We start from the raw sequence: 72,089 nt of genomic DNA, 5'->3' as shown, positions 1-72,089 counted from the left end.
AATCCCATGGTACAATGAGCGCACTCCTCTTAGCTCCTACCTATCCTTTAATAAATTTATTGCTGCTGTTGTTGTTGTTGTTTGCTTAGACTAGCTACAGTGTGTCTTGTTTCTTTAATCTAGAGATTCAACAACAGACTTGCTTAGGTTCCACTAATACTCAGTGAACTTTCTGTTGAAATTCCTTCTAGGCTCTTCAAAGATATCACAGCCATGTTCCTGTGGACACTAACCCATGGAATCCAAGCACGGATGTGTCCCTTTTACAAGTTGTAAATAATTCTCTCTGATATATCCCTTTCTGGGCTTGAAGGGATTAATGTGACAGAGGAAGACAAAAAGAAGTCCAAGTTTTGAATCCTCAGCTAGATTGTCTGACCTAAATCCCTAGCTGGGCTCCTGTAAGTCTTCTGCAAGTTTAAGAGGGAGGGGGGGTCTGCTGACAATAGGGTATGGTAGAGCAGAACAGCCGGTGCCTCCAACAGTTCCGTTAAAGCAGTGGTTATCAACCTTGGCTGCCCATTATCACCTGGGAATGTAGAAAACACTACCACCAATGCCTGGCCCCCCACCCTTAGGGACTCTGTTTCAGTGGTCTGAAGTAGGTCCTGGGCATTCTTATTTTTTAAAGCTCCCCAGGCTAATTCTAAGACCATGGCTGAGAATCACTGCATTAGTGCAGACCAAGGTCATACACACCAGCTGAAATTCTTGTGGTGATGTTGCTATGACTATTGGCTGTGTCTTAGAATAGGTACATCTAAACTGATATATGAGGATATACATCAAATAATCTGTTAGCTTCCCCTTGAAGTTTTAAAACCAATAATAATAACCCATTCAGGTACCATCCACCTTAGTCCAGTGGGCACCACTTCCTTGATCTGGCCCAGAGGGCTCACCTGGAGAGTGACTCCCTATCTTAGTTGGACATGCCTGGATTAGATAGTTCTCCCTTTAGCATGGTACTTTATAAAATATACAAAAAGATTCAAGAGGTAGCCCTACCATGTGGGATGAAATTTATACTTTTTAGTAAACAGTTAATGTAGAAACAAATGATGAAACAGAAAAAATTTAAGTTAGCTTCCAGGGTCTCGTTCTGTATGAATAAGCAATAAAGAGTTGTGAGGAAAAGAGACCTTGGGTTGACCTGGAGGCTCCCCAGGAGACCCACAGGAAATAAGACAGAGGCATGTCTGAGGAATAGGTGGTCACCAGGGCAGTAGGAGCATCACCCAGAATGGGAAAACCACACAACAAAATGACCCAAGGCAGATCATTCTGATAGCACAGCAAGGGAAGTTAAGAGACTAGAATCGGGTATTAAAAGCACATTATGACAGTTCAAATAAACACAGACATCAAACTGAAGGCAAGAATGAGAAGCAGGGAACTAAAACGAGGCAAGCTGAATTGAATCAACTCAGGTACAAGGCAAGATTTGAGGTCAGTTAGCCAGAATGGTGGGAGTGGAGACCGGGAAGGAGGATGGCAGGAGGAAAATGTACAAGGACCGATTTTGTGTAATCAAAACTCAAAGCTTGTGCAACCTGCCAGGAGGTGCTGCACGACCGGCTGTTCCCGTAGTCCTCGTCCTCAGGAGTCAGCAGCAGCTTCTGACACCTCTTCATGAGAATGCTGATGAAACACTTCTCCAAGAGTGGCTCAGGACCTGTCTTGCTCCTGGGCTGGGTTCAGGTCCTCTTAAAAATTGTCGCTCTTTCCAGCATCCATGTGGAATCTGAGCCTCCTCTTGACATAGAGGTGCAATGGACACAACCAATCCAATGTCCACATAGAAAAGGTGGCATTGGATTGAGAAAAGTGGACATGATGGCTGATGGGTATGGAGAAAGGCAGGAAGAGATGAGAGGTGGAGGCATCTTTGGGACATGGAGCTGCCCTGGATGGTGCTTCAGGGGCAATCACTGGACATTATAAATCCTCACAGGGCCCACTGGATGGAATGGGGGAGAGTATGGGCCATGATGTGGACCATTGACCATGAGGTGCAGAGGTGCCCAAAGATGTACTTGCCAAATGCAATGGATGTGTCATGATGATGGGAAGGAGTGTTGCTGGGGGGGAAGAGGTGGGGTGGGGGTGGTGGGGTTCAATGGGACCTCATATATATAAATTTTTAATGTAATATTATTACAAAGTCAATAAAAAAAAATTAAAAAAATATTGTGGCTCTTTTTCGGCCTCATCCTGGCCTTGTCCACTCTGGATTGATTTTTGGTACCCACTGATTAGTCACTTTCAGGACCCAGTACTCGCCAGCTGCAACTACTTAAAATTCACTCTCTTATGCTTTCACTACACAGGCTTCAGCTCCTTGTGTTCCTGTTTCCTATTTTAGAAATCAGTGAAATGCAGTTTATGTAAAATACATTATGAAAACAGTGCAAGTCATATAAAGAAAACTGTAAATTTTTATTGAAGGAGCTAAAGGAAAACTTGAATAGAGATTTTCCTAGTGAGGAAGATAATAATATTCTGAAGATATATTTGCAGAGAAGTAGACAAAATGATTAATATAATAGAAGTGAGAAGCCAGGAACAGACCCTTGTATATATGGAAATTTAATATATGATAAATATGGCATTTCAAGTCAGTGCTAAGAGATAGATTATTCAAAGTGATAGGACAATTGGTTATCCAGTGGCAAAAAAAGTAGTTAGATCCTACCTTAAGCTCAGAACAGCCACTGAGGTCAAGTCAAGAGAGGGCTGTCCTGAAATACCTACAATCAGGATCACTGGGGAGTGGTACCTGTCTGCCTTGTGCAAATGCCTGATGTTGGAACGAGAGGAGAAAATGGTAAGATTGATCCAGGACTGGGGCTTCTGCTGCTTGGAGTATCAAAGCCTGGGATCGTTGAGGAAGGCCTCAGAGACCTTGGACTAGTGCTCAGAGAAAACACTTATATGACCAAGGAAAACGGTCACATTTCTCATTAGAAGTACCTCTATGATATCTAGAAATGTTAGTTCAGTTTAAGATCTCCTTAATAATTCCTTAAAAAATGATAGAGATCAGAGGGTCGGCTAACTACCACTGCCCATCAGCCAAATGGCACACCGCCTGTTTTGTAAATAAAGTTTCATTGGAATGCAGCCAGGCTCATTCATTTATGCATTGCCCATGGCTGCCTTTGCACTAATAACAGGGTTGAGTAGTTGCAAGAAAGGCCTTATGGCCCACAAAGCTGAAAATATTCTCTCTGTCTCAGAAAAAAATTTCCATTCCTGATAGAAATCAAATCTTTCAAACACTAGGAACAAGAAGAAAAGCAGAGTAGCCTAGGATTCTAGGTAGCCACTGGGTAGCCTAGTGGAAAGCTCTGGGCTAGGGAAAGAGAAGTGGTGATCTGATCTTTAGAATCAGAACTCCAACGGTTAACTAAACCATAGCTAAAGGCAAGTAATCTCCATAGGCCTCGGTTTCTTTATTTTTAATAGCGTTAGAATAAACCATGTTTATTAAAGACCAAAAGACTATCATTCCAGGAAGGCCTGAATGAGTTAAAAAGTGGAAACCTATGTGAAATTCATTTCATGCTATTACATTTCCTTTTAAAGGATCTATCTTTTTATTTTCAAAGAACTGTTTTGTAAAACATTGTGAAGGAAGTGAAGGTAAGAATTTGGGAGACAGAATTCCTAAAATCTTAAAATTGATGGGAAATAAAATTGCACATTTTGGGGGGCTTTTACTTTAACTCTTCCCACACATCAGTAATTTGACTCTTTGCCATGGAGAGACAATTGCATATATTTGCATTTTTTCTGTGTGTGAGAATTTAATTTTTTACAACCCGCTGTGTTTTTCAGGCCCTTTAACTAATAGGCTTTTATCACCTCATGATTGCCTAATTTTCTCTTAATTGCTTTATGACAATACAATTTATTTTGATCACTCCCACCCTGTGGTTTTACTTTCTAATGAAGGATTTTGTGAATTTTTGTGTACTACTATGCACTGGCTTAATTTTTCAATGCCTCTTCTTCTCCATAAATGGAAGAGTAAAATTGTAGTAAGGCAAGAGGCATCGGGTGCCCTTCGTGCATCCCTGCATGGGGAGATGTCTGCAGAGAGAACTTCTATTCTCCTAATAAGCCTCAGCCTTTGTCCACCCCTGGCTTGGAAGCCTCTTTGGTAACCTCCACACAGCTCTTGGTGGCTTTCACTTACACCTACACGTTATGTGTGCAGAGGGTGGCCTGGCCCAAGGCCACTTAGAGGTGCAAAGGCCCCCAGTCTGTGATTTGGACCTTCTTTCCCCACACACGGTGTTTATTAGATTTGTAATAAACTGAGTGGAAGAGTGCATTTTTAAAAAGAAAGAAAAAAACACCTGAATAAGTTCAGCACTGATTTTCCAAACAGCCATTGTTTTTCCCTCATAAATCCAACAGGACTTTTAACAAACCATTTTATAAACTTGCTTTGGGTTTACTCAGTTGAGTTCAGCATGAATGCTGTGAACCTAGAGCAGGGGTTCTTAGCAAGGGGTCCTTGAGCTTGAATTGAAATTCAAAAAAGCATTATTCTTCTGGGGACGTGTTGGTGCAAGTGTGATATATTTATTAAATAATACACAGTATAATGTGGACTTAGTAAGGGATCCATGGTTTTCACCTGCCTGGCAAAGGGGACCATGGAACAAAAAAGGTTAAGAACCTCTGATCTATAAGATTGATAATGATTCTGTTCTTGGCATTGAAAAGAGACAAAAATCTCAGAGACTGAAGCCCAGTAAGATGGGGTCTGCAGTGGAGAAGATGGCGTGTCCATCTCTATACTACAAAGTAGATAACGATATAATGTTTTTGTAACCTATCTCAATGATTTAGTAATAGCTACCATTTTTTAAAAGTACACATTGTGTCAAGTCCTTTATCTACCATTTCATTACATCTTTAGGCAGATTTAATATTATGAAGATAAGTTTTCTCTCCACTTACGAACTCTATTAATCAATGTAGTTAGATGGTCAATGATATGTACAGCCAGGATAAGATTTCACCCCTGTATGTTTGACCCCAAAACCAGTATGTTTTGACACCAAAGCCCTGCTCTGACAAGTGTCTACTTGGTCTTTCTTCAAAGCACTTTCTCCTTTACCAGCTCGTTTGATCCTATAGCAGCCCTATGAGACACCAAGCACCCCTTTTATATATGAAGGCTGAAGAATAAGGCTTGTTTCAGTTCCCAGTCCTGCCAGCCATGGAGTCAGGCAAATCATTCTCTTATTCCTGGTCCAGTGCTCTTTTGATAAATATGGGTAGGTTTCTTTAAAAAATCAGAATCTGTAATTAAACTGGAAAGTTCAATAAAAAGCATATGTAAGGAGAAGACTGAGTTCATAAATCTTAGCTCAGCAACCAACAGCTGATAGGAGGTCTCCTTTTGGCTCCATAATTAGGAAATAGCCATTTGTCATCCTCACCTGTGAGATGAAGGAGTTATATTAGATGATTCCTGAGGTCCCTTCCAGATCTGGGGGTCTGTGAATCTATGACCTATCACCTGTGTCTAATATCCCCCAAAGTGGCATGGTCAACAGTGTCAAAAACTTTTCGCTTAGATCATACTCCCATGTAGAGAAAATAGATGGAATAGTTCCATTTAAATTTATAGTTGAAATGGTTCTTAGAACTACTGAGTCTACACCTTCAATTATCTAGTGAATTAGGACCATGTAGACAAATAGTTCGGATAATTCAGGGAAACTTAAGAAGTTAAATGTGAGGATCAAATGAGATAGCAGATGTCTTTCAGATAGTGAATCATGCTGCTAAGAGGTAAGGCATTATTGTAGCCCATCCATGTTTTTTTACCCCTATTTAAAAGTTGAGGGACTATATTTAGTTTTGATTCAAATGAGCAGAATAGTTACTTCAACTTCTTGTTTGTAATGACACCCCACAACAATGAAAACTTCTGTTGTCTTCAGTTCCTTTCTCATGACTATGTTAGAGTTTCTTACAATTAACTCACACCACTATGACAACAGAGAGTACTAGAATTACATAGATGCAAATTATGGATTACTTTCTCAGTATATCCACCCTTACAACTGCTAACTTTTATTGAGCATTTATTAGATGCCAGTTCTATTTGATTCATGTCATCAAATTGCCACAACAATTCTAAGACATTGGCACTATTGTCAACTCTTTTGAATTGATGAGGTGACTAAAGCTTTAAATAAAAACTTCAGGGAAGCGCACTTGGTCCAAGGGATAGGGCGTCCGCCTACCACATGGGAAGTCCACAGTTCAAACCCTGAGCCTCCTTGACCCATGTGGAGCTGGCCCATGCTCAGTGCTGATATGTGCAAGGAGTGCCGTGCCACACAGGGGTGTCCCCAATGTAGGGGAGCCCCATGCACAAGGGGTGCTCCTTGTAAGGAGAGCCACCCACTGCGAGAGAAAGTGCAGCCTGCCCAAGAATGGTGCCACACACACGGAGAGCTGACACAACAAGATGATGCAACAAAAAGAAACACAGATTCCCGTGCCACTGATAAGGATAGAAGTGGTCACAGAAGAACACACAGCAAATGGACACAGAGAGCAGACAACTAGGGGGGGGAGAAGGGGAGAGAAATAAATAAAAAAATAAATCTTTCTAAAAATAAATAAATAAGAGCTGTAGTAAGTTTCTTATGATTACACAAGCCAGCAAACTGTAAACCCAGAATCTGAACCCAGAAAGTTGGCCTCTGGAAGGAAGGCAGAAAATAGAGATAACTATAAGAGGAACAGGAAAAACCTCAGGGTTGGCACAACAAAATGGTGGAGGATGGAATGTCCCAAGGCTATATATAGCACTGCCACCTTGAGTAGCTTCCTAGAGGGTGGGGTTAAATGGCCTAGGGATCTGTATTAGTCAGCCAAAGGGATGCTGATGCAAAGTACCAAAAATCTGTTGGATTTTATAAAGGGTATTTATTTGGGGTAAAAGCTTACAGTTACAAGGCCCTAAAGTGTCCAACTCAAGGTACCATAAGAGGCACCTCCTCATCCAAAGTCTGTTGCTGTGTGTTGAAGCAAGATGGCGGGTGATGTCTATGAAGGTTCAGACTTCCTCTTTCTCTTAAGACTCCATGGGCCCAGCTTCTTCTGATCTCAGCTGTAGGCTGGAAGTCTCATTTCTTTCCAGGTTCAGTTGCTCTGTTCTCTTCACAAGGTCAACTGTAAACTATCAAATGAATGGCTCTTCTCTCTCCGGTCCCCAGGATCAAATTCTTTCCTCTGCTGTGTCTATGGAGCTCTCTTTATTTCCATGTGTCTGCTTCCATGTATCTACCTCTGTGTTCTTGACCGAACACCAGTTTATATAGTCCACCAAGGGGGTGAGGACTCAACTCTGAGTCGCCCTAATGATGTGGTCAAATCAAAGCCCTAATCCTAAAATAATTTAATCAAAGACATCTCAGTTGAATCTAATACAATCAAAGGATATCACACCCAGAGGAAGAGACCAATTTACAAACATAATCAATATCTCTTTTTGGAATTCATAAATAATATCAAACTGCCACAGGGCCTGTGAGAACACCACTGTGCAGTCACTGGAATCCCTAATGGTGATTCGGCTGCTGCACAGGAAAAGACTGATAGGAAATGAACGAAGTGAAAGAAGTGCAGCACCTACCACATTGCAGGAAAAGAATGGCAATTGGCATTTATTGAGCCAACACCAAGTGCCAGTCACTGTTCTAAGCACTAGTTGTATGTTAACAACCCTGTGTCCTGAGTACTGCTATTACCCTCAAGTGATGTGTGAGAAACTGAAGATCAGAGAGGTGACTTGACCAAGCATCCTCACTGGTAAGTGACAGAGCTGGGATTTGAACCCAGGCAGTCTGGCCCCACAGCCTGTCCCTTTACCAATTTCTGTGAAGTTTTTCATTCAGACTAAACTTTCTGGACAACCAAGTCATTCTTTTCATTAATACTTTGACTCTATGATTTTAAAAACTCTTTTCCAAAACTGCTTGGCCACAAAACTGATGTAATTGCCTCTGACTTCAAACATATGCAGGTTCCCAGACACTGATAAGTCACCTCAGCTTTCACCACTTTAGTTTAGCCAAATTCAATGGAAACAATCACATAGTAATATTTGGACTATGCCATTATTGAAGCAATCTTGCTAAAAAGATATGAAATTTCTATATCGTGTGAAATACATATCCCTTCATATTGTCTTAGTTTATGAATCGGTGGTTGTAAAACATAGAAACACCAACAATGATACAAACAAAACCTTGTAATGACCAGTGTTTGGTTCCTCGAAGAAAGTGGCACAAATGATAAATAAAGCCTTGGGTTTCCAGCCTTCCAGTCACAGGGTTGGGTCAGAAGCAGTAAAGTGGGTCTCACTGGGTCGCCCTAGCACAACCAGGGAGATAATGAGCCTGGCACACGGCCACAGCTGTGGGTTACCCCAGTCCCCAAACCCACAAGAAGTCACTACCGCAGCTTCTCTCCCTGCCTCTAGGCAACCTTCAATTTCAGAAGGGCACAGAATCAAAGAGAAAGCAATTAGTGTGGCAGAAACTTGAAAGGAAACCAATAGCCAGCATCTAGAGTTTTTTATTTTTTGCAGAAAGCCAGGATTTCCTTATTTGCAGAGATCAACAACAAGAACAATTAAAAGTTTCAGATCATTGTACAATTACTTTCAAGTTGGGTTTGGTGAAACATAAATAAATTTCCTATCAGAGCTTTAGCCCAAGTCCGGTGCTATTTGTTTGTTTTAGGGAACACTGCTTTCATCTTTGTGGAGGATGTCATAAAAGCACATTTCAAAAAATTACCATTGGCACCCAGTTTCCTATTTGATTACATTTTGGCATACAGCCCTGCCAGTAATATAGAGCCCCTATCTCCATCCCACCAATTGGAAGAAAATCACATGTACTACCCACCTTTCACCATTCCCACCCCCTATGTTGGAACAATCTGAAATCATGGAAGTCACAAGAAATGACTCAAATTAATTAAGAAAGTTGGTATTTTCCATAGCTTACTTCAGGCAAATCCATCAGGCCCCTTACAACAGTGACACTAAGGGTTCTCTACAAGGAAGAAGTATCAGACACCAATTACAAGCTGAGAACTAAATGCTATAATTAATGAGACCCTTTAATCTAAAACAAATCAAAATGTTGCTGGATAAAGAAAAAAGTAAAGTAAAACTCCAGAGTTACAATAAATTGGTGTATAGTGGATAGGTTTCTTCACCTATCAAACAACAAAGAGAGTTGTATCTTTGGGACACTGTAGTTAAGTGTTTTACAATTAACATTTAATTCTCTGAATAAAGATCAATCTTTAACAAATATATGTCAATTTTACACTTGAGCCCCATAGATTCATACACATCAGAGGAACCCACCCTATGCCATTTTCAAGCATAGTCTTAAAAACAAGATTATGTACCTTTTTTAATAATTACCATTCTGATAAAATGTATTCATGCACATTTTTCTCACATATAGCTTCCTCGTTTCTTTTGTTCCATAGAGATGAGTTGATGATTAAATGCATCTGCTGTTTTTCCTACATGCTCTTTTGTGCTTTCCCTGGAAATCTGCTCATGTCGATGAATTTCTTTTTGGAAATCAATACTGTATACACTGACCCTTCATTGAGGAGAATGCTTATGTCTTCTTCGGTAGCATTCTAGAAGATATGTAAAAAAAAGATATTGTCACACTCATATCCTGAGGATTTGTTGTTTTGTCTTTACGAAGATTTGTGGGTATATTTGGGGGAAGACAAGAAAGGGAGAGAAAGAAGGTAGGAGGGAGGGAGAGAAAGAGAAAGAGAGAACAATTCTCTGGTAAATTTAAAAGCTCCTGCCAGGACAGGGCAATATGAAAAGAGGGAAATAGACTGACTGATAGGCAAAGGCTTTGTGATCATAAAATGAATGTGTCAAGGTTAAAGTATTCCTCTAATCCCCGGCTGCAGGAGAAAAGCTACTGCTAATAAAGTCCTTCCGAGCAGTTTTATTCACTAGCTTGCTCTTGACAAATGGAAACAGGAGTGCAGTCTGGAGACCAATTACAAATCACTCTTCTGATTCCTTTAATCCCTTTGTTTCCATTTCTGATCAAAATAAAGATTTTTTTTAAAAAAACAGTATAAGGAAAGAACTTATAAATAGTCTAAACCTTCAGCTTAAAAGAAAGGCCTTGGCTACAGTTGTTTCTTCCCCTCAACCACTTAAGCTACTTACTGGCCCCTTCGCATCTGTTTCATGATGCTGGAAGCATTTGCTACCAAGTAAAGGGCGGTTGATGTGAACACGGTGATGTTTGCATTTTCCATGTGACTAATGAGACAACGACATGACCCAAAATCTAAAGCAAGATCTTGCTCAAATACTTGCTCACTCAAGAATGAAATCGGAGGAAATCATCCATTACTTTTTCCATCTCCAGTGATGATGATGATGACAATAACTAACACCTCACTATTTCCTATGGTGCTGTGCTGTGATTTACACATACTCTCACAGCGGGCTCATGATGTAGGTACTACATGGTATATATCAAAAGACAACAAGCTTGGAGATAACTTATTCAAGGTTGCAGGGCCAAAACATGGTGGAGCAGAGACTTTGGTCAAGCGACTCTGATCCCTGGGTCTTAACCACCATGTATTAATTTCCCAGGACTGCTGTGACAAATTACCACCAACTGGGTGGCTTTAAAAAAATGCAGAAATGTATCCTTTCACAGCTCTGGAGACCAGAAGTTCAAAGCCACGGGTGGCACATGCTGCACCTGAAGGCTCTGAAGCTTGCCAGCAATACGTCACACTTCTTGGCTCATAGCTGCGTCGCTCTATTCTCTTCTTCACATGGCATTCTTCCCTCTTGTCTCCTCTGTGTCTCTGAGTATAAATCTTCCTATCCTTTCTCCTATAGGAACACCAGTCATTGGACTTAGGATCTGCTCGAATCCAGTGCAGCCTTTATCTTGATTACATCTGCAAAGGCCTTGTTTCTAAATAAGGTCCCATTCCCATGTACCAGGTGTTAGGACATGAACATATCTTTTGGGGGGACATACTTCAACCCATTACACACTGCATGTACTTTCTCTTTGAAGTTTGCCAGAAAAGTGAGTTGACAGGGAGACTCACTGGCAGCAAGTGTGGCCTTTCTTTTCTCCAGTGTGCTCTCCGCCTCACTCGCATCCTGGGGCTGGGTGGTGCTGCCTGGTGAACGGCTAGGTGCCTAAGAGGCAAAGCAGCCCTCACAACAGCCTTTGGGTGGCTGTTGAGTGCTATTAAAACAGCAGCCAAAGGCTCTGAATCAGCAGCATCATGAGGCCAGATGTTGTTTTCAAATAAGCTCAGTCCTTTCTCTGGGTAGATCTACAGCCAAGCCGGGTGATCCTCAGCTAGTAACACCCTCCCTTTCTCTTATCTGGAGAAAGAAGCCACAGGGAGATAGCGGAATGATTCTTCCAGATGGGTCTTGAGATTTCATGTGTGTGGGTGACGTGGGGACTTAGGCAGCAAAGTTGGGTTCCAGATGTGCCCTAGACTGTGTAACTGAGCAAGATCAAAAACTTGGAAAGTCACACCGTGAGAAGAGCAAGATCTAGGCTCAAGTGTCAGCTTGAGCATTTACTAGCCAAGTGATTTTGATAGTTACTTAACTTTCTGAGCCTCTCACCGAGGCCTGCCCTGGCCTGTCCCAGCAATGACATGTGTCTCACAGCATTGGTAAGGTTGATGAGGTCCCTTCCAAGGCTACTGTCAAGACAGTAAAGACTAAGTAGGATAAAGGATGTCAAGTACCTTGTGCAAAGAGAAGACACAGTAAGAGGAGAAACCAGGCAATGCCCTCTCCCTTCTTCTCGGGACCATTCTAGGCTCCACCTGAGGCAGTGTCCCTGGGGGAGAGGACCCTAGACAGTAAATTCATGTTAACATATCAGAGTGGTCAAGTCACAGAGGTCAAAAGACTCAAAGCCTGCAGAGGCAAATCCTTTCCCTGTCACAGGAGAGTTTCGGCCAATGTCTGAGTCATAATACCTCTTCTAAATGAGACTTTTAGGGCTAAAGGAGTTTTTTTCTTTAGTGTTGTGTTAATTTTTATTTTTTATTTTTTGGTCATTGTAATTTTATTACTGGTGCTCAGAGGGTTCTATTTGCAGTTGTTAGTTTGGGAAAGGGGTCATTTGCTTTCTGTCGGGTGCTGTCTTTGGGTCAAAAGGCAGCCTGACTTTTTTTGATTTTTAAATATTTCATGTTTCTGATCCTGCCTCAGCTTCTTCCCTTCAATGAAGTTTTGGTTTCCATAGGAAAAAATCCCCCCACCCATCCCCATTCCCTATCTGCGGCATCTTCAACCTGCCGTATTTAACCCTGAACTGACAATAAGTTTGTTTAATCTCTCTTTTTGCCCAGATTTTTTATAAAGATTGGAATTTCTTTGGAAATGTTCTCTTGATAGTTTTAGGGATGTTCTCAGTGTTTGGAGACCATCCAAAATTTCATGGGAGGAGCAGGGATTAGTAGTATTTTTTTCCCCTGCTACTTTGGAATAATGTAGGTAATATAGATGACATGACTTATCTCAGCATGCTTTGAGAAGCCATGCCTACCCCAGATAATGCGGGATCAGGCCATCTCCTCAGAACAAGATGAGCCTCAAAAAGAAGGACATAGTGAGATGCTCAGTTGTGAGACAACCCCCAACAGAAAGCATCTCATCCTGAATTCCCTCCATTATTTCTCTAAATATTTCTTTTGCTATCATCTGGGGGGTTATGAACTGCTTCCTTTAAACAGGATGCTCCCTGGATTTCTGGCCTTTCCCCCATTCTCCTCCCCAGTCATGTTCTTTCCACACTGTGGTTGCTGAACTAGAACACACAATCAGTTCAGGGGCACAAACTGTTTATATGACAATGTGAAGGAATCTCAAAGTACAAGGGACGTTGAGATTAAGCAAGTTATAAGCACAAAGCCTCTCATTACTCAGTTAGCTTGGCACAGGTTTAAAGCATTTAGTTCTACTCAACAAACATTAAACAGCCCCTTCCCTGCCCTCCCAGCTTCCCTCTCTCAGTTGCTGTGCCACACTCTCCACCCTCATCTCTCTGCTGTGTCTTTTTTCTTGCTAAGGTATTCAACCTTTCATCCAAGGCTATCTCTGTTCCTGAAACAGCAAGGGTATATTCTATCTATTTGACACTTGGGTGCACTTACCTTCAGAGCAACCCCGTCTTCTGGCAGACCTCAGGACTCGCTGACTCTGCCTTCTGAAATCTGCCCACAGGGCTCGCATTTGTTAAGGTTCAGGATGACCTACTTATCTCCGCTGAAGTCTATCTTGGGCACCCTGGGTCTTGGTCACCCGGGGGCTTCCTAGCTTGCTCTGCTTGCTCTTTTTCTCATCTCTGGGCCTCTGAAAAGCCCCCAGTTTGCATTACCAGGTGGCCCTCTATCTCCAGGTATACACGTTCCTAACCTTTCTTCACTGGCCCCATCCTGCCCTGGCCTGTCCCAGCAATGATCTGTGTCTCACGGCATTTACAGCCTTGGACTCCACACGTCACAGCCTCCCACCCATCTGGGTCCCCTGAGGACTTCTGAGGAATACTAGCTAAAAGAGTTTTATTACAGAGTTCAAAGGAGAGGGCATGAAAATTTCTAATTCCAATACATAAAATCTAGAGAGAATAGGAAAATATTGACATATGTTATCATTGCAGCCGGGTCATGGAATTATGTATATGATTTTTTGTTGTTGCCCTTTTCCTTCTTTTTTTTCCCTAAGGGTCACATGCATTACTTTGTAATTAAGGGGGGTAAAAGCATTGTTTACAAATAAGATTTGTCAACCCCAGATCAACCACTATTGTCAATGAGTGGAGGCTGGTTTTTTGGGGGTGCTATTCCTATCTTGCTCTATTATTTCTTCATATTGCTCAATCTTCTCTTTTATTAATTTTTCCTTCACTCACCATATTTCCGTCATTTCCTTTAACATCTGTGGTTGACCCAGTTAATTAATATTCACTGAATATTCATGTGCTCCTTTCCACTTTCCAACCCCTCTCGTAGTTAGATTGAGCAATATGTCTGTGAAAAGAAATAACATACGTAGCATCCAGGCTGAGCCACTTAAGAGCCAGACTTCCTTCTCCATCTCTCTTTTTCCCAGCAACTTTGGAAGCTACTGCTAGTGACAGCAGAATCAGGAGGTGGCAAGAGCCTGGATTCCCGAGTCTCTGGAAGGAGGTGAGTCCTGCCAGCTGCCACTGGACATGGTGTCGGTGAGAAACTTTTATTGTGTTGAGCCACTGAGCTGCAGTGTTTAATTTGTTTACCATAGCAAAGCCTAACCTAACCTGACTAACTCAACTTGGCCCTGTGTCTATCTTCCTGGGTCATTGCCTTCAGAATAGATAGTATTTTTTGATTAAAAATGTTTATAAGGCTAGTATCTGGATACGATAAAAAATTCTTCTTCCACTCTTTTCTTCTTACTACATTTTTCTCACTCCTGCTCTATTTCAATTAGTTTGGGGGTTGGTTGTCCCCACTCAGTCAGTCAGCCAAGATCCAGAGGTTAATACACTCGTGCAAATGTGTGGCAGCTTACCTCTATTAACCACACCCAGGAACACTGGCTCCAGGTGAAAATATCACCAGGTCCTGAGGTCAGTTTTGTCAGCCCACAGGAACTCAGGGTCCTTCTATACTGTGGAGTAGAGGAGCACCTTTCTCTCAGCCCCACTCAGCTGAGAAGTCTCCTGTCTGAAGACTGTGGAACATAGACTCAGCCCCAGTATGCAGTACTGCAAGAAACAGTGTCCATGTGTGTCAGGCAGATGTGGAGGTAGTAAGTGACAGTGATTTTGTGCTGCCGGCTCCTGCCCCATCCCTCCACTCTTGCTAAATTGTTTCTTGCAATGTTAAGGGATTAATGTGCCATAGCCAAAAAATACCTATGAACTTACAACATAACATCAGTACTTACCCTCTGACTTTATTTTAAATAAATGCCTTACTTGTCTTTAAGCAACAATGATAAGTCATATTAAATAATTAAATGCTTATCACTTTTCAATTAAGGAACCATCTTTTGTTTCTCCTGATGCAGCCCAGTTTCTAGCATGTTCTGAGTCTTAAAGCGCAAGGAAGAAGTAATTTATAACTATAAATGTGTAAGAGGTAACTCTCTGGGACAAACCATTCATGAGCTATGACTTCAAGATAATTTTCACCAATCAAAAGGTACTTGAATTAAATGAAAACTCTTTGACAAACTCTCCCCTCACATATTTGACTTCTGTCACAAGATTTTCTCATTTTGTTCTCTTTGAGCCATCAAGTTTTCTTCTACTTTTCCCTTTAAAGTATACTAGTTTCTATAGAAACAATAATGTTACTAATTTAGGAAAAGCTTAGAAATGTCTAGACAAAATACACTATAAAGTGAATTCCTGTGATGCTTTGAAATGTATCTTATAGTTTGAGAAATCAAAGAATTTCTGGGATGGTCATTGTGACTCTACCTTGATACAAATTTCTTTGACAGATTATATACTCCTATTAGGATCTATCCCTATACTATTTTACATGATCCTGATAAAATATTTCCTAAGGTCTAAAATCTTTACTTAAATTTTGCTACATAGTTTGATAGTTTTGAAAAATGTCAGCTGAATTTAAAAAATAGTTTACTCCTGGAGCAAAATGCAACTGCTGGTACTCCAACCTCACTTGTTTGGTAGTCAACACATTTTTTTTTTTTTTTAAGATTTATTGAGATTGGCTCTAAGAACCTCAGAACAGGGCCTGTAAGAGATGAGAGTGACAAGAATATGGATGAGGGTTCACAGTTATTTTGACCACTGTACTTTGTGTGTTTTAACAAAATGAAGTTGGTGCCTCCCATCTCATCTTTAGTGGGATGGGAGTTACCCAAAGTTCAAATCTAGGAATGTGTTCTGGTCCCCAGCAAACCCCTTTAGCTAACCTTAAGGAAATGACCCTGTATTATTTTAAATAATTATTTATGAAAGGTTATAGTTTATTCATTCATCTGTCAAATATTACCAAGTTCTTACTTCATGTCAGGCTGTGTTCTAGGTGTTGGGGATACACAGCAGTGAATCGTCAACCTCATGGAGATTACACCAGTGGTATATACATGAGTAAAATATATAATTTATTAGATGGGGATAATTGCAATTGATGAAAATAAAGTAGGGAAAGTTTTAGGGAGTGTTGCAGGAGGATGGTCAGTGTGGTTATCTCCCTTATGTAACCTCCTTTGGAATTAAAAGACCTCCAGGGTTTGTGTCCAGAAGAACCTCTAAGATGTATTCAATCAAGTTCCCTCAAATACCACCAAAATACTTCCTACATATAAATTTTTTACGTTGTCTAGTCTTTATGGTTTTAGCTGAAGAATAAATAAATGAAGACATTTTCAATCTTCATTAAAATTTCAATGTGACGTAGCTGTCCATTCATTCACTCGTACAAACGTATTGACTACCTTCTATGTGGCAGTCACCATTACAACATATTGGTTAGGAAGCTTTTCATTGCATATCAAAGAAAACATGATTCAAAACCGCTTAAAAATAAATGTATTGGTTCATGTAAATGAAAAGTGCGGAGATGGTGATAGCTTCAAGTGAGGCTTGATCTAGTGATTCAACAATGTCACCAAGGCACCTAACTTTTCTGCCATCTAGTTCTCTGCTCTGCTTTCTATGGTTTTGGCATCATCCCCTACTGCTCCCGAAATGGTCCCAGAGAGAGCTTCTTTGCCCCTTAAATCCCTGCAAAATTCTGAGATTCATTATGATTGGACCAGCTTGGTCACATACCCACTTAGAGGTCGAAACAGTGACCAGAAGAAAGAATATAATGATAGGCTTAGCTCAGGTCATGTGCATCACCCTTGGAACCAGAGATGCAGTTGGCTTCTCTGGAACCACGCGATCTGCAAATAGAAACTAACATTGAGAAGGAAATGTTAGGGGTTGGATACCAGGGATACAGTGTCCACTACATCTGGATTCAGGATTTAGAGATGAATCAGATTTGTATGATCCTTGCCTTCAAATAATTTTTTCTTGTTCTTAAATTTTCCCAAACCATTTATCAGTGTTGATCTTTTGGTTCTTGTCACTCAGTTTTTGAACTCCATAGAAATGTAATTTGGGGTGGGGAATATAAATGTTTAATAAATATATAAATAAAATATAAACATGGGTGTACCTTTCTGTCCAGAATTTAGGATCTGTGTGCAATGGGTTCCAAGTGACCTGGTTGTCAGAAGCCTTTGCTATATAGATGTAAGAAAGCCACAGACATTTAAGTGTACCTCTTCCCACCTTGGACTAAAGGAGGAAGACTGTCTTTAGTTAAGAACTATGGGAATTAACTCTGGAAACTACATAGCAGATTCTACTGGAGTCTTCCTCTTTTTTTTTTAAGATTTTATTTTTATTTATTTCTCTCCTCTTCCCACCCCCCGCCCCAGTTGTCTGCCCTCTGTGTCCATTTGCTGTATGTTCTTCTATGTCCGCTTCTATTCTTGTCAGCGGCACAGGAATCTGTGTCTCTTTTTATTGCATCATCTTGCTGCATCAGCTCTCCATGTGTGCGGCACCACTCCTGGGCAGGTTGAACTTTCTTTTGTGCTGGGCGGCTCACCTTACAGGGCACACTTCTTGCACGTGGGGCTCCCCTACATGGGGGACACCCCTGCGTGGCACGGCACACCATGCACGCATCAGCACTGCACGTGAGTCAGCTCCACACAGGTCAAGGAGGTCCTGGGTTTGAACGTAGGACCTCCCATGTGGTAGATGGACGCTCTATCCATTGAGCCAAGTCCGCTTCCCTGGAGTCTCATTACCACTTTTTTATAAAGACAGGAATTGAGGCTGGTCCAGGTGCTACATCAATCCAGTAACAACTGAGACTTCCTTTGTACAGCCTTAAGTAGGCAGTATTGGCCCTGCAGAAACAAACTTGATTCCCAGGGGCTATAGCCAAAAGGGAACTAGAAAAACTCAGAAGAATGATGAAAGTGGGGAGGAGCAGCAGATCAGAAACAAGCTAACAACCAAGTGTAATCACTTGTGGCAGAAGAGAAACTGCAGAAAATGGTTGCAAACAAATAGTAAAATTGGGGACATTGGAAGGAATTCTACAGAGAGTTCTAGGATAGCATGGAGAGCTATGTGTGATGTACCTTCAATGCCAAGTGTGGTGACATTGTCCTCAGTGGCTATGCAGCAATTTGTTGCTCAGCCAATGACAACCTAAAAAAAAAATTACCCTCTGCTTCTCCATAAATAATCACCAACCATGTAACAGTGAACAGAAAATGAAAAAGCTTGGCTAATCCTTGGAGAGACGCCATGCATGTGCGTTGTCAGAGTGCCACCACATGGATTATTGACTCGTGGCCAGGTGCCCTGTTTGGTTACCAGGCCCTCAGGGACAGAAAATAAGGTGCAATACCTGACTGGGATCTGACTTCTAGCACTTAATAAGCTGAATGGAATCCATGTGGGAGGTAAACTATTGTCTCTGAGCTGTATCTGGTGTCTACTTTAGTTTGGGATCATGTTTTGAAACTGAACATTGTTTTAGTCTGGGTTTTATGGGAATCTCTTCCCACTAAATCATGGGCCAATTTTCCCCCCTACAGATAAATTCTTTGACTTTAATATATCAGTGGGTATATTTTTCTTATGTGAAACATTATTTGGATTTGATGAATTCTTCTTCCTTCCTAGTTCTCCTTCAAATAATAACAGTGGCTAACAGGTATTTGTTGTTATTTCTGTCCTAGGTTGCATCCTCAGCTCTTTGCAAGAATTATCTCCTTTTATTCTTACCATAGCAGCTCTAAGAACCAAGTACTGTGATCCTTCTTTTTCAAATGAAGAAACTAAGTTTGAGAATTTAAATGGCTGCCATGTGTCATGCCACTAAGAAATATTTACCCTTGAGGTCTTTATAAAATTTACAAAATTGGGAGCATGGAATGCTTCTTTAAAAAGTGGCCTGCATAGAATCACCATTTCTTTATTCTAGTCTCAGCACCAGGAGTTAAGTTTTCACCCTGAGATGAATGGGAACTGTGTTGACCAACCCCCACCTATCATTCCACCTCTTGATGGAGTCATCAGAACCCCAGAGGGTCCCATCTGATCTCTGGGCCCAGATATCTAATGCCTAGGAAGTCAGTCTCACCTGGGAAAGTAAACTGGCCAGACTGTTTGCTAGATGGAATCTTGATTGCTACTCTGTTTGAGATCAGTCAGGATACTTGACTGATGAGTTTGACCTAGAACTTCGAGTGCCTTTGCTAATTCACCTCTTGGCGGAATATTCTAACTGCCCACTCTTGGCATTTGTGGCTCCTAGAAATAATTTCTGATGTCTAGAAAGTATAAGCACCACAATGGATAATGCTGTGTGTTGTACTAAACACCCCCATCCATGGAACTTTGCTCAAGCTCTCTTTCATGCTTCACATATTCAGGGGTATTAGCCATTCCCTTGAGGCCAGGCCACCAATTTTTTTTTACTGTCCAAGTAAGTTTAATGTATAATAATAAATGATCATCAATAAATCTGCACATTTTCATGAAATTGTATGCAGCCAGTCAAAAACAGTGAGGTAAATTGTTGTGAGAGTCATGAAAATATAATCACAAAATGCTATTAAGTGAAAATAAAGTAATATAGAACAGCAAGTAAACCAAGTTCCCATTTTTAAAAATGTGCTTATATACATATATGGATAAGAAAAAAAAAACAGCCGGAAAAATTGGAATTCTGATTTTTATGTGCTGCTCTTCACAGTTTTTCTAAAATAATGTGATTTTAAAAGAAATAAATTTCTTTTAAAAATTTAAAAATTGAACAAAAACAGGCCTCTGATTACTCGCTATCCTGTCTCTGGACATTATAAAATTTTCTACGGTTTGTTAAAATTGGGTTCTATTGTTTTATTCTTTGGCATCATCAATGTTTTCAGCCTTTTATAATTCTCTTTTTATAAGAAATATTCTTAATCCCAAAGAGGAAAAATTCCCGAAAGAATAATCCAAAACGTCTTTCAGCATTCTGAAACCATTCTTGAAAGAGATGGATGCTCAAGAATGTGATCGAGGGGTTTGGCTTCTGGCCCTCAGGCTGGTTAGAGACGGTGCCCTCCTGCCCTCCTGCTACAGACCACTCAGGCCCAGAATTATGACTGGACCTAGAGTGACCAGGAGCTGTGGAGGAGAGCTGGTGGGGGTACGGGAAGAAAGTCCAGGGGGACTGGGAACAGGGATGGAACGAGGCTACTATCTTGAACATTAAAGTGTATGCAGGGGGTAGCAGATGTGACTCAAGAGGTTGAGCACCTGCTTTCCACATGGGAGGTCCTGGGTTTGGTTTCCTGTGTCTCCTAAAAAACGAAAAAAGAAACAACAAGCAAATAAACAACAAAGCCAACTCAAGGGGTAGCAGATGTTGCTCAGTGATTGAGCATCAGCTTCCCACATACGAAGTCCTGGGTTCAATCTCTGGCCTCAGTATCTCAAAACAAAACAAAAACAAAAAACAATGTCTGTAGTTTACAGTAGGCAGATCATGTACATAGAAGAAAAAGAGATTTAGATTTCTTCAGATTAAATACTTGGATCCCTGTGGCAGTTTGAGATTATTTTTGTGTGCCCCCCCCCCGCCCGCAAAAAAAGAGAAAGATTATGTTTGTAAATGACTCTGTTCCTCTGGGTATGATACGCTTTGAAAGCATTAGATTCAGCTGACATGTCTTGATTAAATCACCTGCTAAGATTAGGGCTTTGATTCGACCATGACAATAGGGTGTGACTCAGGTTTGAGTACCTGCCTCCTTGGTGGGCTGATATAAACAGACATTTATTCAGGAAGACACACAGAAGAGGAGAGAACTTTGTGAGTTTTGATCCTGGAGCCCTGGGGAGAGATGAGCCATTCACCTGATAGTTTGCAGCTGAAAAGAACAGAGCAGCTGAGCAGCTGAGATGGCCCAGAAAGAAATGAGCCCTATGCCAGAGACTGATGGAGGAAGCCCTGAGAGACCAGGCAGAGATCACCTGCCATCTTGCTTCAACACATGGCAACTGACTTTGATGAGAAAGCAGCCTTGAACTGAACTCTTTATGGCCCTGTAACTAAAAGCTTTTATCCCAAATAAATACCCTTTATAAAAGCCAACAGATTGCATCAGCATGCCTTTGGCCGACTAATACAACCCCGAAATATGAAAGACCCAAAAATGTTCCTTGAGAAGAGTTTCAGCATAGTCTATAACAGCTCAGTCCTTTTTGGAAAAACCTGGAAAATCATGGGGACTCTTCTGTAAATCTGCTATATATGAGAAGAATATATATATTATAATTTACATGTAATTTTATATCAGCATTTTATTCCTCTATTCAACAAATATTTCTTGAGTATGGACATGTGCCAGATGCTGTGAAAAGCATTGAGAATATAGCAGTGAACAAAATAGGTAAGTTCCTGTCCTTATGGAAGTTGTAATCTAGGCCTATGCTCATCAGGATAGTAGCTGCTAGACACAGGTGACTACTGAGTACTTGAAATGTGGTTAGACCAAAGGGGAGTATGCTGTCAGTGTAAAATACATACTGATTTCAAACACTTAGTATGAAAAAAGTTAAATAACTCAATAATTTTTACATCGATTATACATTAAAATGAATATTTTGGATATATTGGGTGAAATAACATTGATTATTAAATTAATTTCACACATTTCTCTTTAGGTATTTTTTGTTTTTTTAAAGGAACTACTGGAGATTGAACCCAGGACCTCATACATGGGAAGCAGGTGCTCAACCACGTTGGCTATATCCACTCCCATGAATTACTTTCTTGACCAAATTATAAACTCTTCTGGGCCAGGACTGTGAGATAAATTTCCTCGATTCTCCATGGTTAAGTACCTGCTTCCTATATCTGAAGCCCTGGGTTCAATCCCTGGTAACACCTTAAAAAGAAAGAAAGAAAGAAATGCCAGCACTAGAGCCCCATTCTTGACTAACAGAATAAGAATCTCTATATTTTTAAGCTTCCCATATGATTCCAAGCTCAGAGAGGTTTGATGACTCCTCATCTAGACCAGTATTGTCCAATGGAAACATAAGCCATATATATAATGCTAAATTTCTAGTACCCACATTAAAAAACTAAAGAGGGAATGGATGCAGTTCAAGTGGCTGAGCAAACTCATCAGGCATGTGAGTGAACTACCTTGGATGAGGATCATCCAACACCAATCAGACCTTCGAAAGACTGCAATTCTAGCCAACATCTTGAATGCAACCTCATAAGAAATACTGAGCTAGAGCCATCCTTAGAAACTAGGTGAGATCATAAATATTTCTTGTTTTAAGTTGTTAAATTGTAGGGCAATTCTTTATGCACTAAAATACCTAATACATTGTGGCACTGGGCTTCCCTGCCCCTCACCATTGCCTCATCAAGGCTACTCAGCAGTGGAGAACTAACTGCCCCAGGAGCATGGAGCCTTTGGGACAGTGCTGTCCCACTCTGCCTTTCAAGATGAAATCCCATGACCACAGCCAACCATGCTGTCATAATGATCCTTCCAATAGGTGGGCACCCAGAGAGAAGCTCCTTGGTGGTGGCAGTCAGGGATCAGTAAACCAGTCCCCAGGAGCTGCACACTGGCTGCAGCAGCCCCGCTGCTCATTGTTTGCAGTCACTGTCTGCTCTCTGTGTCCTCTTGCTATGTCCTCTCTGTGTCTGCTCGTCTTCTCCCTAGGAGGCACTAGGAACTGAACCAGGGACCTCCCATGTGGAAGAGAAGTGCTCGATCACCTGAACCACTTCAGCTCCCTGGCTTGTTATGTCTCTCTTTGTCTTTCCTCCTGTGTCTCTTCTTGCATCGTCTTGTTACACCTGCCCACCTCGGCAGCTCACCTTCTCCAGGAAGCACCAGGAACGAACCCAGGACCTCCCACGTGGGAGGCAGAAGCCCAATTGCTTGAGCCACATCCGCTTCCCTGGGCTGCAGCTTCGATGCCTGGCTGGTGCCCGCACAGCAGAGCAACTTGGTGAAAATGCGCCAGAACAATCTTCCGTGTCCTCTGACCTTTGCTATGGACATGAAGGTTGGCAGGTCCTTGGGCTCCTCCTCAAACTGTTGTCACATGCCTCAGCCTCCATCCTAAAACACAATTTTTGGAATATGCCTCCTTAGAAATTTGTACACATCCATGCCCATCTCTCCTGCTCCTGGCCATAGCCTCCCTCTCCCCCAGACATTTCTTGATTCCCACATACATCAGCAGACCTATGGCTATTCTTGTCCATGATGGTGATTTCACTCTTTGTCATGGTTTATCAGAGCTGCTGTCACAAATACTGCACCATAGCTTGGCTTAAACAAGGGGAATTTATTGGCTCGCGGTTTCAGAAGCTAGAAGTCCAAAATCAAGGTATCAGCAAGGCTTGCTTTCTTCCTGAAGGCCGCAGTGTTCGGGTGCTTGTGCTTGCATCTTTGGAGGTTCCTTGCCTTGCACCACTGCCTCTGGTCGCATGGTGATGGCTTTTTTTTTTTTTTTTTTTTTTTTTTAAGTTTCTGTATTTCCAGGTCCTCTTTATAAAACCTCCAGTAATTTGGATTAAGACCCCTGCTGGTGCAGTTGGCCACATTTTAATTAAAAATAACGTCTTCAGGGAAGCCAAGAATGGCATCTTTGTTGTCACCTAAAAACAAAATAAATAAGTGGCATCCCGTCTATTTCTTAAAATCTTCAAAAGATTTTATTGGGATCTATAAGTCAGCCTACCACACCCCTGCTTCTGGTATTATACACATCCCAACCCCCGTTTGCCTCCCAATCACAATCCCACCATCCTGTTCTCTGACATTCCCTGGTACATAGACAGTCCTTGGAAGGACTAGTACAATGCACACATGGGCTTTTGTCCCTGGAGAAAGCAATAAGGACGGCTTTGTGTGTCCGTCTTGGTCTATTATAGGAAGAACTATTCTAAATTTGTGGCCTTGGTCAAGAAATTCTGCTTTAGTTGGTTTGGTAATTATAATAGCAGTAGAGTAATAATGCTTTAATTTTTTAAAATCTCACACCATTATGTTAAGTTAAATTCCTTTGACTCGAAGCTCTTTAAAGATTTATAAGGTTGTGGAGTTCATTTCAACTCACTGGATCACCCAAGTTGCTTAAAATGAACACCTAAGTATCGACATTAATCAATTGCTCATGCTTTTTTTTCCAGTGAAAAAGTGAAAACAAAGATGACTTTATACCTAGGGTTCCCCCTCCCACCCAATTTCATGTTTTTGCTTGGCCTGAATTCAGAAAGTGTTCTAAAAATGAACGATTAAGTGCAGACTTCTGTTTTAGCAGGATGCGTTTGGGACAGCCAGGAATATTCTCCCTGTGTTAAGCCAAAAGGTCTTAAACACAAAGAAAAGTGATTTCTTGTCTAGACATACATTTACTTATTGTTACAAGGAGCTATTTGCATAGGTGGGTATTGCAGCTTTATTCAGATAACTTCTGTTTCTTTTGACTATAAACACAGGTTCAAACACAAGGGTCTCTAACTCTAGGCTGCTTGTGTCTCGGACTTCTACTGTGCTGTCAAAGGGAAACGAACTTTTCACCCCGACGCACACCTTTTAAATGTTCTTCAATTCCACCCCTGCCCCTTATTTTCTACCATCCCAAACAGACAATCCACGCATTTCAAAAGGTGCTTTGTTATGGAGATATGACTTAAAGCCCACCAGCTTACATTTTGGGCTACTGGGTGCAGCACTCCTTTTAATAACAGAAGAAGAAGTCCGCTAAGGATGTTTACCCACCTCGTGCTTGTCCCACGTTTGAATGGGATTTGTTATCATTAAGCATTCCTGAACTATCACCCTCCGAACATCAGCACCGAGCACGTGGGTGGAGAGGTGAGGGTCCAGAGGGGGAGGGGAAGTGGAAAGGAAGGCCTCCTGGTCCCAGTTCTCCCCGCTTGCTCAGCACCATCTAGTGGGGCTTACCAACAGCGACTGCAGGAAAGAGAAAGCCTAGTGCGCTTCAAAACGTGAGGAAGAAAAGCGTCCAACCCTTCTCACAGTCACTTGCTAATCATCACCTGTGGGTTATACACATCCACAGTTTGAATCACCCACAGTAAATATTTAATCTCGCGTTGTCTCTAACCTTGAGGTGTTGGACCCCATAACTCTCTCGATTGATGTGTGGGTGGCAAATGCAAATGATATTAATATAATCAAAGCAAGTAGGTAAATGTGCCTGGGAAAAACTCACCGAGCGTTAGATACGATAGAATGGTATTCTCTTGCAGCTCTTTATTATAGTTTATTTTCTTTAAAGTCATGTTGTTACAGAATAAACTAATATGCATGAGTATGTTTTCTAGATAACTGAATTTTTATAAAGACCACAATGTTTAAAGTTATAATTTTTAGAGGAACACTGAAGAAAAATAAGCTTTTATTCATGACTCTGCTTATTATTTATTATGAAAATCACTTAAGGTACAGAGTTTTCAGGAACAATTGTGATTATGTGGAACTGTGCCTCCACACTAAATGGCCCCTATTTCTTGTTAAGTTCTCATCTTCTTTCCATGGCTTCTCTGTCTTCTTAATGCATGGTAATTCTACCTTCTTGTAGCACCCTCCCTCACCATACTTCTCCATTCTTTTTAACTTCTTTAAAACTTAACATAAAGTACTCACATAATTAAATTTAGTAGAAGAGCATCTAAATTAAGAGTGAGGCCCTCTGTGGTTCATCTGTAAGTAAAACGTACCTTTTTAATAAATGGAATTTAAGGCAAGTCTTTTGACTGTCATTTTCTGCATTTTCCTGAGCTCTCCAGTTTCTTCCAAGAAATTGAAGTTGTCTGAGAGTCCTCTAAGAAATAGAACACAAATTTACAGATGAAATTAGATAAGAATATGAATATTTAAGAATGACTTTTGACTGATAAATATCATATTTAGTATGGTGTGTGAATAAAACTGTTTTTTTAAAAAAATCCTGTTAGTGAAGATGAAGCCAAACTGAATCAGGGTGCACTTTATTCCAATATGACTGGAATCCTTATAGGAAGAGGAATTTTGGACCCAGTGGGAGACAGCTATGTGGGGGGCAGAAACTGAGTTATGGATGCCAACAAGCCACCACTAGAACACAGCAGACTTCAGGGAAAGAATGAGGCTGCTGGCACCTCAAAAACTGTGGAACAATAAATTCCTGTTGTTTAAGCCAACCAGTCTGTGGGACTCATTGCGGCAGCCCTGGCAAGATAAGACGGGGAGAAATGTAACTAATAGATGACTTGCATAGGTTTGGTGACATGGAAAGATATATTGGGAGCCCACTAAAGAGGAGGGGAAAACAAACAAGACAGACTAAGAGTTGAGACAGTGATTACCTCCAAGGACAATGAATGAGTTGGACAGGAAAGGAAATGTGTCAGTACTCTCTCACTTGGTACAGTAGGAAACAAGAGTTACATGTTTTATATCCCCAGCTCAGATCTCTTCCCTAACTCCCTGATACCTTTATCCCACTTTCTATTTAACATCTTCTCTTGGATCAAAAACAGACATCTCAAGCTTACATCTCCAAACCAGACCCCTAATCTCTCTCCCAAAACCCACTTCTCCCAGTTTTTCCCACATGCAGCCGAAGACCTGAATGTCACTCGAATCCGCTTTTTCTTCATGCCTCCATTCAATCCTTCAGCAAATACTGTCAGCTCTGCATTTAAAATAGGACATTTACAACTGCACTAATTTTAAAAGGACCACTGTTTATATCACCATTAATTATATTATCATCCTCTAATGATTATCAGTCTCAGGCATATTTCAGAGATGCTAGAATTTGGACCAAAAGTATGGAAATATTATGCACATTTTGGCAAATCCCTGACCCAATCATTTCTTACCAGTTTCACTGGTACCTCCCGGGTCCTGTCTCCCATCTCTCTTAGCTGGGTCACTGCAAAAGCCTCATAACTATTCTCCCTGCTCCTGTCCTCATTACCTGCAGTCTGCTCTTAAACAGCAACTACTAGGATCCTTTTAATCCTCTCTGTTCAAAATCCTCCAACAGCTTTTTCTTGTCCAAATAAAAGCCAAAGACCTGAGAGATTGCTAAAAGGCTTAAATAGCATGTGACTTTTTGTTTCTCTGATCCTGTGTCTTACTTCTTTCTTTCTCCCTCACTCTGCTTCACACACACTGGACTTCTTATTGATCCTTGAATCTGCCAGCCTCAGGACTTTTGCTCTTGTTGCTTCCTTGGCCTAGAACACTATTCCCAACATCCTTGTTTTCTTCAGGCTTTCTCTTAAATGCCTTTTTTTTCCCCAGTGAAGCCTCTCCAGGCCACCCTATTTACAAATGCAACTCCACCCCCAACCCACACATCTAATCTCCTTCTCTGCTTATTTTTTCTGTAGAATTTGATTTCATATTGTATATTTTACTTATCCAGTTGTCTATAAAACATTTTGAGCTCTTAGAGGAATTCAAGGAAACATAAGATATGCAATTAATAAATTCAGTAACTAGTATACACTTTTTAAAAAAATTCTACATGGTGTGATAACTCCTTTTGTAGCAGTTTGATATTATTGATAAATTCCAAAAATAAATACTGATTATGTTTGTAAACTGGTCTGTTCTTCTGGGCTAGTGATACCCTTAGATTGGATTGAATTCAGAGGTTTCACTTTTACATGATTAAATTATGACTAGGACTTTGATTGGGCCATGCCAGTCTGGTGTCAGGGCAGGGACTCACAGAAAAAATGACAAGGCAGAGGCGTTAGTTGGAGTTTCAATGCTGGAGCTCTGAGAAGTAAACATATATGAGAGGAACACAGATGAGAAGAGGTAGCTCCATAGACATGGCAGAGGCCCTGGGAGAGAGATAGCCTGGTAGTCTACAGTTGACCTTGTGGAAAGAACAGAGCAGCTGAGCTGGGAGAGAAATGAGCCCTGGGAGAGAGATGAGACTTATCCCAGCCTACAGCTGATATTGAAAGAAGCTGGGCCCATGGAGCCTAAAGAGGAAGAGGAAACCTGAACCCTTGCAGATGCCGGCAACCATCTTGCTCCAACACGTGGCAACAGACTTTGGTGAAGGAAGTAACTTAGGTTTTAGGAGCCTATCCCAAATACATTTCCTTTCTAAAAGTCAACAGATTTCTGGTATTTTGCATCAGCACCCCTTTGGCTGACTAATACACTTTTTCTTCAGATGATGTGTTTTCTCTGGTGTTCCGCTTTGCTTCTTTTAAAACCCTAGATTCCATTTCATTATATTCCCTGACCTAAAATATATTCTCCACAAACTTCTACAAGTAGGTGAAACATTTCTGAGGTGGAATTTTTTTTTTTTTTTTTTGCTGTGAATTGAATGTAACTTTTGCAAAAAGACCATCAGTTTAGGTAAAGAGTACCTTTTACTGAGAGAAGTTACACTTGTTGCTACTTCAATTTACCACTGCTTCGCAATACCTGGAGTCCGCTCTCTACAGGTACAGAGAGGGACTCACTCCTGCTTCCCCCATAACAAAAGCAGAGAAATGGAAAGAATAAGGACACCTTCTAAAGATTTAAAATGTATAATCCTCATTTAATGGTGAATTTCACCATCTGAAGGAGAAATTGAAAAGGATATATGTCAGCTGATTTATGGGGATCTAGTTGTATCCATGGGAATGTTCTGGAAATGGTTGGGGTATCATCACTAAAAGGACGCCGTGGAGCCCAGTGTTTTAAGAACTTGCGCCACTTGCAAGTGTGTCACTGTGGCTAGTAACAGTCTCTTTACCCTGCAATTCGTAAAGATTTAACTCAAAATCGTTGGGAGGATTAAATGAGAAGGTTTATATAACACAGGTAACGTAGTAGTTGTTTTATTGTTTTTCCTTTGAACTGCTTTGCTTTAAATATTAATAATAGTTAAAAAAAAAAAAAAAGAAATTTCCAACTGATGCTGATACACAGCCAGGTTTGGAAACCACTAGACCACACTTGTACTGAGAGCCTAGGTACTTTGATGGGAGATGCCTTGGAGGTGAGGTGAGAGAAACGCTGAAATAATTCATTAGATAGTGAAGAAGAAATACCTTTCTTTTGAGCCAGCTTTGCTGCCACAAAAATGATGGATATAAATACTTTAATCATGCTCCCAAATCTCAGAAAGAGGTAAATATATGTCTGTGTGTGTGTGTGTGTGTGCTTTAGATGAACAATATTAAAATCAAGTCTAATGTATCTAGAAATTAACAAATTTCCAGTGTGCCAAGGCTAAAATTTTTCACTACTCTAAAATGTGGTTTTCTTGAGTTAATTTTCTTAAGATTTATTGTTTAGAGCAGTTGTTGATTTACAGAAAAGCCATGCAGAAAGTACAGCATTCCCATATACCCACACACATCTACATACAGTTTTCCCTATTAACATTTTCATCAGTGTAGTGCATTAGGTACAATTGATGAACCAATGTTATCAAAATTATGTGAACTATCACTCATAGGTTACATTAGGGTTCACTCTTTGTGTTGTACAGTTCTGGGTTTTAAAAAAAAATTGTCATGTGATAACATACTTGCAACATAAAATTTCCCACTTTAACCACTTTCAAGTATACGATTTGTGGTGTTGACTGCCTTCACAATTGTGCCACTGTCACCACCGTCCATTATCAAAACTTTTCTATCACCCCAAACAGAAATCTGTACCATGTAAGCCTAAAATGTGCTTTTAGAGGACCTGCAATGTAATGCAGCACCGAGCATTTTGTTCTCTCTGTAGGACAGGCTTTGGTGTCAGACAAATCCAGGATCAGGCCTGGGTTTGTATTCGTTCACCATATGAACCTGGGGAAAGTATTAACCTCTCTAAGGCTCAGTTGCCTTTTCTGTTAAAAAAAAAAAAACCCAAACACTGGGTATTAATAGTGTCTACTTCATACCTGGGCTGTGAGACTTTGATGAGAATGAATGGCATGTTTTCAGCACAGTCTGATATGCCAACAACCACTGAAGAAAAGTTATTATTAGCATTATCATTTTTATTATTCTTATTTGGTTGGGAGCATTAAGGGTTTTTTGTGGGGTTTTTTTTGTGTTTTTTTCTTTCATTTTTCGATAGTTTTGTTTCCTCTAAGCTATACGAAGTTCATGTCATAACTTACTAACCCAACCCTCAGACACACTGACAGAGATTTAAACCTATGGTGTGTTTAACAAAAAGTGGGATATACAGGCAGGTGTGTGTGTTTTTATTTCTTGCATTCAGTGTATCTTTAGAATGGTTGGAATTATAAATATAAGTGGCCAGAAAATGGTAAAAAAGAAAAAAAAACACAAAGTCTAGAAATAAAAAATAAACTTTTGGACCAAAGCTCAGAATAATCTCCTTTGGAAGTGTCCATGAGTTTTTATAATGTATTCCAAGAAGCAAGTTTTAACTTGAAAAAGCTTTTTACTTCTTGGTGACTTGATCTCCTCCTATGCAAAATGGGATAACAATACTAACTTCATAAGATTTATGGAGTATCATTCATTCAATAAATTTTAATGCAACAATGAACAAGATAAGTATGATTCCTGATGTTCTGACACTTCCAGTCAAATGGAAATAACATTTACAGAGAACTGTAATAAATGTTGTAAAGGAAAAGCACAGGGCACATGGGAGCATACCACAGGCTAATATAGTCTAGTCTGAGGAAGTGGGACTTGGGTTTGCAAGAGTTGAAAGATAATATGAAGAGAGGGCTGGAAAGGAGGATAAGAGTGGGTCAATCATTAATTTGTATATTCATTCAACAAACAATGAACAAGAAGGACAAATCCCTGCCTTCGTGGAGCTTACATTCTAAGACATATAAAGCACCCACCACAATGCCTAGGACACAGTATACACTAAGTTAAAATTCTTCTGTGGCCTCACATGTCCATACCTATACTTCTGCTTTCATCACATGTTGCCTGGGAGCTTTTGTAGCAGCAATTCCCACTCTAGTTCATCTGCTACACAGCTGTCAGGCTTATCATCCCAAAACACTTATCTTTTGATGTTCAACATGGCAACATCTGTTTGTGGAGTATTTACTGGAGGAAATTTCAGTCAACTATTCCACAGCACCCTAAAAATGAGGTCTGTTTCTTTGTGGGCTGGTTACTGTTGGCCATACCACCAGCATGGGAAGGGTAAACATTTTCTGAACTTTTTGAGGTGGTCTTATGGCAGTTAAACTGAAATCCAATGCGTCAGCTGAAAACATATTTCCAACTTGCAACGTCTCTACAGAACATCTGATATTTGCTTATGGAGTCAGTAAGTTTCCATATGGGGTGCCAAATGATTGCAGCAGATAACACAATTAGCTAAGTCAGTGTGGACACACAGCTGAAGAAATAGAGGCAGTGAGCTTGAAAGCAGCTATAACTGGCAAAACTCACATAAGTGCTAGATTAACTCCTCAAAGACCTAGATCAAATTCAGCCTATCTTAGAACAGTTTTACAGTCAAGAGACTATTGCTTAACGTACAGTTTTATTTTGTTCTTCCAGGCTTCAGTTGTGTTTCTGGTGGAAAATTTTGAGCAGGTTGCTTCAAAAGTGGGTTTCAATGAATTTGCCAGAGGAATCACTCTGCATATGGTCTTGTTTCTCATTTGGCTTTCCACTAAATCACTATTACGCAAAATTTCCAATTGACATTGTGTGTGTGTGTGTGTGTGTGTGGTATTTAAAAGAGATCCTCAGCCCTTGAGAATTGTATCCACGTGACATATCTAATCTGAAAAACCTAGCCCTTTCCCCTTTGCTCATATTATTGCTGTAGTAATGATGAAAGCTTAGATTGCCTTTGGACAAGGAAAACTGAAGTTTAGTGAGTTACAGGGTTTCCCAAATTTCCAAGTTCTTCATGGAGCGTGGCCTATGAAGTGATATCTTAAGTAGATATAGCATTTTGAAATATAACAGGTTGTGTTTGTTTTTTTTCATCTTTTTTCTCTGTTAGGATTCTATTGGTTGCAAGTGAAAGAAAATAAATCAAATTGGTTTAAATAAAGATTTATTTGCTCACATAACTGAAGTACCCAAATTGAACCAGAATTCATATTTCTCTTTCCATTTCTTTGTTTCTGCCTTAGATCCCAAGTAATCACAAGAAGACTTTTAAAACTTCTAAAGCTATAGCTTGCTAGTTTCTAATCCAGCAGAACAGAACAAATGTCTTTCTTCCAGTATTCTTTTGTTTTTATTTATTTTTCTCCCCTTCCCCCTCACCCCCCCCCCACCACGTTGTCTGTTTGCTGTGTCCATTCGCTGTGAGTTCTTCTGTGTCTGCCTGCATTCTTGTCAGCAGCACCAGGAATCTGTGTCTCTTTTTATTGTGTAATCTTGCTGTGTCAGGTCTGTGTGTGTGTGGCGCCATTCCTGGGCAGGCTGCACTTTTTTCATGAGGGGTATCTCTCCTTGAAGGGCACACTCCTTGCATGTGGGGCTCCCCTACACGGGGGGCACCTCTGTGTGGCATGGCACTCCTTGCATGCATCAGCACTGCAGGTAGGCCAGTTCATCACATGGGTCGAGGAGGCCCGGGGTTTGAACCCTGGACTTCCTATGTGGTAGGCAGATGTTCTATCAGTTGAGCCAAATCCGCTTCCCTCTCCCAGCATTCTTAGCAAAAGTTTTGAGCTTGTTCTGATTAGACATGCTTAGGCCACGTGCCTGGTCTTGAATCAATCTCTAGTTAGGGAAATGCAGTATGCTGATTGGTCCAGGGACGAGTTACATGCTAGGGCTGAGTGAAGAGCCCTAGACAGACTTCATGGGTAGGAAGTGGATCTATACATTAAAGTCAGGGCTGCTGCTGAACAAAGGGGAAATGGATGCTGGGGAGACAAACAACTAACCTCTATTTTAACCTAAATTCCACTTTTGACCAAGCCCCATTCAGTGCTTTCTCTCCATTCACCTGATACCATCTCTGTCTCTCTCTAGTTCATGTACCACTTTGAGGAACTCCTGTTCCTTCTCTGCTTCTTAAAAACAATTTTTGGCTTCACATTGCCTACAGAGTGATGCTCAGTCTGAGATACAAACCGAAGATTGTGGCAGTATGCTAGGACACTAAAAAACAGAATGAACTGGAGACTTCTTCCTTGGCCATCAATTTTACTTAAAACTTTAGAAAAATATATTGTCTATTACATCAAATCAGACATGTTATGGAGTAAGGTTGCAAACTTTATACAAGTTAAGATAAACCACAAGACATCGAATAAATTTTGTGTTTCCAGTTGCATGTTTTGTGCTGTGTCTTGCATTTTCCCCTTGTATGGAAGTTTTCTTGCTTACAAGATAAAACTCCCAGTTCTTAGCTTGTCCCATGAGGCCATCAAATCATGCACCAATATCTGTAGACTCATCTACCACATATCTCCTGCCGCCCTCAAGTTTTCACCCTGCTCCAAATGTTTCTTGCTTTTATATGACACCATACATTTGCTCATATTGTGTTCTTTGTCAAACATGCCTTTTTCCTGGGAAGCAGATGTGGCTCAGGTAACTGAGCTCCCACCTACCGTCTGTGGTTTGGTTCTCAGTGCCTCCTAAAGAAGACAATGAGCTCGTGTGACAAGCAGATTTGGCAAGCTGACACAACAAGATGACACAACAAGAGACACAAGGAGAAAAACATAATGACAGACACAACAAAGCAAGGAGCAGAGGTTCCTGGTGCCTCCTAAAGAGGATGAGTGAGTCAGCGAGCTGACTTGATGGGCAGGCATGGCAAACTGATACAACAAGATGATGCAACAAGAGACACAAGATGAAGAACACAATGAGAGACACAACAAAGCATGGAATGGAGATGGCTCAAGTGATTAGGCACCTCTCTTCCACATTGGAGGTCCTGGGTTCAATTCCTGGTGCCTCCTAAAGACAGCACAGCACATAGTAAGAGCAAACAATGAGGGGGTGGGGAGAAATAAATTAATGAATCTTTTTAAAAAATGCCCTTTCTTATTGCACTTCTACACTTTTATTCATCCTTCAATATCCAGCATAGAAATTATTTTTATACCAAGCCATATTATACTAAAATATTCTTTCTTTTGTGAAATTTCCCTGACTTTTTGAGAATGAATCATCCCCCAATTTTTGATTCCTAGAATATTTTATTTATACCACTGTTAAAACACATCATATCTTGTGTGATGGTTAGGCTACTGTGTCAACTCAGCCAGGTAATTGTGCCCAGTTGTTTGGTCAAGCAAGCACTGGGCTAACTGTAGTACAAGGGCATTTATGGACTTTAGTCACCACTGACTTTACTGCATAGATAGCTGATTACAATTACATCAATCAGGGAGATTGCCATCAGCAATGAGTGATGTTTTATCCAATCAGTTGAATGCCTTAAAAGGGGAAGTGATTCCAGCATTCAGGGAAGATTTCCCAGCAGGTCTTTGGAGAGTCAGTGTCTCATCAAGGACCTTCACTGGACTTTCATTGGACTTGTGCATCCCCACGGTCACATGAGAGACTCTGATAAAATCTCTTACTATTGACAGATATCTCTTGCTAATTCTGTTTCCCTAGAGAACCCTGACTAATACATCTTGTATTGAATTTTGGATTTTTGGGGTGTGTGTGTGTGTGTCTCCTGCCATGAGACTCTGGTCTCTATGATAATCCCAGCATCTAGCACATGACTGGTAATCAATATATATTTATTGATTGACCAACCTGAGGGCTGATATCATTCTCATTTTCCTCTGTAATTACAATATCTTTTATAAGACCAAAGGAAGTGCTCACTTACTGAATGAGTTAATATCGAACGTAAGATTTCCAAAATTTAACACCATATCTTAGGGACACTTAAACTTTCTTTCCTGAAATTAGGGGCATGGAGAATAATATAGATCAGAAGATAATGAGCAGTAATTACAATGGGCCAAGCTCTCAGACAACATTAGGAGCCAAGGGCTACCATTCTCTGAGAAACCCATTCATGAGAAACTCTCATGAAGAGAGAGGACCGAGCTCGAGGGCAGTAGCACTGCATCAGTGCAGATACCACTGGCAACAAGTTACAGAAAACCTGAGCTTATCAGTTTAAACAATAAAGAATATTAAAAAGGACGTTAAGTAGAATATAAATATACCATCTTTCCTTTCTGTCAATTCCAGCCTATCTGCTTTCTGGTTGCAAGATGACTTCCAGAGTTCCAGAGTTTTCTGTCATACAAGTGTGACAATATCCAGTGGAATAGGAGGCACTGCCTTTTCTTTGTGATTCTTTTAATAATAATACGTTTTTCCTAGATTTATCCTCAAATCTCATTGGACAGAATCAAATCACATGTTCGTACATAAACTGATCCCTCCCAACTAGGATGAGCTAAATCCAATCATCTTGGAGTTAGGAATGATTGTCAATAAAAGGCACGTGAACACGTGAACAAAGGTGGGACTTTGGTTGCAAAGAAAAAGGAGAACTTGCTGTAGGGCCAGCAGCTAATGGGTCTTCTACAGAATTCTTTGTCATTTCCTAGCGGGGAATAATTTTTGGAGAAATGAAAGACATGCAGCCAAAGGTAAGATCCCAGTATAAGGAATTTCCAGTTTAGAACGGCAATTCTCCACATTTAAATAATAAAACATGTCAATACTCTATATAAAGTAATATATGAATAATATAATATATGATATATCATATATAATATATGATAATGTATGGAAGTTTATATATTTTATAATTTATAACTATATAGTTTTGAAAATTTGTCTAAGAAATGGGATTGGAAAGCAATAATACACAATGGTGGTTGTGTTAGGGTGTATATTAGTCTGCCAAAGGGCTGCTGATGCAAAGTACCAAAAATCAGTTGGCTTTTATAAAGGCAGTTTACTTTGGGTAAAAGCTTACAGTTCTAAGGCTGTAAAAAGTCCAACTCAGGTCACCATAAAAGGTGTTTTCTCACCAAAGTCAGTTGCCATGTGTTGAAGCAAGATGGCAGGCAATCTCTGCCTGGTCTCTCCTTCCCCTCCAGACTCACCCCTTCCTCTTGAGCTCCATGGGCCCAGGCTCTTGAGGCTTTGTGCTTAAAGTAATCCTGTAGTCCTCTCTCTCCTGGCATATATCAGTCTCAACTGTTCTGCTCTCATCCCAATCTCAGCTATAAGTTATCAGGCAAATGGCTCCTCTCTCCTATGAGCCTGTTTGAACCTTCTCCTTTCTGTCACATGGCAGGATCAAAAATGACAGAGTTCTTTCTTTCTGTGTCTGTCTGTCTGTGTGAGTCCATTTATATCCGACCCTGCAAGGGGACAGCGACTCAACCTGAGTCACACCTTACCGATATAGTCAAACAAAAAGTCCTAAATCAATCTTAACAGTTAATCTAATCAAAGTCTTCTCAACTGAATTTGAAGCAATCAAAGGGTATCACAACCAGAGGAATAGATTCACTTACAAACATAATCTTTCTCTTTTGGGGATTCATAAAACTGCCACAGAGTAGTTAGATGAATTTTTCTCTTCTCTGTTCTTCAAATTTGTATTTTATACTGAAATGTATTTGATAAAAAAGCATAATCTTATACTTTCTGTCTATGTTCTCTGTATAATTTTAGCTCCATTGAACAGAATATAGTTTTTATATCTCTAGTGTCTGAACGTAGTCTCAAAACCAGGCATATGTGATTAAATTAAGGATCTTGAGATGGGGAGATTATCTTGGATTACAGGGCAGAGGGAAACTTAAATACAATCCCATGTGTCCTGATAAGGAGGTAGTTGTTGATTTTGGACAGAAAAGTAGAAGACAATGGGACCACAGAGGCAGACACTGAAGTGATGCAGCCACAAACCAAGGCATGGCAGTAGCCATCAGAAGCTGGAAGAGGCAAGGGCAGATCCTCCTCTAGATTCCAGCATGGCCCTGCTGACACGTTGGTTTTGGCTCAGTGAAACTGATTTAAGACTTCTGGCCTCCAGAATCATAAGAGAACAAATGTAGTGTTTTAAGCCACCAAGTTTGTGGTCATTTGTTATAGCAACCACGGGACACTCATGCAGTACCCTCTCCTATAATGCACAAAGCAGCCATGCAAGGTAACTCCTTATCCCCACCTTGGAGATGAGGAACCTGAGAAAGGGGTAAATAGCTGACCTGAAGGCACTTAGTCTTTAGAGTCGAGCCTGAATTTGCCTCTCCATTAAAGGCTGATTCTGTTTTAAGGGTTAGCTTTTTCCACTTGGATTTTTGTCCCTGCTCTCAAAACGTATGTCCAGGAACTTACCAATTAGGCAAAAAATGACCCTAGCTATCTTATGGGGCACACTCAATATCCCTTAACAGGAATCTGCGAGACTTACTTGCTTAGTGTGGGTCTAGAGTGGAGGCCAGCAGTGCCTCCTTGAAATGGCAGGGCACCAAGCATTCTTCACCCGTTGCCCCACAACATGTTTTTAGGATCACTACCTGAAGAGAAGGCAGCAATTCCTAACAGTGTCTAGTACAGTCAGGGCCGACTTACCCATTAGGCAGTAGACAGTAGACGCCGTGCCCGGGGCCCACAGTACTCTGTGAGGCCACAAAACTTTTCATTTCTTTTAAAAAACAGAAGAAAAACATTTTAGGTTAAAGAAACTATTTTAACATATAATATTAATAAATCTGTTTTTATATCAACATAGCCATAAAATATAATTTCTAATTTAAAAAAAAATGGAGGAATGGACCCACAGAGGCAAAAATGCCTACAGCCCATGAAAGTCCTAATATAACCCTGGGGGAAGCCTAGCCAGAATCCAGCTCAGCTGGGAAAGTCTTGCAATTTTGCATGGTGGAAAAGCTAAGTCATCATTTTCTTCTTTTGGGTTTCGAGTCACCTGTTGGATCGCATCCATCATGGCTCAACAATTGCTTCCCTGCTTATGGTCAGCACTTTTCCAAGTGAGTTCAGAACCCCACTTCGTACAAACAATGAGGATCTACTATCAACTGAATGAATCGCTTTAGATCTCAACATGACCACCGAAAACTTCCTTAAGGATTTCTACTCACTTCCTTGATGCAGTGAGACAAGACAAAAGGAAATTACCCTACAGGAACAATAGAGGTGACACCATCAGCCTAGTTACCCAGCCCAGCTGATTGCATAAGGACCTCTGTTTTAGTTTCAAAGGATGCTCAAAGTAGATACTATGAAATGGGGCAGATTTCAACAAGGAGAGTTTTTGAGCTCACAGTTTGAATGTCGAAACCAAGGCATCATCAGGTGATGCTTTCTTCCTGAACACAGGCTGCCAGATATCTTTGTCTCCTCTGCCACACGGCAAGACACGTGGAGGCGTCCGCTGGTCTCTCCCTTCTCTTCCAGGTTTCATTGCTTTCAGCTCCTTGCTTCCAAGGGTTTCTCTCTTTCACTTTCTGTATTCATTCTGCAAATAAAGGACTCCAGTAAGAGGAGTAAGAATGAGGTCTGAATGAGGTATGTCACACCTTAACTAAAACAACCTCTTTATGAACTTCTACCTACAATGGGTTTGCACCCAATATTTAAGAACATCTTTTCCTGGGGTATACACGGCTTCAAACCACCACAAGCTCTTGAAAGAAGAGTCCTTACTATTATGTGTGACCAAATTCCTTTAATTAAGACAGACCTTATATTTTCAATTTCAACATTCATATGATTTGGTGGTGGTGGTGGGTATCTTTCCTTTTATAAAACTTTCCTATACTCATATGTCAATGGAGGTGAAACGCTCACCTTCAATTTTCTCTTCTAATAACTATAGCTTTAAATATGGGTAAGTAGCAGGTTAATACTGAAAATTATCTGCAAATCCAGTCAGAACAGTACTTTTACAAAATATTAGAAGCTAAAACACCCTCTTTGGCATTGACCATGAAGGAAAATTTTGATACGGAGTTCTAAGAGCATTCAACTGGTTTTATAAAATCAGTTTTGTTTGTAATGTGCATACATGAAAATTTATCCACAGTGTATAGTCAGAAAGTAATTCTAGGGAAGCGGCTGTGGCTCTATCAGTTGGGCTCCTGTCTACCATATGGGAAGTGCTGGGTTCACGTCCCGGGGCCTCCTTGTGAAGGCAGGCTTGCCTGCATACCACGGAGAGCTGCGGGCACACAAGTGCTGTGGAGAGCCTACTCAGCAAGGTGATGCAACCGAAAGGGAGACAAGTAAAAAATAACACAGAAGAGCACTCAGCAAATGGACAAAGAGAGCTGACAACAAGCAAGCTGTAAGGAGGGCGGGAATAAATAAAATAAATACAGACACACAGAAGAACACACAGCAAATGGACACAGAGGGCAGAAAGCAAGCAAGCTGTAAGGGGGGGGGAATAAAAAAAAAGAAAGTAATTCTAATTTAACCTTTTCCTTCCTTTTTCATTTTCTGTAAAAATAGGGTTTTTCTACAACACGTTGTACTATTGATCTACTTTACCACATTACTTTAGTAATGGATTGCTTTTCCATGTACTACAATGCTTGGGTATGGATTAGAGAAAGATATTTGGATGTCTAGCTTTGAAAGCTGTTAAAAAGAGAATACCAGTTCCTGGGATGTGTTTGTATCTGGATGCATACTAATGGAACAATTGAACTCTCCAAGTTCTTTTCATGCCCTTAATTCAGTGAAACAATTCATAAAGCATCCCATTTATATTTCATAACTCATTTACAAGCTTGTCTTTCCTAAATCTAGTGTTCCCTTTGCAGTCTAAATTTGTTCCTTACTAACACCAATTCAAACTGGTGAGACTTTAGACAAGTGGTTTCTTAGTTCTGAATGCAAAACAGATTCATCTGGGGAGGTTTTAAAATGTTCTGATGACCTGACCCCATCCTAGAGACTATGATTCATGATATTTTGAGTATATAGGCACTGCTTGATTATTTGGTCATGTTATCAAAGCAGATAAAGAAAGAAAAATAAAAACTGTATTTCCTTCTACCCAGCTGTCTGGACTACTGACAAATTATTTTTTTTAGCCCCAAAAGAAAAATGGGACCAAAGGATTTTTTTATGTGTTAACTTCAGGAGGTGCTTAGTCCTTTAAACAGCTGGCCAATGCACAGAAAGACAGTTGGGCGGGTCTGTATGCCCTTCATATAAATTTCATCACCTACATTGGGTCCCAAAATAAATATTTTTAATATTGTCTCATTCTGGACTGTTTAAACATGCACTGTATCAGCCTGTCTGCATATACTAATATACTGACATGAAGGTTTCCAGAAGCTCATTTTCAATGTTTTTTTTTAAAACAGGCATTAGTTCTTTTTTTTTTTTTTTTTAAGATTTTTAAAAATTTTTATTTCTTCCTACCCCCTCACTGTTTGCACTTGCTGTGTCTGTTCAGCTTCCTTGTTTCTTTTAGGAGGCACCAGGAACCAAACCTGGGACCTCCAATATGGGAGGAAGGTGCCTAATCGCTTGAGTCCTGCTTTGTTGTGTCTCTCATTGTTTTTTCTTCTTGTGTCTCTTGTTGCATCATCTTGCTGTGTCAGCTTGCCATACCTGCCCATTGCATCAGCTCACTGTCTCACTCGTCCTCTTCAGGAGGCACTGGGAACTTCCACTTTCTGCTTTGTTGTGTGTCTCATTATGTTTTTCTTCTTGTGTCTCTTGTTGCATCAGCTTGCCACACCTGCCTTTCACACTAGCTCAGTGTCTTCTTTAGGACGCCCTGGGAACCGAACCAGGGACCTCCCATGTGGTTGGTAGGAGCTCAATCGCTTGAGCCATATCTGCTTCCCAACATTAATTCTTCATTACATGTATTCCACCTCTGAAAAATTATATCAGTCAAAAGTAAGATGTAATACTGACCAGCACAGTACCCTTGAGGGATTAAGGGCCAAATCTGCATTAAAGAAAATACTGAAGTTTTTCCACAGAGATAGGAATTAAATTAAACCCTGTTTCTCTGGTTTCTTCCTCATCTCCAATAATATAGGTTAGTTTAATATATCTTGCTGCCATTTTTCAGGAATTCTCAGAGTCATTGATGGATATCACCATTCTCCTAAACTGATTTTTCAGAAAAATTTCTCTGGGGTGGGAAATGGAGAGGGAAATGGGTCCTTTTTACTTTCATCATATGCTGCTTCTAGTCCTGCTAACAAGAGGGATGAAAGTAGCTTCACAGGATACTTTAGCTTTGCCACAAGCCTTTCTGGGGTTGAGGATGGGAATCCAGTGGGTCAATATGACTAATCTCTATCTGCTCTACCTTTGTTCAATGCTTTCCTTTTCTTCTCTAATACTTATAGCTTTAAATATGGATAAGCTGCAGGTAAATACTATTATGTCCTGGAAATTACCTATAAGCCTAGCCAAATCAGTACGTTTACAAAAGATCAGATTCTAAAACACCCCCTTTGGCATTGACTATGAAGGAAAATTTTGGTAGGGAGTTCTAAGAGCATTCATAAATTAGTTTTATGAAATCAATTTTGTTTGTTAACATGCATACATGAAAATTTATCTGCCAGGCACAGTCAGAAAGGAATACTAATTTAACCTCAGGAAAAGTTTCCAGAGTGCAACTATATAAAGAGTCTTTCTCATCTACATTTCTAGGGACGGTTTAGATAGGGTGGAAAAGAAAGAGGGAAAATTGGAATGAAAAACTTCAGTAAAAGTTTTTCTTATGAATCTGGATTTTTAAAATTACATGACAGCAGTTTTCTCCTTTAGGTATTCTGTTCTTCAATTGGCATAAAACAAGCAACAGCACTCTCCTTTGTAGCCTCTCTCCTCTGTGTGTGTATAGACTTGGGTTTATGAAAAGGAAGTTTTAACCCTCAGTGAGGTGATGCCAGGAATCGTTTTAGGATAATTTACCAGAAGTCAGTCAGGAAACTGACATGTGCCTATTTTGTAAAGGAAGAAGAGCAGCGCCAGAACATTTTATTCCAGGGTTTCTGTGAGAACCCACATTGACCTTTGATGTAGAAACAAGTAGAACCACTATTGCAATACTGCACTTTCAAACGATAAATTTAATCTCACATTTGATCATTCTTCTATCCTTCATGGCTAAACAAAGAGTCTGTATTGTTTTTGTTGTTGTTGTTGTCATTGTTTTCTTTGTGTGTGTGTTTCAATACCTTGCTTATTGAAATTCCAGAAGGAAACCTACCTTTCTTGTATTGGTTTAATACAGAACTGGCGACTCTTACAAATACCAGTGAACTTACCCCAGTCTCCCCTTTCCCTCCCAAGCCCAGACAAGGTCAGCGGTTTTCTTATGGTCACCCAGAGGGTCAGGCTTAGAACCAAGTGTCTTCCTTCCAGTGCTGAGTCATCCCCTGAACTTCTGCTTTTTCTGGGAAAATGATGCCTTGAATTATAAGCCACTAAAAGACAGAGACCATGTATTTTAACCTGACTGGTAAAATGCCCAGGTCCAATCAATGGAAAATACCAACCTGGGAGTCAAGAGCCCAGGAATCTTTGTCTGACTGTGCCACTAACTCTAGCAAGTCAATGACTGTAGATGTGAAACCCCATTCCCAAGCCCTTTCATCATGGACATGACAACCCTCGCTGCCTTGCCTCTGCCCTGCCCAGCACTCCCTGCTCTGCTGAGGCAGACCCCACCCAAACCAAACTGCCATGGTCCCATTTTCATCTTCCTCTTTCACAGCAATGGAACTCCATCTTTATTGAGTGTTTGGGAATGTTTTCCCACTCTTAAGAGATCCAGACAATTGTCTTCTACCCATGTATTCAGAACTCCCAGAAATGTGTCTAGCCCTAGGGAAAGGGGTGTTTTTCTGGAGGGGAGGGAAAGAAGCGGTGCTGTTGTTATATTTCTCCATCTGGGTTTTCAGAGCCCTTGAACGAGAAGCATGCTTGTTATTTAAAAGGCTGTGATATTCAGAGAAAAAATTACTTATCGTCAGGGTACAGTAGTTGCACTGGTTTTTGCTCCAAATGCAGGAAATAACTTTGGCCAACCTGAAAATAAAATATGCTTCTCCTAAGCAACTAAACTTGTTAAGACTCTGGTCTGGTGGCAGGAACAGCATTGCATATATAATGTGGCTTATTCCTTTTCCAGTGGTTTCTTAAAAACACACACACACACAAACACAAAAAACCCAACTGTCTCCTTTTTTTTCAGTCCAACAAATAGATCCCAAAATAAATTTTTAAAAAGGTTAAACTCCTTATTTCAACCATCTTTGTTCCTTAGATTTGATGTTTTCTCCCCAACAAACATTACCCATGTGCAACCTCGGGGAAAGGAAAGCATACAGCCTATCCACTTTCTGGTGCCTCAGGAGTCCACTTTTTCCAGAGAAGATTCTTAGTGGGTCACTTCCTTTTTCTGGCCTCATTACAAATGCCATCTCCACACTTGCCCCCTATCCTTTTGAGACTGGAACAGCTAACTCAATTCCATGAGGCCTTGGCCACATTGACTTAAGGTCACGGTACTTAGAAGCAGTGGTCTTTTTTTTCACCCCCCAAAGGGAAACTGTGATCCCTAACTCCCTTTCCCTTTTCCTTCCCTCTCTTCTTCAGTAGTGCTGTGTTATAAAGGGTCTGGCCACACACAGAGAATATTACAGGAATAAAACCTGGAAAGGAGCGCACAGTTATGAAACATTAAACTTAAACTTCTCTTTATTTCGCTCCCTGAATTCTCCACCCCCTCCAAGAAAACATGAGCCTCAACAGATTTGTGGTTCATGTTATCTTCAGCTGTAAAAGCCAGCTGAACCAACAAAGCAGCCCTTCTCTGTTTCCTGCTGCCTCCAGGTTTCCAAAGGAGCTACTGTACAGGAACAGCTACCTCTTTGGCCTCATGGAGAACTTTCTTAGAGGAAACAGCCTAAACTAGACTCAGCCGGACAAAGAGCTCTGTACATTGTAGAAAACTGTACAAATGAAATGGATTAGTTTCAGGAGGGCGATTTTTCCATGCCAATTAAAGAAAGGATGGGCAAGGACAGGAAAGTAAAAATGTGAGAGCCTGGAATCTGTAGCTGCGATTTAAAAAAAAAGGGGGAGGGGGCTGAGGGAGCTGAAGTCCTTTTCTTCAGTCAGCCCCAAACCTGTGAACTTCAGTGGGAATTTGGCCTGAGGATAGATTGCCACATCAGACATTGATTCCTGTTCCAGCGGACCCATTTCAAGGTGTCGCCCATTAATTTATTGACTGCAAATAGGAATTTTGCCCAAGGCCAGAACTCACAATTGGTCCCAGTTGACTGGAAATGGATTTCCACAAGTGGCTGGGGAAGGGGCTTCTCTCTTAAGAATGCCTCTCCTTTGGTCCATTCTTTCTTCCTTTATCCCCTCTCCCTCTTTATCACATTATTAACAGGGCACTCAGAAAGCTTCATTAGTCTATGGCGTACAGACGGCTGTTCAAAGAATTTGTGACTGGACTGATCCTGAAGCTGCCAGTATAGACCTTACAGGGCAGAATTGACTATTAGCTGCTTTTCATTTTTTACTTCATTCCCTTTGCTTTCTTTCCCATCTCACATACTCATTAAATGTTCATTTAGTAAAGGAAAAGACAATATTTTTACAGACTGGCACTTTGCATCATGATGAATGTCTTGGTTTATACATGCCTTCATATAAATACAAAATGCTTTTATTTATTCCTTAAATGCATATTTAATATGCAAGCTATGAAAGAGAGAAAGAATATTAGTATTTTCAAGAGTTGCCAAGTGTAGTATTGATAATCAATGGTCTCATCTAGATAGGAAAATTAATAGTCATTTTATGTAAATGGGAAATGGGCTAAAGTTTTGCTAAGATTAAAGAATAACTCTTCCCTCCAATGTTGGGGTAATTTTTCATACCCTCCGTGACATGTAGCTGAATTCAAGCTACCCTTTAAGACTGGAGACCCAGAGGCCAGAAATGAAATTCTTTCTACCTTAGAGAAACAAACAATTGCAGATGTACAAGGAAGCATGTACAAGGGTGGTTGTTTTAGCATTTATTTACAGTGGTAAAGAATAAATAAACACCAACCTGGAAACCATCTAATTGTAGCTCACAGGGGAATGGCTGACTAAATTCTGACCTATCTATACTACAGAACACTACAACAGAGGTAAGAATGAGGTGTACTTATATACCAATCAGAATCCCATCTTTAAGACATGATATTGAACAAAAATCATTAAGCTATTTATATTAAAAGTACACACACACTGACATACACAAAACATTATGGTTCTGAGCTAGAAAAAAATCTGTAAAAGAAACATAGTAAACTGATAAAATGGCTCCCTTGGGAGAGACTGGGGAAGGTTTGAATTTAGGAATGGTGATGAAAAGGGAGTTTAGGCTTGTATGTCATATTTTCATTTTTTAAAAAGCAACTATAGCTTTATAAATATAGATTTATATAGTTGAAATGTAAGTCTCTGAAACTAGCACAGTGTTAAGCAGTTCTTTTAAAACAGTATTTATTTCTTGCATTACTCTATTTAGCTAAGCTCTAATATTGTCCTGAAAATCAGCTGTTCTTGTTGAGGGCCATTTACTCCTGAGGTTTTGTTTTATGAGAGTAATGGACGAGGGAAGGTAAACAAGCTAGAATTTGGACAAAATTTCAACATGGAATTAAACATCAACTATCTCACTTTTCTACCCTTCCTTGGATCTGAACCCACCGACTTCTTGGTAGCCACTCACCCCCACCCACCATGAGAGACACAGAATTTTAGAATCAGTAAGGAACGTAGAAACCTTCACTTCAAACCCTTGGCCTTAAGGAAAGAGTCCTGGTTGGTTTTCCTCCTGAAGACCCAGTCCTTATCTCTACAACCTCATTTTACTCACTTGGGTGTGAGGGCGGGAGCCAGGGGATGGTCTCTGTCCAGCTAGGCTGAACTCCTCCCAATAATTTCAGAAGACAAAAGCGATTGCTTTTTCCCAGCTCCTTATTTCCATTCCCTGAGGACTGGTTCCTTTGACTGTATTTTCAGCATTCCACTCCTATGGAACTTGGTTTCTTTAGTTCCTCTTTCTTTCTCTTTTCCTTTTCTGCCATTCTCTGTTTCTGTTAGTCTCCATCTCTCCATATTTTTGCCCCATGCCTTATCTCATTCCCTCCCACAGTTCTCTTTATTTTCTGGAAAGATGCTCTCCAAATTAAATTTTTGTGATGATAAATTTCAATCATACTAATAAAAAAGAAATCAACTCAGAAAAAGTTAAGGCCAGAAGGTAGATTCAGTTTTAATGAAGTGTGCTTCTTCTACCTTGCTTTCATGTTGCTCCTTTTTATCTCTTCATCAAGGAAACCGTATTCCATCAAGCCTCAGGGTGTGATAAATAACTTACAAGGAGGCGCAATTGTACATTATGCTCTTGACAGGGTGACTCACAACACTGATAGGTATTATCTACATTCTTTAAATGGTTTCTGAAAGGATAAGTTGGGCACACCCAGAAATAAAAGCACAGGAGGTGAAAATCTCGAAAGGTGACATGTTTGGCTCAACATGATTTCCTTGCAAGAGGTTGCTTATAAAATGCAACTACTTTCAAAAAGGCAAAAGCAACTGAGGAATAATGTCAACAGTCCCGGTGACCTGGAGTCTTCCTGGGTGGCTCATAAGCAGCCCATCTCTCCAAATGGGATTCTGGGTGTTATATCCCTTCATGGGCTCCAAGAAGAAAGGGCTGTAGGCATGGCAGCTGGAAAACACGTGAGCCGCTCTCGAACTGTGTCTTCACTACCAGGAGAGATAGAGGAAGGGGTGTGGATAGCCTGAGAAAACTTTCTACCAAGTGCTTTTCTAAGAGTAGGAATTCCATAAAGTGACATTTCTCAGGTACTGTATTCTTCCTTTGAACTTGAGCCTTTTGGCATTTTCATTTACATCTGCTTAAACAGACACATAACTAGCATTTACCAGTCCAATATTTGCTAGGGTCTTTTCCCTTCTGAATCATGAAAGGAAGTTCTGGTAAAATTATGATTATTTTTTTAAAAACCTGACAGGCTGTAACCTGTAGAAAGCTCTGAGTTATGGCAGAAGCACAAAATCAATTGAGTTTCATCTGTACTATTCTTTGGCTTTCAAGACCCTCTGATAAATGTCAGGTGGAAATTCTCCAGTCCTGCAGAAATTTAGTAGGGCAACTAGACACTTTGATTTTTTACTTTATCATATAATTTGGGTGACATTTTTATTGATCAGTCGTTCACTGGATCTGTGGGTTTATTAACCTACTTTCTCTAGTCAAATAACTTGACAGGACTTCAATACAAAATGATTCTAATGTCTGAAACTGAGCTCCCCTTGGATTGTAACCATGGGTTACTGAAGTCAACATGTTATAACAAAGCCAAAGTCACCACACAATCAAGGTAAAGGTCTAATCGAGTTGGGAAAATCGGGGTACTTGGCATGGCTACCATTCTTTCCTTCCTGAATTTACTGCAACAATTGTTTTCTTTGCTGGTGGAGAAGGGAAAAGGAGAAGATTAATCCAATCTCCACACTCCATCAAAAGCGACTTTCTAAAATGCAAATCCTATTTTTGTCTATACCCTGCATAAAACCCAGCAGCAGCTCCCCATTACTCTCAGGATTAAGACCAAAAGACTCAACACAGCAAGAAGACCTTCCAAGCTTTATTTATCTTTTTAGACTCATCACTCAACCCTAACAGTGTAAGCTCTGCCACATGAACTACTTGCTACTGAAGAAATTGATCAGCCTCCTTCTCACTTCTGAGATTTAAAATTTTTTACTTATTTTGAGGTACCAGGGCCAAGTATTAAACTAAACTTGGGACCTTATATGTGGGAAGCCAGTGTTCAACCACTGAGCCACATTGGCTTCCATGAGTTGTTGTTTTTTTTTTTTTCATTTGTTTGCTTGCTGTTTTTTTTGTTTTTTTTTAGGAGGCACCGGCAACTGAACCCAGGACCTCCCATGTGGGAAGCAGGCACTCAACTGCTTGAGCCACATCCACTCCCACTTCTTAGCTTTTAAGCAGGACAGTCCCTCTGCTTGGAAAATCCTTCAATTCCTCTTCTGCTAGCTAATCTTTATTTACCCTTGAGGATATTGTAATTGTCACCTCTTCCAGATGCTTTTCAAGAGTTCATGCATTTAACCCACCATTTTTATATTCCTTCTGTCTTTGACACTAGATTGTAAATTCCTTGAGAACAGGGGTTGTGTCTTCAACACTGTATTTAATTCTATTGCAATTATTTTCTTCACAATACATTACATATTTTTATTTTTTTAATATTTATCCTTTCTCTTGTTTGATGTCTCCCCAGCCATGGCAAGCTCCCTGAGAGCTTGTCTGGTCCATTTATGGTGCCTTACACAGTTTGGGAGCACATAGAAAGCATTCAGTAAATATTTGCTTGATTAATTTTGTCTGCAAAGTCTAGCACAGTGTCCAGCATGTACTCAGAATTCATTGACTTTAAGGCCATATCAATGGTAAGAAGCATCACTATTTTATATACTATTAAGAAAGGGGAGCAAGCCTCTGAAATATTGTGACATAATGCTTAAAACAATGACACCATGCTTTATTACTTAGACATTTTTCCATTTGGTATAAGAGACTTAGTCATAGATATTTTTCATATCTCTCTTGCACATGAATAAAAAGGAAAAAGGAAGCAAAATAAATTGGTTCAATTTTTCTAAATTTCTCCTTATTCAGGGTCTAACTCTGCTGAATTACTTTTTTTTTTTTTTAACTCAGAATGGTTGGTGTCCATGATTTACCTGACAATGTCATACTCTGTGTCACCCAGAGTGCTGAAGATGCACCATTCCTTAAAAGACTGCTCCAATGTTATCTCTGGGATTTTCTTTCACATCCACCATTTTGCAGGTTTGGGGGATGGTGTCTTGTTGTCTTAACAGTGTTAGGTTTCACACAACAAGCTCAATTTGTGTGCCTTCTTCAAATGGCCCTTCAAAAGTCAGTTGACAGAAACATAAAGGGGTTCAGTTACCTGGTTGTGCCTCCAGGACTCAGCTTTTCCATGAAGATTGCCTCCAACTGACAACAACTGCAAGACACTATTGTTAAACTTATCCCAATTTTAGAGATTATAAAATGTGAATTGATGCAATATAATAATAAGTGCTTCATAAATATTATTGTGTTAATGAGATTGATAGAAAACTTACTTTAAAAAAAAAAGTAGTTCTTAAAAAAAAAATGCAGATGTGGCTCAAGCAGTTGGATTCCCACCTTCCACATGGAAGGTCCCATATTCAGTTTCTGGTGCCTGAAAACAAAACAAAACCAAACAAAGAAGATGAACAGACACAGAGAGCAAATAGCAGTATAGACAGTGAGCACAAACAATGAGGGAGGGGAAATAAATAAAAATCTTAAAAAAAAAAAAGTCGTTCTAGGAATTTACTCCCTATTACAGTTTGAAGTTTTTTTTGGTGAATTCCAGGAAAGATCATGTTCTTAAACTAATCCTTTCCGGTGGGTGTGGGTTCCTTTGATTGCAACAGGGACCTTAGGATCATATCACTTGACTAGATGGTTTTAGGACTTTTGATTGGACTATGTCAGTGAGGTGTAACTCAGGATGGGTCTCCTCCACCCTCTTGCTGGGGCTTATACAAACTGGGAACTGGAAGCAGAAACATACAGAGACAGAGAGCTGCCATTTTTACCCTGCCATGTGAAAGAGGACTCCAGGATCAGCTACAGCTGAGAGGCCGAGAGAAACCCTGAGAGGTTCCAGTGGCCGGGGGCTGTGTATGCTCTAACTCAGCAGAGCACAGAGGCATGGAAAGAGGTCCCTGAGGGGTTATGCCCACAGAGTAGCTCAAAGCTGAAGAGACCAGCCCTGCCATGTGCTTGATCACCCACAGCTGAGAGAGCCATTTGCTTTGCCAACCTGGCAGAGCCCAGGGTCCAACCAGCAGCCAAACTTTGATGAGACAGCCTCTCTGATGGTGCCTTGATTTGGACATTTCCACAGCCTCAGAACTGTATGCATTTACCCTAAATAAACTCCCCATTATAAAAGCCAATCCATTTCTGGTATTTTGCATTGGCAGCCTTAAGCAAGCTAAAACACTCCCCAGGATGCAAATAATTTCTTATTCAAATTCTACTCTCACTGTCTAAAAATATTCTAAGTGTCAAGCGCAATGCTTGTCTCATTTATGTACACTGCTTCATTTAATTTAACAAAAATATGTAATTTCCAGGTGTTACAGTCAGTTCCCAGAGGGAAACACAGATCTACTTTATCATTCTGTCTCCAGAACTTCCATTAAACTGGAAATTTTTGCGGTCACCCCTCTGGCTGAAGTGTGGTTTGCTGGCCTGGCGGGGGAGCAGCCGCGGCAGGCCAAGCCGCTGCCCCCATAATAGGGTGGCTGGTCGGACTCACCGCCACCCCTGAAGGGAGCTCGGCATGGGCGCAGAGTGCCCTCGGGTCTCCCCTTCTCGGCAGCCATGCTTCCGCGGCCGCCCCTCCTCCCGGATGGCGCCACACGATGCCTGTAGGGCGGCACCCTCCTTCTTCTTTCTCCCTGCGCAGGCGCAGGGCGGAAAATTCCAGTCTGCCCTTTTCCCCTCCCCCGACAGCAGCAACAGCCAGGTGTGGGCGGGAAACTCAAGTCTGCCCTCCACCCCAGCAACAGCAGCCACCAATCCCTAAACCCTGCCACTTCCCCCAGCAACAGCGACAGCCAATCCCTAACCACCACCCCTCCCCCGTCCAGTACCGCCCACTGACCTTTCGCCAGCAACCAATCAGAACAGGGCGTGGCTTCGATCAATCAGCCTTCCCCAGCCCCTATAAAACTGTTGCCTCTCCCTCAGTAAAGTGGACTTGCGTGTTTACTTTGTCTCCGCGGTAGTTCTTCTGCCGTGCGCCCTCCAGTCCTGAGAGCCCCCGACAAGGGCCTGGCCTCCCTTGTCCCCAGTTCGTCGCCTGCTTCTCCGGGCGACCCCGTCAGCCGAACCGCGCAACCCCTGTGAGACCGATCCCTCGTCTGCTGCCGGACCGACCCCTTGTCCCAAGCGGGACCAACCCCTCGTCCAGAGCTGGACCGACCCCTCGTCCGCAGCCAGACCCCACCTCTACCGACCGAGCAAGCCGCCGCAGTTGGCGCCCAACGTGGGGCAAAGCAACCCCACCACAGCACAACGTGGGGCAAGGCAACTCCACCACAGCCTCACTCCATAACCTGGCGGCCCTACGCCCTCCTCTTTTCTCACCTTGGGACTTCTCTCGTGCAACATTGCTGCTACCTGAGCCTTGGCTACCTCATACGATCCACGGCGGTCTGGGAGAATCGCTGGATGGCTTTCTCCTTCCATGTCGGGGGCTTATACCGACCCGCTATGATTAAGAGGAGCCTTGGATTTCTCGGGAGCGCGCGCTTGCACGTCTGAAGTAACCCTACCATAGCCCTACACTCTCCTCTTTTCTCACCCCTATCTTTTCGCTCTGCATTGCTGCTCCTGAACCTTGGTGACCTCATATGATCCACGGCGGTCTGGGAGAATCGCTGGATGGCTTTCTCCTTCCATGTCGGGGGCTTATACCGACTCGCTATGATTAAGAGGCACCAATAAAACTCTCAGGAGCGCGTGCCTGAGCACCTCCACCCCTGCCTTCACCTCTGCCTCCTCCCCTCCGTGCTTGCTCCCCTTTGCCTTGCTCCACTGCTCGTCGTTCCGCCCTCCCCTCGTCGGGGCCTTCTCTTGGCCCGCGACCACCGTCGGAGCCCCACCGGCTCCGACCCCTCGTCTCACCGCGCACCTCGGCTCCCATCGCCGCGCTCTCAAGGTAAGGGCCCCTTTTCTTATCGGCTCCAAAAGGCCATTAGCGATGGGTAACATCCTATCTGCTAAGCAAGCCCCACAAGTTCGGGCCCTCGCCGGTCTCCTAGACACTCACCGGTGTAAGATCTCTCTGAAACAGCCCCAAGTCTTCTGTAACCGCGGCCCCCCATGCCGCCATCGCTCTCAAGCAGCACCAGCCCCGCTAAACGGCCCGCAACCCACTTTCCCCGGCCCGCAGCCTGCTTTCTAGCATCCAATAACGCTTCTGCTCTTGCCTCCCCATACTTCTGCGGAGCTTCCTCCTGTCTCGACCTCACTCCTCTTCTCAGCCATCCAAAGCGTCCTTTCTCGTCTACCGCCCCCCTCCTTTTTTGCTTGAACCCCCATTACGTTGCAGATTGGGCCGCCCCATTTCGGCCCGCCCCATTAACATCAGCCTCTCTCGCGCCCGTGGAGACTTTGGCCTTCTTGTTGTCCTCGCCTACGTCTCCACCACTCCCGACACTGCCGCCACCACCGTCGCTGGTGCCCTGACGCGACTTGTCCTCACCGCTGCAATCTTCCAGACCATCACACAGTCTGCCTCTGCCGCTCTTCGCCACCAAGAAGAGATCAACCACCTGTAACGCGCTATCATCCTGGACTTTTAACAGCACATGGACCTTATAGCCACCGAGATCAATGAGAATTGGACATTGGCCACCCTTGCTTGCAACGGCAAGATACCACCCCCTAAATTGTACATTTATATCCCCGTCATAATCACCTCCCTCTTCAGCCCCGCTTCCCTCATTGCTTACTGCCTCTTGGGCCTCAGCTACTTGTTGCTGCTGCCATCCTGGTCCTTATTTGAAAAGAAGGGGGAAATGCGGTCACCCCTCTGGCTGAAGTGTGGTTTGCTGGCCTGGCGGGGGAGCAGCCGCGGCAGGCCAAGCCGCTGCCCCCATAATAGGGTGGCTGGTCGGACTCACCGCCACCCCTGAAGGGAGCTCGGCATGGGCGCAGAGTGCCCTCGGGTCTCCCCTTCTCGGCAGCCATGCTTCCGCGGCCGCCCCTCCTCCCGGATGGCGCCACACGATGCCTGTAGGGCGGCACCCTCCTTCTTCTTTCTCCCTGCGCAGGCGCAGGGCGGAAAATTCCAGTCTGCCCTTTTCCCCTCCCCCGACAGCAGCAACAGCCAGGTGTGGGCGGGAAACTCAAGTCTGCCCTCCACCCCAGCAACAGCAGCCACCAATCCCTAAACCCTGCCACTTCCCCCAGCAACAGCGACAGCCAATCCCTAACCACCACCCCTCCCCCGTCCAGTACCGCCCACTGACCTTTCGCCAGCAACCAATCAGAACAGGGCGTGGCTTCGATCAATCAGCCTTCCCCAGCCCCTATAAAACTGTTGCCTCTCCCTCAGTAAAGTGGACTTGCGTGTTTACTTTGTCTCCGCGGTAGTTCTTCTGCCGTGCGCCCTCCAGTCCTGAGAGCCCCCGACAAGGGCCTGGCCTCCCTTGTCCCCAGTTCGTCGCCTGCTTCTCCGGGCGACCCCGTCAGCCGAACCGCGCAACCCCTGTGAGACCGATCCCTCGTCTGCTGCCGGACCGACCCCTCGTCCCAAGCGGGACCAACCCCTCGTCCAGAGCTGGACCGACCCCTCGTCCGCAGCCAGACCCCACCTCTACCGACCGAGCAAGCCGCCGCAAATTTTCACATCAATATCAAATGAAAATTGATTTTCATAATTTTGCAGAACAGAAAATATCTTCATAATCATCAAAAAATACAGAGTTTAGCTTAGTTTTATTGTCAAAGATATTCTATAATAATGCCTGAAGACTGGCAACCCATAAATAGTATATTTACCTAGTTAATTAAAAGATTTGATTAACTTGATGTTTTCCATATGGATTCAAAAGTCACCTGTTAAATTGAAGAGCAAAGACCACACAATACAACACAAAGATAGCACAAGTAGCTAGAAAAGTTCGTTCCAGTTTTGGTTTTGAAAATAATTTCAAAAGGCATCATAAAAAGGTCAAAGCAATTACTGAAACAAAATAAAATTTAATTCTCTCTAATTTAAAACTACAGGCATGCTATGTAGCATAGGAATTAGGAGACTGGTTATTGTAATCCAAAGCCTGAGAATGACTCATAGGATAAAACCTCCAACCACATCTATTTAAGAGCAATTCTCATCCAGAGTTGTGTGTGCACACATGTGCACATGCGTCTGTTTTACCAAAAATAACCAATTCACGATCAGTTATTCCCAGCTCATCTGGTGAAGAATCTTCGAGCAGATGTCTCCAGTCATCTGCTGACCCTCTACTTCATACTAGCCACAGTCTCGGCCCACCCCGCTGCCAGAGGCTGCCTGGTGTACAAGCAGCTGGCTCACTCGGGTCCCATTATTCTTCTGAGAGCTTTTGAAATGTGGGTGGTTGGCATTTGAAGAAGTGAGGAAAAGTTCCATGGCGGGCCGACAGTAAGGAGGCTTATTCCTAAAGGGGAGAGTAATAAAATGCCATTCACTCACACAAGCCCCTGTGGTTTTCAAAGCGGGATCCAGTGTGTTTTCTGCCACAATCTCAGAAGGGCAATTAGCGGAGGGGGGAAGGGGCGGGGAGGTCGCAAAGCTCGCCGAAGTGTAAATTTACCGCCTACAAAGATCAGTTCTCAGCTCAGAGTCACTAGGGATAAAGTGGATGGTGGTCAAGAGCTCAGCATCGGAACGGTGAGGCTGATGGTCTGGGTTTGGTTTTTGGGTTTTGGTTTTTAAGATTAGAGTGGGCAGCCCTCAGTGTGATAGCCAGGCTAATTTACATAGCAAAACATTCGCAGCTAGTTCTCCGTTGACATAGAAATATTCTCTCTAATTATGTGAGCTGGACTAACTGACCAGAGTTGGATATTAGAAGGATTTATTCACCTGTGGAAAAGCCAGAGTGAAAGAAGCCTACTCTGGGGCGAAGAAGGAATCTACAAAACCCAGGGGAGAAGGCGACAGTATCCTCAGATCCCTCTACAGCAGAGCCCCTTCCTGGCTGTTTTTGTCCTGTTTTGGCTGACTTCCCTGCTGGGCACAGAAGGCACAATGCCTAGGGACACGAGGCTCTCAGGGGCCTCAAAATGTTTTGTATTTTTTAATAACTCAGAAGAAAACATTAATTTTGGGGTCAAAGAGCACATTTTAACATATAATATTAATATATTAATATTAATGTTATCTTTATAACCCTGCAATCATAAGACTCACTTTTTAATGTGTTATTTTTACAAAGAGAGGGACCCACAAAGGAAAAATGACTAAAGGCCCACCAAAGTCATAATGTGGCCCTGCCTTTTGTACTAGGTCAATTGATAGGAAATTGCTGATCATCAACTGCTTTAGACCTACAAAACAGTTTTGAACAACACCTATCTTTCTTTGCTAGTTTGTAGAAAATCTCCACACAAGTCAGACAGAATCAGTCAGAGCAGGTCAGCCTTTTCTCATGCAACCTGAGAAAAGTTAACCAGCTCAAGTCCTCTAAGGCCCCCAAAGGATTCAGATCTGTCTCAGGCAATCATTCTGCTCCCACCAGCCCACAAAGCCATCTCTGCTCTCTTTCTCTAGAAAGGCATGAGTGGGCTCCAGATGGATCAGCAAAGCCCAGGTGAACTCACATCCGTGACACCCTCAAGCTCCCTGGGAGCTGGGGAGGAGGCAAGATTCCAAAACAGACCAATTTCTTGAGCTCTCTGACTCCTGGCACTCCCCTCCTTCTCCTGGTGATCTTTACCTAGTGGGAGGCTGGGCAGGGAGGAGAGGAAATTATTCTATTTGCTTATCTATTACAATTGTTTCCATCTTATATTCAGGATAAAAACTTTTTTAAAAAAGATTTATTTTATTTATCTCTCTTCCCTAACCCCCGTTGTCTGGTCTCTGTGTCCATTCGCTGTGTGTTCTTCTGCGTTGGCTTACATTATCCGGTTGGCGCTGGGAAGCTATGCCTCTTTTTTGTTGCATCATCTTGCTGCATCAGCTCTGTGTGTGTGTGTCTGTGGTGCCACTCCTGTGCAGGCTGCGCTTTTTTTCTCGTGGAGCGGCTCTCCTTGCTGGGTGGGCTAGCTCATCATATGGGTCAGGAGGCCCAAGGGATCGAACCCTGGACCCTCCATATGGTAGACAGATGCTCTATCCGTTGAGCCACATCCACTTCCCTGGGATGAAGATTTGATATTAAAAGCCAAAAGTTTGCTTTTTTGTTTTTCTCTAATTCCATCACTGGCAACTCCTGAAGAAATGGGTGCCTTCTTTTTTAGCTGCCCAAATTGGGGACAAAACCAGATAAACAAGGGTACCTGTTACAGCTTCAACCTATCTCCCCACTGCAACTATCCATTGAACCCCTAAGGCCAAAGCATAGCATAGGCTGTTATGGTGGACAAGGCAGTATGTTATTTATACAAATATTAAAAAGATAGGGATTTACACTCTCAGGAACTCATAGTTTAGTAGGGAAAAGTCATGTACACAAATGATACAAGAAAGTGAACATTGATAAGTGGGGATTGATATAAAAGAAGCCAGCATTCAGGAATCCCCCTGGTGATGAAAAGTGCTTTAAGTCTATGGCATGGCCATGGATGATGGTGGATGACCCACACGGGTGGGCCTGCTCGGAAGTGAGGATGACTTCTCCTTCCAGAGTGTGGATAAGCATTCAGGCTTAGAGGTCCTGAAGGGCCTGGAGAGAGAGAGAATCTTCCCTTGAACTCTCATCCTGCAGAGCTCTCAAGGGAGAAGCAGGCAGATTCCATGGATTTGGTTCAGAGCTTTCGTTTTCTGACAGCGTCAAAGAACTTTTGTTTTGGTATTGACTTTGAGAAGAAAAAAAGGAGGGAGCAGACCATTATCCTGCTTTTTATAGAGAAAGTAACAAAAGCAAAATGGTTAACTTCTTGAAATTTATCCCAAGTCATTAGTGGAACAAGGACTGCAAAGGAGAAGGCACAAAATCCGTTTTGTGCCAATTTTAGATTAGGCTTGAATGGTGAGGTTGGAAGAGAGAGGTGGAGTTGGGGAGTGGCGAAGCATTAAATAACCAACCATGACTAACCACTGAATTTAGCCTGAAAGAAACTGCTCTGCAAACATAGCTGTCATCAAGATGTAGCTTACGCAAGGCTCCTGAATGCAGTGCATGTTACAACATATAACTGCAAATCCATGCTTTGTCTGCAAGGTCATAATCAACTGTGTCTGTGGTGTAGCGTTTGGTATGGTTGGATGACATGGAATGATTTCCCCAGGTGATTTCAATTTTGATGAAAGTAGAAGAGAGTAAGCATTTTATTTGTTGTTGTTGAAGGTGAACCTATGAAGTCAAAGGAGATTGCTGTTGTTAATTCAAATAATGCTACAACAGAATAAAGCTACATTTTAGGATAGGCTGGATTCTTATTCTAGTTCTCTGTTAGGCTAGTAACATGAGGCACAATTACTTTATCTTAAAATGAGTCCCCTTCTGACCCCAGCATGCTACAATTACCCTATTTGGTTATTTTAAAGGGCAGATAGGCATTTGTCTCTGAGAAGGTGGGGAAACAGGTGATAACATATATACCATATATATAAAGGACCATTGAAGGAAGTGGATGTGGCTCAAGCAGTTGGGTGCCCACTTACAACATGAGAGGTCCCAGGTCCAGTTCCCTGTGCCTCATAGTCATGACAAGCAAGACGGCTGATGTGACGGGCTGATGTGGTGAGCTGATGCAACAAGATGAAGCCATGAGATGACACAACAAGGAGACACAACTAGGAAACACAATGAGAGACACAAGCAAGGAGCGAAAGTGGCTCAAGGTTATGGACACCTCCCTCCCACATGGGAGATCCTGGGTTCAGTACCCGGTGCCTCCTAAAAGGAAGGTAAGCAGACAATGAGTGCAAACAATGTGGGGGGGCGGATAAAATAAAATAAAATAAAATAAAACCGTTGAATCCACTTATCATTACATGTGAGAAAGAAATAATTAAGTAGGTAATCTGGGAAACGGACTTGGCCCAGTGGGGGAAACGGACTTGGCCCAGTGGTTAGGGCGTCCGTCTACCACATGGGAGGTCCGCGGTTCAAACCCTGGGCCTCCTTGACCCATGTGGAGCTGGCCCACGGGCAGTGCTGATTCGCGCAAGGAGTGCTGTGCCACGCAGGGGTGTCCCCCGCGTAGGGGAACCCCACGCAGAAGGAGTGCACCCCGTAAGGAGAGCCGCCCAGTGCCAAAGAAAGTGCAGCCTGCCCAGGAATGGCGCCGCCCACACTTCCCGTGCCGCTGACGACAACAGAAGCGGACAAAGAAACAAGACGTGGCAAATAGACACAGAGAACAGACAACCGGGGGAGGGGGCGGAATTAAATAAATAAATAAATCTTTAAAAAAAAAAAGTAGGTAATCTATTTCCTTTCTATTCCCCTTTTTATCCACTAATCAATCACAGCTTTCAAAAAAAAAAAATGAATATATTAATATAAAATAAAATACCCTAAAATGGTGAGCTGTGGGACATTCAAACTCAGTACTTCTCCATTGAGCTACGGTGTCCATTGACACCAAAGAGAACATACAGCTGGAAGTTTTGACACATCTGGCATTTTGAAAATGGGCTGCATATTTAAAAGGGACCCAACTACGTGTATTAGCTGTGTTAGAGCTTAGTTTTACCAGGGTTTCTCAAACTCGGCTCTATTGACATTTTAGAGCAAATATTCTTTGTTGTGGGCTGCACTGTGCATAGCAGGATGCTTAACAGCATCCCTGGCCACTACTCACTAGATGCCAAGAGCATCCCACGTTCAGCCCCACCAGTTGGCCTCAAGGCATTGGCAAATATCATCTGGGAGGCAAAATAACCTCAACTGAGAACATATGGTCTAGGCGAGGTAGACACTGTCTGGTTATAATGTATCTGCTCCACCATTCATCCTGCTTTCTGCCTCAAGGCGTTCCTTTATTCCTCCATTCATTTATTCAACATATTTATTAATTGACAACTATGTGCTGGGTAATGAGGGTAAAGTGGCAACTAAGAGGGAATACTCCCTACTCCCATGGAGTTTACAGTTTATGTGAGAGATGATGTGGAACAAATAATTTTAAAGTACTATGTAGGGTTAATGGGTGTAGCTCAGTGGTTGGGTGCCTGCTTCCTACATACAAGGTCCCTGATTCAATCCCTGTTACCTTCCTAAAAATAAATAGATAGATAAATAAACAGATAAAAAAATACAGTATTATGTAGTGCAAAGCAGAAGTGCAGAGTACCTGCACATACGATATTACATCCACTACTTCCCAATCCCCCTTTAAATGACAATGAATGGATTTTTTTTTTAAAGATTTATTTTATTTTGTATTTATTTCTCTCCCTTTCATCCCGCTGTGGTCTGCTCTCTGTGTCCATTTGCTGTGTGTTCTTCTGCATCCGCTTGCATTATCTGGCAGAAATGCGAACCTGCGTCTCTTTTTTGTTGCATCATCTTGCTGCTTCAGCTGTGTGTGTGTGTGGTGCCACTCGTGGGCGGGCTGCACTTTTTTCACATGGGGCAGCTCTCCTTGCAGGGTGCACTCCTTGCATGTGGGACACCCCTACACGGGGGCCCCCCTGCATGGCATGCATGCGCGTGGGCCATCTTACCACATGGGTCAGGAGGTCCTAGGGATCGAACCCTGGACCCTCCATATGGTAGATGGATGTTCTATCAGTTGAGCCACATCCGCTTCCCTGAATGGATTTTAAAAAGTATGAATCCACAAGGGCATAGTAGTGGTAGAAGAGTTTAAATAGAACATAGATGGACGAGATCAACTTAGTGAACCAGAGGAAGTTGAAGCCTAAGACCCACAAGAAAACATATTATCATGACATTTAAGAACATTTGATCAAAGAAGAAAATGTAAAAACTTTCATAGAGAAAAACAAAAACCGAAAAACAGCAATTGAAAAGCAGTTCACATACGAAAGATACACCAGAAAGGCATCCGACTTCTCAACAGCACCTGGAAACTGGAAAACAAAAGAACAATACCTTCAAATTCTGAAGGAAAGTTCTTTTCAACCAAGAATTCTGTACCCAGACATACTACTGCATAAATAATAAATAGAGGACATTTCAAGCTATTCAAGATCTCAGATTATTTCCCATGTATTCCAGTTTTCTATTGTTACATAACAAGCAGCCTCAAAACTTAATGGCTTAAAATAACTATTAAAACAACCATATCTCATGACTCCATAGTTTTGGACAGAGCACAGAGGGGACAGATTTTCCCTGCTCCTCAATGTCTGGGACCTCTGATTGGATGACTCAAATTGAATGAGCCGGCTGGGCATTTTGCTCATTCCGCAGAGCCTCTTCACATGATAGGTTGAGTTTCCTCATAGCACAACTCAGATAAGTCAGACTTCTTACATGGTCCCAAGACACCAGTGCAGAAGCTGCCAGTCCTCTTTAAGGCTGGCACTAAAACTGTCAGGGTGTCGTTTTGGTCATACCCAATTAGTCAACGTACTCACAGTCCCGTCCAGATGCAAGCCGAGGGGGAATACACCCCTCTCTCAACTGGAGGTGTGGCACACGTAATAATCTGCATAATAATCACAAAGCCATTCTCAGTAAGCTCCTGGAAGATGAACACCTCTCAAATGAGGATCAAGAAAGTGGAGGACATGAATTTAGGACACAGGAACCCAACATTGGAAAGGCAAAGTAAATCCCCAAAGTATAATGTGAGAGGGAATATCAGGATGACAACTGTGAAGTAGATCTAAAGAGCAGAAAACAAGGGCACTAAGAAAGATGTCTACAATTTTTAAAAAAAGATGAACTTAATTGAATAAGTGATGTGTCCAAATGTATTAAGAGGAGATTGACATTTCAGGGGAAGAATTTGGAAGTGATTTATTGATAAGTAATTTAAACAGGAAAAAAGAGGAGCTTAGAATCAATGGAACATAGCATTTCTTTTAAAAACTGATACAAGGGAGTGAATGTGGCTTAAGTGGTTGAGCACCCACCTCCCACATGGGAGGTCCCATGTTCAGTCCCCAGTGCCTCCTGAAAAAACAAAAACAATAAGCAAAACAAATGGAAAATAACAAAACAAAACCAACTGAGGGAATCTGATGCAGCTCAATGGTTGAGCACCAGTTTCCCACAGATGAGGTCCCAGGTTCAATTCCTGGCCTCAAAAACAAAACAAATATACAAACAAAAACTGATACAAAATGTTTACTTTATTATTCTCTATGCATTTTAAAGAATATTTCACACATGCAAACTATGGGAGTAGATTTTGCTATAAATTTGGCAAAATAAGTATGGGGAGAGCACGTAATAGTTAATCTAACAGAAGTCTTGCCCTAGGAGGGAAAAAAAAAGCTGGTGCACTGAAGACAGCTTTTACTTCCTTTACAATGTTCCTGGGCTCCACCATGAACCTTAGATCACCAGGGAAGGCTGATTTTTGCTCAGTTACCCAGAGGTCCTCCCATTCATTTGGACAAGTCTTATTCTAGAGTCCTCACAAGTCCAGTCATCCTGTCATTCCCTTTGACATGTCCATACCAATTCCTAAAAAATTAAGAGGTGTTCTGTTGATCATAAGATCTGGGTTGAAGTGAAGAGGAAAAGGACGTACATAAAAAGGTAAGACGAACTACCTTGAAAGAGTAAAAGTATCTACCTTTATACTTTAAAAAGAGAAACAAAATGAGTAAAGCTTGTATCAAGGCCAAATCATGCAAAGTAAGGAATTTGGATTTTACTTAATTGAAGTGATGTAGAAGGTATATGACCTGAATTACGTGAAAATTATTCTGACTACTGTGTAGAAAATAGATTTTATGGGGGCAAGAATAGAAGCCGGGAAACTAGTTAGAAGGTTATTTCAGTCAGTGACTTAGACAAATTGGGTGTGGTAAAGAATAAGTGGTCAGATTTGAATTTTGGAGGATGAGCTGACTAGGCTTGCTGATAGATTGGCCATAGGGCTGAGAGAAAAGAAGGAATCAAGGATGACTTATAGGTAGTTAGCTCAAACAAAAGGTAGATATTGAGTGTCATACTGAAATAATGAGGAGAAGAACAGATTGGGGAGGGGAATCAAAGAAATTTCTATTTTGAAACTATTAAACCCTCATCCTGTGAATGTGGACACTTATTTGTTAATAAGATCATTGAACATGTTATTAATTAAGATGAGGCCAAACTGGATCCAGGTAGATGCTAATCCAGTATGACTGATGACCTTATAAGCAGAGGAAATTTGGACACGGTCATTAAGAAACAGACGGAGATGGCCATGTGACAGAGAGAGAGAACAACCTATGCCACATGTCGAGGAACATCATGGATTGCTACTGCCAGAATCCTATAGACTGAGGAGGAAGCACGGCCCACAGACACCTTGATTTCAGACTTCTAACTTCCAGAAATGTGAGATAATAAATGGCAGTTGTTAAGTCTGTGGTACTTTATTACAGCGGCCATGGTAAATAACGACAGATTATTGGTTATCAAATGGCTTATCAAGTAGGGAGGAGGATGACTATGTAAGTATGGAGCTCACTGGAGCTAGTGAAGTACGTTTGGAAGTCATCATCATACAGGTGGTTTTTAAAGTCTTGGGAGTAGATGAGGTCAACTAGAATGAGTATATAGAATGAAAAGAATAGAGAAATGAGGATAAAGATATTGGGATCCTCAAAAGTATAGGGGTTGGGAAGCGGACTTGGCCCAGTGGTTAGGGCGTCCGTCTACCACATGGGAGGTCTGCAGTTCAAACCCCAGGCCTCCTTGACCCCTGTGCAGCTGGCCCATGCACAGTGCTCATGCACGCAGGGAGTGCCCTGCCATGAAGGGGTGTCCCCGCGAAGGGGAGCCCCAGGTGCAGGGAGTGTGCCCCATGGGGAGAGCCGCCCAGCACAAAGGGGAGTTCAGCCTGCTCAGGGAGAGCTGACATGGCAGGATGGCACAACAAAAAGAAGCACAGATTCCCAGGCCGCTAACAACAACGGGGGGTGAACAGGGAAGAGAGCGCAGCGGATGGACGCAGAGAGCAGACAATGGGCGGGGGGTGGGGAGACATAAACAAAAAGTAAATCTTTAAAAGAAATTTTAAAAAGTATAGGGATTGGAAGGATTGTGGGAAGATGGGGATGGACTAACAGATAAAGCTGAATGCTCTCATGAAAACCTTCTGAGGGATCTGCTTTGGGTGTCAGCACACCAGGACCTTGCTACACAACTCCCAGGAGGGTTAGGGACAGAGAGATGAAGAAGCCAAAATGATAAACATGAGTACCAAGCCCCTGTGGTGTCTAGGAAGGGCTCTCCTCCCCCACCCCCAAGATATTAAGCTGGGGTAAAACTCCTGGCTCATGATAGCTTACTGAGAGGGGAGTAGACATCTTCCTTCCTATCAACTGTTTAAAGGGAAAGGGGAGGGGAGGTCAGAGTGCTTTTCTTCAGTGAATTTGGCCAGCAGAGCCAGCTTTGAATCTCCCATCTGGAGATTCACCACAGGAACACAGGAAAGCTGAGACTAAAACACTTCCAAGGAAAGCTGTGCTGAGGAGTGGCATTTGCTGGCCAGTCTGGAAATTGCATGGACAAAAACTGTTTGTGTGCTCTGTATTCAACTCCTAGGACTTGTGAGTCCCTGGCCTGATTTTAAAAACATATGGTGGGCAATTTTAAAGACAGAATAAATTGAGTAAAATATCAAGAAGAGCTGTGGGGAAAAAAAGAAAAACAATAAGCAAGAGAGAGAAATTGGCCATCAGAGTGAATTCACCAACATATGAAAATGATGCCTAGACAACAACAAAAAATTACAAGCCATACTAGGAAACAGGAAGAGACAACCCAACCAAAAGAACAAACCAAATATCCTAAAGAGATACAGGATTTAAGATAATCAGTGATAATCACACAACTCTCCTTCCTCACTTCAAAGAATTTAAAGAAAATATGACTAAAGAAATAAAGGATATTAAGAAGATACTGGGAGAGCTTAAAGAACAATTTTAAAGTCTACAAAGAAAAGTAACAGACCTTATCAGAATGAAAGACACAATGGATGAGAGTAAAAATACATTAGTGCCAAATAAAAGCAGATTTGAATTGCTTGAAGACAGAATTAGTGATTTTGAAGACAGAACATCTGAACTGGAAAAAAAGGGGAACACAAAGAGAAGAGAATGGAAATAATGAAATAGAGTCTCAGGGAATTGAATGACAATGCAAAATGCACAGACATTCACATTATTGGTGTTCAAGGAGAAGAAAATGAAAAAGGGGCAGAAAGAACATTTGAGAAAATAATGACTGAAAACTTCCCAACCCTTATGAAGCACATAAATATCAATATCCAAGAAGGACAATGCACCCCAAACAGAATACATTGAATAGACCTACCCCAAGACATTTACTATTCAAAATGACAAATATCAGAGGTAAAGACAGGATCTGAAAGCAGCAAGAGAAAAGAAAAGCATCACATACAAGAGAAACTCGATAAGGTTAAGTGCAGACCTCTCATCAGAAACTATGGAGAAGAAAAGAAAGTGGTATGATGTAGTTAAAGTACTGAAAGAGAAAATTTGCCAACCAAGAATTCTGTATCCAGCAAAGCTGTCCTTCGAAAATGAGGGTGAGTTCAAAGTCTTCACAGACAAACAAAAATTGGTGAATATGTTACCAAAAGATAAGATTTGCAAGAGATACTAAAGGGGGTGCTGCAGCCTGAAAGGAAAAAAACAAGGGTAAGATATTTGGAGAAGAGTTTAGAAATGAAGGTTATTAGGAAAGGTAAACTAAAGGATAAGAAGACAGACAATAGAATGATATGACAACAGAGAACCAAAGGACAAAGTGAATGAAGTAATTAATGCCTTTATAGTAATAACACTTAATGTTAATGGATTGATCTCTCCAAACAAAGGACATAATACTGATAGAATGGATTAAAAAAATATGAGCCATCTCTATGTTGTCTGTAAGAGACCCACCTCAGATATAAGAACACTACCAGGTTAAAGTGAAAGGTTAGAAAAAGGTATTCCATGTAGATAGTAACCAAAAAAGAGTTGTATGAGACTAGATAAATGTAAAATAACATTATAGTATAGGAACAATAATTACTCAGTGTAACTGGCAAATTGTTTCTGTGGTCAGTATTCTATAATTTTCTTCATACAAAATAAACGCTTGAGGGAAACAGATTTAACTCAACTGATAGAGCATCCATCTACCATATGGGAGGTCCAGGGTTCAAATCCCGGGCCTCCTGACCCATGTGGTGAGTTGGCCTATGCTCAGTGCTGATGCGTGCAAGGAGTGCCATGCCACCCAGAGGTGTCCCCTGTGTAGGGAAGCCTCACATGCAAGGAGTGCACCCACATGGAGAGCCACCCTGCACAAAAAAAAGCATGGCCTGCCCAGGAGTGGCACCGCACACATGAAGAGCTGACGCAGCAAGATAACACAACAAAAAGAGACACAGATTCCTGATGCTGCTGACAAGAATGCAAGCAGACACAAAAGAACACACAGCAGACAACAGCGGGGGGGGGGGGGGGACTGACAGGGAAGGGGAAAGAAATAAATAAAAATAACTTTTTAAAAATAGATAAATAAACACTTTTAATTGAGGAGGGGTGGAGAAGAGATATATTTTTGGATAGTTCATTTTTCTTTAACCCTTTTTTACCCATAATCTTTAATTAGAATAATCTATCTGGATCAATAATGACTTAGCATAACTACTGTTGAACAAGATTTTGAGTTTTTCTGCCTCATATAATTATGAGTTGGCCAATTGTTATCTGCTGTGTTTCATTCCAATAAGATGTGAAGAATTCCCAAATAGGAATTTGATTATCTAGAAAGAATTATGACCTAAATGGAAATGAAATAACTAAACCAATAATTTATTTCATTCTTAGAGATTTCAATGTTCCATTGTTAGAGCTGTAATATAAAAATGAAAGTTATGTTATAATTAATTTCTATTATATTTGAATTACTATTTATATTTATAAATGTTTGTTGGTATTTATTTTTTATAATTGATTATATTAAATTAAACATGGTCTTGCACTCTTGTTTAAAATTTGTAATTTCTTTAAATCTATTTTTCTATTTATTTTACAATTTTACAGTAAAGGAATTTTTAACAGCTAAAAAAGGCCATTGATTATACACTTGGGATAGATCATATGGTATGTGGATATATCTCAATAAAACTGTTTAATAAATAAATAAATAAATGTGTAAGAATAGCCAGAAATAGCTATTCTGTGCAGAATAGCTATGTACAGCAGGGGAAAGAGAGAGATTGAGAGGTGACGAATTTTCTGTTTGTTTGTCTTTTGTCTTCTTGTCTATTATATTATTGAAATAATGAAAATGCCTTAATAATGATTGAATTGATGAACGCACAACTATGTGATTATACCAAATACCATTGATTGTACACTTAGGATAAATTGTATGCTTTATTAATATGTGTCAATAAAATTGATTTGTTTTTTTAAAAATGTAAGGGTTGAGCAAAGAAAGTACATCTAAAAGGAGGAAAATAAAAAGCAGTTAATGGCATCATGACAGCTCAAACCTCCAGCTCCACTCTGGCACCAGTGATGGTGACACGTCAGCTCCAGGACCATACCAGATAGCCACTGAGCCCCTGTCCTAGGAAGAGACGATGGCCACTAACAGTTAATTCCCCACGTCTCCAGCACCCATGCTCAGGTCCGCCACTGGTTGACACCACCCCACATACTACATCTAGCCAGTGCTTATCCCCAGTGCCAATGCTGTTGCCCAGCAGACTGTCCAGCAGCCCACACCCTTCAACCACCCAGTCCAGATGTACTGTCCTTCCTGCAACAAGATGATTGTGATGATGCTCTTCTACACTGCTGGCACCTTCACCTGGCTGTTCTACCTGTGCCCTTCTGTGTGGATGCCATGCAGGACATGGCCCACTACTGCCCAAACCACAAAGCTCCCCTGGGAACCTATAAGCATTTTTGGACTTGGCTTTCCAACTCTCACCTAGCTCCATACCTGTGGAGGTTCTGCCTTGGTGGTCTCATCTTTCCAGGGTTCCATCATCATATTTTATTGGAAAAAAATCTGGCAAAAGTAACCAACCTCCAACTCCAGGAATTGCTGCTTGGAGACATGCACAGGACATGCAGAGACATTCACTTTGAGTGTTGGTTCTAGGGTTTCTCACCCATCATCCATGACCCCAAGTCATGCCATCTGCCCTCTCTTCTTACTTGCCTTTGGTTGGCTCCCTTTCCTGCCTCAGTGAGCCCTTCTGGTGGCAGTCTCAAACTGAGAAGCCACAGGTTGCCTCATTTTTCAGACTGTTCTGACCCAAATTAGGCTGGACCAGCCTTCAGTGCCTGTCATCTTATCTATCTCACCCCACCCCTGATGACAAAAATCTTGCCTTATAGACTTTAAAGTTATGGCTCTCAGATTCTGTCATTTGCAGACTTTTCATTAGCACTAAAATACACTTTAATTTTTTTATTCTTCTTTTTTAAGTACAAAAAGGAACTTTTATTACCCTCCAGGCACAGATCTGTGAGGTCTTGAGTAGATGTTAGAAAAAGAAAGCTGTATCTTATCATTGGTTCTACATATCAGAGTCTCAGTGCCACTATGCATGAGGAGCATTTCCTTGTGCAGGAAATGTGTATATTAACAGGTCTTATGACCTCCTTTGGTCTTAAACACCTTAGAAGATAATTTTGAAAGAAGGGATGTATATAACTATTTTCTGTAAACGTGTGACTAAGTAATTTTGCCTTTGCCAATGCATTCTCCCTTCTTACATTTTAACAACAACAACAGCAACAAAAAATAATAATTTTATCTACTGGTTTTAATTGGATTGATCATGGTTCTTAAAACCTCTATAACGGAACTCTCAAAGTGGAGCCCCTTAAGTGTTCCTGGAGTTGTGTTTGGAAAGATAAGGGAAAAGCATGTTTGAGCTTTGTCTGGGCACCAGGATGCTGCAAAGCTTGGAGACCTGTCCTGTTTCCAAGGAATTTAAAGTCTGACTTTATTTTTCAGAAATGCAATTTGTTGTATAACATTGGAAGACTTGGTTTCTAGGACTCAAACTCAAGCACCAAAATAGGATTCTGGGTTAGCTACTGTGTCATCTTTGAAATCAAGATACTGCCAGGCTCAACTTTCAAGAGTCCCCATTTTGATAGTACATTGACACAGGGAGCCCATGTGAATAATATGACGTAGAAACCAAGCCTAGACCTTGAGTGAAATCTGTATATTGGTTAAAAATTATGGTCCTAACCACAGCATATTCATTTAATGCTTTGAAAATCCCAGTAATTATTTTTGCAATGGATGCCACATAGTTCATTGATTTTAACTGCTTTAAAAAAATAAAGTTTTTGGTTCACTTGGTGAACAACTTAACAGTAAAAAAAAAAAAAAGGAGTTAATGGTATAAGAGAAAAACCAAAAGAATGTAGTGTCAGGAAAGCCACAGGTGTTTTAAGAACGAGAAGCAGTCAGCTATGTGATGATTGGCCAGGAAGATGAGGTCCTAGATAACAATGACTGCTCTATTTGGCTGTCTGGTATCAACTATAAATCTTGGTGAGAACAGAAACCATAGTAGAGTGGATTAAGGAGGAATGGGATATGAGTGGTTAGGAAGAATAGGATATGAAGAAGTAGTTGAAGATAGTATAAGGAGCCAGGATTTCTTAGGAAAAGGCTCCAAAAAATCTCACTTTTTTACCCAGAGATTTGGAATTAGGAAAATATATCAAGGCAACTTAGTGGGACTTGATCCAAAAACTATTCTAGGGAGCAGATGCGGCTCAAGCAGATGTGGCTCAAGCAGTTTAGCACCTGCTTCCCCCCTGGGGCATCCCAGGTTTGGTCCTGGTGCCTCCTAAAAAAAAAAAAAAAAAAAAATCGACAAGCAGACAAATGAAAAAACCGATTCAGGGAAGCCAATGTGGCTTGGTGGTTGAGTGCCAGCTTCCCACATACAAAGTCCTGGTTCAATCCCCGGCCCCAGTACCAAAAACAAAAATAAAACACACACACACACACACTATTCTAGGAAGAAAGAGATACCCAGTGGCTAGCACTGAGACAGACGGGGTGGGTGATGGTGCTTCCCTGGGTGTGAATTGAAGGAAGCTGGAATGGGTCCTGATCTAGCCTACCAGGGTTTACTTTTCACCCTGATAACAATGTGGGTATATAACAGAAAGATGCAGCGGCTAAGAACAGTAACACTAGACCCAATCACAGAGCATTAACAATTCCAGCAATTCCATGGCAGCCAGACTCTACTACCACTAACCTGGGTTTATTAACAAATCCTAACCTATTCACCTCACCTTGAGATTGCTTAGCAGCCTGGGAATGCTTTGGCCACTGTCTCTGGGTATATACTCATCATGGAGCTTAACAACAGGGAGCAAATCAACCTTTACTTGAAAAGACCTATCACTGGGCCATTTCAGTAGGAAGGGGCTTATCCCAGCTTCTGCTCTTCAGAGACAATATCTAAAGCCAAAAGCCCTCCACTTTAGTCACACTCATAGAAGCAACTGGATCTACTCCTCCAATTACTCAAAAGACTCAGGGATAGCTGATGTACAAGAAGCAGAGTCTGGGGCTGGGGCCGGATGTGTATTGGCCTGCCATCCTTGACCACTGATACATTATTGAACAAGAAGAGATGGCAGTTTTGCTTGGTTTATCATGGCTTGGTTCATTTTCTCTTTTTCCTTTACATCTAAATATTTTCTTTTTCATTGACCTATTTTCAGTTCTTAAGGACATCCAGTATCTAAAAAGAGGCACTATTCCTACTCCATTTCAAAACAAATTCACTTTTCCAATAAGTATATAGAGGGACACATCTGAACATGATTACTGAGCTACCACATAATTGGGGCTCAGTAAATAAATATTGGCTAACTCTGAATCTAATGAAATTGGTGCAATACCTTATATTGCACAGGCTTTGGGTGCTGTTAATGGGAGGTAGAGATGGGGCTGGTTGATGTCCCAATAGATGCTATACATCATGCTTTTATGGGGCAGGGGTTTTTCTTAACAGCTTTTTTTAGACATAATTTGCATATAAAATTCACCCATTTTAAGTGTATAATTCAATGATAGTAAATATACAGAGATGGAACCATCCCACAATCCTGTTTCAGAACTTTTCCAACATGCTGAAAATATCCATTCATATCCTTTTGCAGCCAATAACCATTCCAACTAGGCAACTACTATTTTCTGTCCTATAAGTTTGTCTTTTCTCAACATGTCATGTAAATGGAATCTTATAATATGTGTTATTTTGCATCTGCTTCCTTAGCTTTGCATAATGTTTTTGAGGGTCATCCATGTCGTATCAAGATCATTTTATTGCTAAATAGTATCCCATCATGTGATTAGCCCACATTTTGATTATTCATTCACCAGTTGATAATACTGTTTTTGAAAAGTCTTTCTCAAGTGTGTTGGATTCAACTGTTTCATAAAATTGTCTTGCAGGTGGCCTATGTTTCCCATCTAAATAAAGGGGGTTTATGCCCTTTCTCTGGCAGCCTATCAGCATCTCAGAAAAACTGATAAGCCCTTATGACAGTTGCCCCAACATAATGCTGTACAGGCTGTGGGCAGGTTAAGTTGTACAGTGAGGCCAGTTCTAAATGGGATCTTTCCTTTCTCTTTTTTCCTTGTAGAGGGGTAGGTAGAAAATTGGGACCTAATCTGAAAATCCACGAGGAATCCTATAATGTACCAAGGCATAGTGGCATCAAATGCGAACGGGAAAGAATGAAAATCAAAAGGAAGGCTCTGCAGGATCAAGATTAAAAGTCCCAAACCACAAAGGACGAAAAGGGTTTCCCCCCAACCCTGGGGGCTAGGAAAGTCGAAGGACGGCAGAGCTCTCGCTCATGCTGAGTTAGCAGAGTGCCAGCAGCTTTGCCACGGGTCTTGAGACACCAGCGGACATTGTGGGGAGGAAAAACAGCACGGTGTTATTCAACTGCACCTCCTGACGCGTGCCTGGGGAAATTGTGCCAAGTCGCTTAAACAGTGGGACCAGTAAAACTGAAAGGATAAGACTACTTCTAGTAGGCCTAAAATATCTGGCCACTAAACTAAAATATCAGGGCAGACCACCTCAGATTTCTAAAGAGTGGTATTCACGGTGATTGACAAGCTGGCTGCTCCAACAGGGAGCCTGCCCTAGAGCGGGCTGCAGCGTGGGAAGAGGTGGGGCAGAGAGCAGAATGCACGACAGCAGGAAAATCAGAACAGCCACAGAGAACCTGCGTGGGAAGAGAGGTTCCTCGATGGTTTAGAAGTTTGTAATGAAATTCGGTGGAGGCTTGGAGCAAACTCCAAAACACTTGCTACCACATCCGTAAGTACCCCCAAGGGAAATGTCTCTTCTTGCTCTATACTATAATCAGGTAATCCTTTTTAAGACAGAAATTGGATAATTCCTCGTAAAGCCTTCCAATGACTTCCACTGCACTTAGAATAAAACCCAGGCTCTTTAAAACCCTTTACACAGCCCCACCCGCCTCTCTGCCTGCCCCCTGAGCCCAGTGCTGACTGGCCCTCCTTTAGGCATGTCCAACAGACTAAGGGCTTCCCTGCTTCTGTGTCCTGAGGCTGTTCCTGCCACCTGGAATATTCCTTCCTGGGTTTAAAATGCCACCTCTGGGTGGCAGACTTGGCCCAATGGATAGGGCGTCCGTCTACCACATGGGAGGTCCGCAATTCAAACCCCGGGCCTCCTTGACCCGTTTGGAGCTGGCCCATGCACAGTGCTGATGCGCGCAAGGAGTGCCCTGCCATGCTGGGTGCCCCCTGCATAGGGGAGCCCCACGTGCAAGGAGTGCGCCCTGTAAGGAGAGCTGCCCAGCGCGAAAGAAAGTGCAGCCTGCCCAGGAATGGCGCCGTACACACGGAGAGCTGACTCAACAAGATGACACAACAAAAAGAAAC

The sequence above is a fragment of the Dasypus novemcinctus genome, chromosome 1 (assembly GCF_030445035.2).
Source record: "Dasypus novemcinctus isolate mDasNov1 chromosome 1, mDasNov1.1.hap2, whole genome shotgun sequence".
In the NCBI taxonomy this organism is placed as follows: Eukaryota; Metazoa; Chordata; class Mammalia; order Cingulata; family Dasypodidae; genus Dasypus; species Dasypus novemcinctus.
Note: the sequence above shows the minus strand (reverse complement) of the source record.